This window comes from Benincasa hispida, chromosome 2 (genome assembly GCF_027475165.1).
Source record: "Benincasa hispida cultivar pf3 chromosome 2, pf3_genome.v1.1, whole genome shotgun sequence".
Lineage (NCBI taxonomy): Eukaryota > Viridiplantae > Streptophyta > Magnoliopsida > Cucurbitales > Cucurbitaceae > Benincasa > Benincasa hispida.
In genome coordinates this window covers 64,261,848-64,333,936 of record NC_143479.1, presented here as the reverse complement: position 1 = coordinate 64,333,936, position 72,089 = coordinate 64,261,848, and the positions used below count along the sequence as shown (strand labels likewise).

General features: G+C 34.9%; 2 protein-coding genes across 2 annotated transcripts; one reads left to right on the top strand and one right to left on the bottom strand.

The window, feature by feature from the left end:
• The first annotated feature begins 50,286 nt into the window (after positions 1-50,286).
• On the top strand, positions 50,287-52,702 carry GID1C (alpha/beta-Hydrolases superfamily protein). Its single transcript, XM_039024102.2, has 2 exons — positions 50,287-50,656; positions 51,164-52,702. The coding sequence occupies exons 1-2, from the start codon at positions 50,615-50,617 to the stop codon at positions 52,160-52,162; spliced, it is 1,041 nt and encodes a 346-aa protein (XP_038880030.2). The 5' UTR covers positions 50,287-50,614; the 3' UTR covers positions 52,163-52,702.
• Positions 52,703-55,171: 2,469 nt separating this feature from the next.
• LOC150038076 (uncharacterized) lies at positions 55,172-61,075 on the bottom strand. Its single transcript, XM_090311133.1, has 13 exons — positions 60,973-61,075; positions 60,635-60,740; positions 59,814-59,895; positions 59,039-59,769; positions 58,904-58,991; positions 58,445-58,621; positions 58,050-58,178; positions 57,567-57,729; positions 57,014-57,201; positions 56,622-56,896; positions 56,474-56,531; positions 56,084-56,330; positions 55,172-55,278 (listed from the first exon to the last, which is right to left on the bottom strand). The coding sequence occupies exons 1-13, from the start codon at positions 61,073-61,075 to the stop codon at positions 55,172-55,174; spliced, it is 2,454 nt and encodes an 817-aa protein (XP_090167259.1).
• Positions 61,076-72,089: the final 11,014 nt, after the last annotated feature.

Below are 72,089 nucleotides of genomic sequence, written 5' to 3'. Positions count from 1 at the left end.
CAAGTCCACTTCAGGGTCAGTTTTTACTCTTAATGGAGGAGCTATAGTGTGGCAAGGCATTAAGCAAGGGTGCATTGCCGACTCCACGATGGAGGTCGAGTACATAACAGCTTGTGAAGCTACTAAGAAGGCCGTTTGGCTCAGGAAATTCCTAACAGAGCTGCAAATTGTTCCAGATATGTCTAGGCCCATCACCCTCTATTGTGACAATAGTGGTGCTGTGGCGAACTCCAAGGAACCTTGGAGTCATAGGCACAACAAACACATAGAGCAAAAATATCACCTGATCTGCGAGATAGTGCATCGAGGGGATGTGATCTTCACGAAGATCGCTTTAGAGCACAATGTTGCTCATTCGTTTATGAAGGCTCTCACGACTACAGTGTTTGAGGGTCACCTTCAAAGCATGGGTCTACGGGACCGGCCGTGGCTGGACTAGGGCAAGTGGGAGATTTTATTGTACTGGGCCTTAGTGCCCTAGTTTATTGTTTTGTACACCCCATTCGCTTTAGGACAAGTGGGAGATTGTTGGGGATGATGTCTTAAAGTCTCGTGTCCTGTAGTTTGTAAACACATTTTGTACGAATGCTTGTATTGTATAATATATGATATTTACTTCACTTATTGACTTCGCACATTAGATGTTTTATTTGCTTTACTACAAACCAATAAACTAAAATCTATGGTTGTCATTATGTAAATATAGTGGAACATGTCTTAAGTGATAACCAAAATGGTCTATAGTATACGAATATAGGAGGGAAACCATATCCTGATAATGCTACGGATGCGGCCCGCTTTGTAGAATAGTTACAAGTGTTGTGACTTGCTACAGATGGTCTGATCCTGATCATTCATGTGGAGACGTGCGAGCGGAGGCGTCCTATACAAAGAGTTTGTATTAGACTTGACCATGAAGTGTTAATGTCTCAGTATATAATGTGGATCATGACAGAGACTTCACTTCACTAGGATGACCATAGGTAACATGACCTCAATTCTGAGTGAGTTGGGAACTCCTGCCATTGAGGGTGGTTCTTTGATTTTTATGGGTGCGAGTGGCCAATTCGCTGACTCAAAGATATCACTTTGGGGATTCGTCTGATTTGGGAGCTGGGAACTCAGCTACACAAAATGGAATTCACTCCTTCCCCGAAACAGAGGTAAGTAGATAGATTGCTCCCTTAAGGGCTGATCCCGGGGCTTGAACGATGTGGTGCCACACATCTTCTCATGGCCCGAGAGGTGTTCACACATAGTGGAGCTATGTTGTATTATTCATTAAAGGGATAAGTGGTACTTAAGGAGTAAGATGTAAGTACAGGTGCAAAACGGTATATTGGCCCAGCTATACTTACAACTATCTATGAAGAGTTATCTTACTTATAATTGGTTATATCCATGGACACATAAATATATCTGTGGTAAGAAGAGTTCAGCTGTCGGTCTTTAGTGGAATGCTTGACAGTTAATAGACAGTGGATCTCGTGGCTAAAGAGTTTAGTCAGCTATTCACGTACCGTTGGAGCTTCGAGCCATAGGTCCATAAGGTCCCTTTGTTAGCTTGGATTCAAGTTGAGAATTAGTTTTTGGGTCAGTTTGAAATGTTCAAATTGACAAGAAGGAGTTCGATTATATATGATATAATTGAATTGGTTAATTATATCTGATATGATTAACTTTATGTATGAGATATATTAATTTAGAGGAAATTGGATATAAATATGATTTATATCTAGTGGAGGAGAAAACACTATGGTTGATATATGATATTAAACTATAGGTTATAAATATAATATAATTACATTGTTTATTTTGTTTAATTGGACAGTTATGGGATAATTGGCCGCCAATTTCTCTACAACCATACGTTAGTAGAAGTTCCATTCGATTTTCGTAACCGAGGAATAAAATGAAAATTATTTTCATTTTGGCAAAGAACACGGTTAATTGCTCATGGTGTGTTTGACTTTCTTTCGCTTAGTAAATCAGAGCCTATATGATCGATTGTGTTTACTAAAAAATCGTTTACACGCGCGTGCGCATCTACTAGACGATCGCCCATGTTTTACTAAACGATCACTTAGCGCCGAGCTTTTACTAAATGATCGTATAGATGACCGCTTACCTTTTCCTACACAATCGTATACCTCGCCTAAACGATCAAGCACTTTGTCTATACGATAGACACTGCCTTCTCCCACTTACTTGATTATTGTATACGATCTCTTTTCCTCCTCGACTCTACCAAATTCGAACAGAGCCCACTCTTTGGATTCTCACTTCGAGAATACTAAGGGTTCCAAGTAGTGGTGTCATCCCCATTGTTTGTCTGTTCGTGTGGAGTCCGTTCGTGGTAGACGATCGGGTGTTGCTGAACGATAGTTTTTCGTTCTAGTGAGAACGAGAGCATCCGTTCGTGGAAAGAGCGAGATTTGTTGTGAAGAGAGTCTTCAACTGGTAAGTTTACTTGTTCTCTTGTTTATTTATTTTTGAAAGCATACCGGTAATTTAGTAGTTTAATGCATATCTGTTCGTGTGAATGTAAATATCGTAAGTCTGTCACAATGCTTTTGGAAAGATCCACTTCCGCTCAAGGTACTCTTGTATAATAGTTCCTTCAGTTCGTAATAATGGTTGGGTCAAATGACTGTTTACCCCCGAGATTACCTCTTATTCCTTAATTTCTACTGATCCTCTAATGAACAATTGATTTATGGTCCGATCATCAAACCGAGTCCCTCTTGGGTCAATGAGAGGGTGGGGCCCATTGTTCAAGACCCAGAGTCAGCACTTAAGGGAACAACCTTTCTACTATCCCATGAAAGCTGGTAGGAATGAATTCCATCTTGCATCCTATTTCCCCAACTATCTATCCAGTCTTACCCCTGAAATGGGAGGCTTATTGAACTGGCGCCATTGAGCCAACCCTCACCCATGAAAATCTAAGGATAATCCCGAATAAACAGGAATTCATAGTTAGCTCAGAATTCATGTTAAGTTATTTAGGTCATCGTTGTGAAATAGTCAGTCTTTAATAGTAAACAACGTTATAACGTAAGAGTGACTTTTTTCATGTTTCAATCTTGTGCAAACTCATTACACAGGATCCCCCACTCCTCATGTCATCACATGTACGAATTATGATCACTTCGTCTGTAGCACTTTACAACTCCTTGTAACAACTACAGAGTAGGCCGCATCCGATAGTGTTACAAGAATAAGGCACCCAACCTTATTCATATACTATAGATCATTTTGACTATTTACTTGAACCTGATCCACTCTTATGTCTTCACATAAAGTTCAAGTACTCATGTAATAGTCGTGGATCGTTTAGTTTATTAGATTTATTTCTTCATATATTCAATAACAACTTTATTGAATTTTCAGAATAAGTTCTATTGTTTACAATCCGCGAGTTTTAGGACATAAAACCCAACACTAGCAACCCCCTTCCCTCCACACTGGCAAATTCCGGTCACCAACTCCATCGGCTAACCTCCGACTGCCACCTCCGGTGACCGCCACCAACCAACTTTGAAAAACATTAATAAAAATACTCTTAGTATATAACAAACTAGACAAATTTGTATATAAAAACACTTTTAAGAAAGAATTGCAATACATGTGTGTTTTTTATTTTTTTTTATTTTAATGAACTTTAATCAAAAGTGTTTAAATAATAATGAATTTTTAAAAGATATTTTTTTCTAAGTCATTCCAAACACGACAATAGACTCCAATTGTATAGTTATATTTATTTAGGTTATATGTGTAGAATTAACTAGCTTGAAGACTTAGAATCATTTTGTAAACGCAAAGGTTTAAAATGTTAAAAAAAAATTTAGCGACCAAATAAAAACTAAAGTACAAAATTATGATTTTTCATTCCTCAAATGTAATTTGATAAGAAAAAAAAGTATAGTTTTTCATTAATTGAATTTAATATTAAAGTACTAGTTTATTTCATTTTAAGTTAGCGTGTTATGGAAAAAACTTGACCATTTTCAAATTAGTTAAAGTGACAAAAGTCTATGAAATTTTATTTCAAAATCTAGTAAAATTAAAATATCAAATTATTCAAATAATAAATTAAATAAAATTATTTAGTCAAAATCTCTATTTCAATTTTTTTTAATATTCTTCTAAATTTTATAGTTTATTTTATAGTTAACTATATTAAATTAATTAAGATGACAAATTTAAACTAATTTAAAATCTAACCAGTGATTAGATACAAGAAAATATTTCATAAACTAAATATTTATAAATCTGTATTTATTCACATGCTACTTAAACGTGCACTCCAAACAAAGATTTCTTAAACACAAACTTCGAAAACCTGCACTCGAAACACAATTATAATTTCAATAACAACTTTATCGAAAAACAAAATAGAATATGTTTATTAATTTACAAAATCTAACTGTAGAGACAAAAGGGTTTGTATAAGACCAGACCATGAAATGAATAGTCTCACTATATAACACCATTAATAGTAGAGATTTACATTTTACTAGGATGACTATAGGTGACTGACCTGAATCCCGGGTGAGTTGTGAACTACTGCCTATAAAGGCGGTTCTTTGATCTACATGGGTGAGAGTGGCCAGTTCGCCGACTCAATATGCCTAACATTTTGGGGATTCGTCTGATTGAGGAGCTGAGAACACAGCTACACAAGACAAAATTCACTTATTCTCTACAGTCGGCATAAATAGATAAATTGCTCCGTTTAGGGCTGATTCCGGGTCTTGAACAATGTGGCTCGACACCCTCTCTTAGCCCGAGAGAGGTTTGGTCATAGTTGGACTATGACTGATCGTTCATTAGAGGGATCAGTGGCACTTAAGGAGTTAGATATAACTATGAGGACAAAACGGTAATTGTTGCCAACTGTACTTACGAGAAATTTGGGGAGGGTCATCGCACTGTTGGCTGGTTATATCCAATAGACATAGAAATATATCTGTAGTACGAAGAGTGCAACTGTCGATCTTTAGTGGAGTAACCGACAGTTAATGGATGTTAAATAATTTAATTAAAAGAGTTTAATTAATTATCCACGTACCATTGGAGCTTCAATCTACAGGTTCATAAGGTCCCATCGATAGCTCAATTGGGGGTGTTGAGGATCAAAGTATTTTTGGATTAATTTGAATTGTTTAAATTAATTGAGGAAATTAATTATATATGATGTAATTAATATAAATTAATTATATGTGATATAATTAATATAATGTATTTGATACATTTTAATATATAGCTTATTTGAGAGGAAATAAATATTTGAATATAATTCAAATATTAATTATATGAAATGAAGTCATATAATCAAATTTAAATATAAATTTGATTTATATTAAATACCATAGATTAATGAGAGAATTTCAAACAATAGGTTATATTATGTTTGATATAATATAAACTCTAAGTTATATATATTATATTAGATATAATATATAGTATAATACATATTTTATGATAAGTTGGTTATCATATAAATTTATTATATTAATTTTTTTAAAAAAATTAAATTTAATTAAGGGAGGAAGTTACATAACTCCCTCCACTTAATTCTCTCTTGATGAATACATGTGAGATAAGGGAGGTTATGGATGATTTATCATCTCCCAAAAAGTTTCCAGAAAGTTTATAATCTTAAGCGCTCCCACAAATGATCTGTATGAAATATTCTTCCTCTCATAGAAAACTCTCTCTCTCAAAATCATTACAGAGCCTACAATTATGTGGATTCTCGATCTTAAAAGAGAATACACTGGTTTCTTTGTGGTGGTGTCCACATTGATTTGTTGGTTTTTTGTTCGTGATCCAAGGTGAGATCATGATTTTGAAGAGAATTTGTGAAAATTTTGTCTTCAAGAGGTTAGTACGACTAAAAACCCTAATCTCTATTCACTTATTTATTATAGCATATTGTAATTTTATGTTAAAATGCATAATGTTGACCTCTTTATTGTTAATATTTTGTGAAATTAAAAATTGGGATCAACCCTCGCTTCCGCATCGGACCTCGTAGTCCTTCAATTGGTATTAAAGTGACATAAAAAGTCCTAATTTTTCGTGTTTCTAGAATTAATTTACAGTTTTATGGTGGGTACTACTCATCATATGCATTTATGTTGATGAATGTGTGGCTTTTTTCGATTTATGGATGTTTTTGGGATTGGTCTGTAGTTTTTATTTCTTTACTTTACAAGTTTGTAAGGGCCCATGATTTGGATGTAAGTCTAGTGGTCTTGAGTTTTCTGGCATTTTTCTAGAGAAAATGGGACCCAAATCGGAGCAAAAACGGAGGAAATAACTTATGTACAATGGGCGACTATATAGCAACATCGCAATACTAGGGCAGCAGCGTCGCAATGCTATGCCCTAGCGTTGCAATGTGAAATGCATGAAAAAATTTCCGTAGCGTCGCAAGGCTAGGGCGCAACGTTGCGACACTCCGAGACGGGAATGTGACATGCATTTTGGTTGGTTTGCATGCGGTTCATGAGGTTTGGGCAGTCTGGTTTGCTTGGTTTGAGTGATTCACGGTTTAGTTCGTGACATTGGTCTGGTCCAACTTGTTTTGAAGCTTTATTTTATGTAATTTATTTAGTTTTTTAATTAATTAAATTAATATTAAAGTTATATTAACTTAATTCATTATTTAGGATTCCAATCCCGGTCCATTTATTGCTATCTAAATCTTACATTTGATGTATGATTTATTATTTTTTCATATGTCATAATGTATGCCATATAGAAAATCCCACTATAGGTTATGCATTTTTCATGCATCATATATATTATAAATGTTATAATATAGTTGCATGATTTAATTTTATAGCATACTCATGTTGGGTTGTATGTCCTAAAACTCGTTGTTTGTAAACAGTAAACATATATGAAGTTTATTTAGATAAATGTTGTTGAATGAAAATGAATTGATAGCTCTAAATTCAATAAACTATGTACCCTTGGTTATTGTAATGAATACTTGGACTTTATGTGGAGATATAAATTAGATCAAGTTCGAGTAAAATAGCCTAAATAGTCTATAGTACTTGGATTAGGTTGGGTACCTATTTCTAAAGATACTATTGAATACGACCCATTTTATGATTTTTACAAATGTTGTAAAGTGTCATAAACAATGTGATAAGTTCGTTCATGTAGAGACATGTGAGCGGGGGTGTTCTATACGATGAGATTGTGTAAGACTGACCACAAAATAATCACTGTTACATATTAACATCGTTTATTGTTAACACTGATTAATTTCACTTCTTGATGATTTAGATAACTTGATCTGAATCCTGAGCTGTCTATGAACTCTGGTTTATTTGGGATTGTCCCTTGATCTGCATAGGTGAGGGTAAGCTCATTAGTGCTGCTCAATATGCCTCCCATTTCAGGGATAAGACAAGGTAGATAGTTGGGGACATAGAATTTGCAAGATGGAATTCATTCATACTGTTTTAGAGATAGTAGAAAAGTTGTTTCCTTATGGGTTGATCTCAGGTCTTGAACAAGGGGCCCCATCCTCTCGTTGGCCTGAGAGGGAATGGATTCAGTGATTAAGATCATAAATCAATTGTTTATTAGAGGGATAGTTGTACTTAAGGAGAAAAGATGTAACTCAGAGGTAAAACGCTAATTGACCTAGTTGAGGTTACAGACAACCTGTGAAGGATCAACTTATCGATAACGGTTATATTAAATGGACACATAATATATCTATAGTGAGGAGAGTGCAACTAGAGGTTATAGTGGACAGTCATGTTAGTTAACGAATGTTGATTAAGGTTAAAGAGTTTGACCGGTTAGTCTCGGATCATTGGAGCCCATGATCTGTAGGTCCATTGAGTCTCCTTGCTAGCTCAATACGGACAAAAGTGAAGAACTAGGTGAAGTGGAATTTGAAATGTTCAAAATCGATTTTTAGGGAAAATTGTATTTTATATGAGATATAATTTACATTATATAATTAATTATTTTTGGAAATTTGTTTTAAATAAAATATTAGCATGAAAATGTTTGAAAATTGATTAGTGTGATTAATCAAAGCTAGGTGTCAAAGTCAATTTAATATGTGATACTAAATTTGTTTATTTTATTTAATTAAATAATTTCTAAATATGAAAATAGTATTTCATATTTCGTCAAAAAAATTTTATTATAATTTTTCTAATAAAAAATTAGTTAGTGGAAAAATTCAATTGGTTGATTTTTCCACTAACTAAGTGGTCTTTGAAGTGACTCTTCCAAAGTTTGACATCTAGAGATTTTAAGCTAATGGAGTTTGAGGTGGAAGACATGCAAAATGGAATTTTGCATGTATTTTGTCTTTAAATAGGTTTTGATTTTTAAAGATTAAAACTTAATGCTTCTTTGAATATTGAAATTACTTCTTCCACAAAATCTCTTTTACTCTCCTTTTTACTAGAGTGAAATTCCCTAGCTTTCACCAACAAAATAGTACTACAACCGTGTTCTTCAACCAGAGAATAGCGAGAATTTTTCGTTGGTGGTGTCGATCAAGCACGGAAAGGAAGATTACAGTGGATTCTACAAAGGCTATATTTTCTAATCTTTTTTGCATGCTTATATTTAGTTTTAATGTTATTAGAACGTTATCGATCTTTTCTTCCGCTGTGCATGCTATCTTTATATTCCAACAACTCATGCATCATATAATATATATTTGCATGCACCATTTATATTATAAAAGTTATAATATATAGTTGGATGTATGTATGAATGTTATATTTTTATTTTTAGTACTGTAGTATATAATGGTTATGTATGTTTAAGTAATGAAAATTAAAATTGAGATTGCATGAAGCATGACACTACTTTATGTAATTTTATAATTGTTATAATTTTACTTAGTTTGTCAATAGTTGCAATCTTGGGTTCTAATTTACTTCATTTCTTTATAATTTTTATAATTAAATGGAATTATAAATTAAAATCAATAATTAAGAGTTTCATGCTAACTTAGGTTAAAATCATTTTTTCAAATAGTTTAAAAATATGATTCACATACACCTAAGTTCACAATGTTTCTAATAAGATTAGAAATAAGTTTAATGTTTTTAATCAGTTTAGGATTAAATCCATTTTCAATAAAATATATCTATAAGGGACATTTGTCTAAGGCCAATTCTGTCTAGGCTGAGATATATAAGCTGATGGAAACGGAACACCCCTATCTAGGAACTAACCTGCAAGGCGAATTAGATAGATTTACTATAAGTATGTAATTGTTGATTAAAAAGTTTATTAAAGCGTTTTATGGACATTAATCAAAGTTGTTTAACTATCAAAAGTAAATGTTACTATTGGGCAAACTTAAACAATCTCTTAGTAAAAATAAGTAACTATATTTTTTCTAAGTTAAATGAACCCTAGGTTAAAACACTCAGTGAGAGGAAAATGGGGTGTATGATACTTCATTGTTCCTATCACGTTTCTCCCTCATTATTCACATTGTGAGACCTATATTCAGCCTCGAGGCACCTCTTGTGTCCCCTTACTGGTGATGTTTGTATAGGTCAATACCAAGGTGAATGGAGAGAGTGTTTATAGTAAATGGGAGCGGGGCGTGTATCAACACATCCCATGGTTCCTCTCATTAGTTTGTAGGAAATTTTCATGCTCGGCGTTGAGGCACCTTTGCTTATGTCCCCATATGGTTGACATTTGCATGACTATTTACTCAAACTCCAAAAATGGAAAGGTTTGCTTTAGTTTTTACCCCAATCGGGTGTGATAACCTGTAGAAATACAAGTTATTTATAATGTTTTATTTAGATATTGCGGCTAAAAGAAAGAAAAGTTGCGTCGATAGTATAGAAATTGGCTAAGAAATGCGAAAATTATAAAATGTCGTCAATACACCCACTTTGCAATGGTGGAATGGAATGTTTCAGTTTCTGTTTTGTAGGAAATCAGTCACCGCATGCGTTCATGGCTCAAAGACGAAATAAACAGCGTATCTACGTCATATTGCACCCATCAATCAAGAACGAAGAGATGATCAACGCAATGACGATGCATGCGACAATTGATCAAGAGCTCTAGCGATCAACGCAATTGCAACCGTATGCGGTAATAAAAAACAATACCGCATGTGGCGATAGATCGAAGATGTAAAGAGCAACGCAATTGTGGAAGATTCTGACGAGTGTACAACTGTCAGTTGTGCATTTCTAACGGATTGATTGCGTAACAGAGGGAATTTCTCATTTCGCCATTTCAGGAACTACCATAACCATAAGTGGGGAACACACATTCAAAGAGCCAAGGTTCGCCTATAAATAGCTTCTTCAAATTCATTGAAAAACATACATGAATACATAAAGACGTGCATATACTGATTCTGAGAGAGAGGCTGGTCTGAAGTGACTGTCGTATCTGGGAGAACCACGAGACAAGGCCGAGAGGTGAGTCTCCGAGCAGAGAATTATTCCAATCCCCATAGTTGAAGCTCTGTGTGAAGGTCAATTCTACAGTGAAAGAAAGCCTGAGAGGGAGGCTTTCCTCTCCACCTCTTCCACACGCCGGCAAGCACAATCTACATTTAGAAACTGTGTCAAGACGTTGACACTCTTTTTGTATTTGTTTCTAATCTCTATTTCATCATCTGTATTCATCTCCTCTAATCATTCATTCACAACATGTATCAAACACTTAATTTTAGAATTAAATGTTATGATAATTTCCATTGTCATCTCTCTGTCTCTTTCCGTACATCCATAATTCATTTTCTCTATGATGTGTTCTTAATCCCATGGGTAAATAGCAAGAATTAAGCGAGTGAGTTAATTTGTGTTAAGGAAATAATTAAGTTTAGCTAAAGCATGCTCGATGGCATCTTCATTTCCCTATGAAGGAGTAATATAACATGCAATGAAAGACTTTAGAATCAATAATAGGGTTTGAAACACATATTACCTTTGAAGATCTCTTCCACGAACTCAGCAAAATTTCACCAAGATTGAGCTTGAATCTTCAAGAAGACCACCACCAAGATCTTCTCTATTATGCTCAAGAAGGAATGTGCGGTGGATACACTCAAACCAAGTTGAATTGTGGATGAACTAATGAGGGCTGATACGGTTTTCAAATTTTTCACTTCAGTAAGTAAACTCAGATTAATTCCTAATCCTTTTGCATGGAGCTTCTATATATACATAGAAATCATGCAAACCAATAGGGCTGCATGGATGGCACCACCTACTTGGTGATTATTGCAAACTTCAATTGGAATTTAGTGAGAATCCAATAAAATGTAGTTAGTGCCCAAAAATTGGAAAAATCCACTAACATGATTTCAAAAATCATTTTATTTTATTTTTTAAATTAGTTTTATATAATTAATTTAAATAAAACTATTTTCAATTTTTAATTTTAAATTAAACTTTATAATTAAAAGAATATTAATTTAATATCTTAATATTAAATTAATAAAACACCAATTTCATCAATATAAATCAATTTTATATTTAAATCATAATTTAAACATTATTTATTTTTCAATTCCATTGAACTTCAATTAAATTAAACGTTTTTAATTGTATCATATACAATAAATTGAAAACCCTAAAATTGAATTTGAACATTTCAAATTCATAACCCTAATTTCATACATCAATACTCAATTTGTTATCCTAATTTAAGAGTTAGTAAAGGGACCTAATGGACCTACAAATCATGAGCTCCAACGATTTGTAATTAATTCGTTAAACTCTTTAATTGAATTAATTACTATTCATTAACTATCAAGACACACCATTATAGCTCGATAGTTGCACTCTTCTCACTGTAGATATATTTCTATCCATGTAAACCATAATCAATAAGTCGATCCTTCACAGGTCGTTCGTAATTACAGGTTGGTCAAAATTACCGTTTAACACCTGTAAATATGTCTTGTTCCTTAGTTCCCACTGATCCTCTAATGAACAATTGATTCATAATACTACTTATGAATCATGTCCCTCTCTATTATGCGAAAGTGAGACCCCGATTGTTCAAGACCTGGAATCAACACTTAAGAGAACAATCTATCTACTAACCTTAAAATGGGCAGGAGTGAATTCCATCTTGCAGGGCTATGTCTCCAACTATCTATTCGGTCTTATCCCTAAAATGGAAGGCTTATTGAGCAGTGCTGTTGGACTACTCTTACCTATGCAGATCAAAGGATAATCCCGAATAAACAAGAGTTCATAGCTAGCTGAAGATTAAGATCGAGTCATCCTAGGTTATTTTAGTATGAAATAGTCAGTTTTAACAGTAAACGGTCGTTATAAAGAAAAGTGACTATTTCGTGGTCCAGTCTATATGCAAACTCATTGAATAGGATGCCCCTACTCACATGTCTCTACATGAATGATCTGTGGATCACATCATTTGTATTACCTATACAAAATGTGTTGTATCAATAGTGTTACCAGGATGAGATACCTAGTTTCATCCATATACTTATAGACTATTTAGACTATATACTATTAACTTGATCTTGTTTATGTCCCCACATAAAGTTAAAGTATTCACACTATAGCCATGGATATGTTTATTGGATTTTCATAATAGAATGCAATATCAACGACTTTATTGAATAAAATATTCAATAATATTTTTATTGATAAATAGAATGTTTAACACACAATTTACGAACTGCGAGTTCTAGGACATTCCCAACACCCTACGGTTGGCTCATTGAGGCAGAACTTTAGAATTTAAAATGAGGGGTTACACTTGCAAGATAATGTTAAGCTAGTAAACAATTTATGGACCGAACAATGGTGACAAATAATTACAGGAACAAAGATTTGTTCTGTTTATTGGTTAAGATGGTCTTATTTCAGTGAAAGGGTACTTAATCATCTTACGGTGACTTTTATCCTGTCTCACTGAAACATCATTGCAAAATATATATCACATAAGGTGCATTAATTTTTTTTCCTAAATTTGATTGGTTTTTCTAGAATGGGTAATGCATGGATTACTAATATAAATAAATTGTATGTTTAAGCAATTTTATCAAAATGACTTCCGCAACACTTAACATGCTTTCCACCGACAAATTAACTGGTGATAATTACACAATCTGGAAAACATAAGATCATCGATGACTTGAGATTTGTCCTCGTTGAGGAGTGTCCTCAAGTCCTCGCTTCAAATGCCACTTGAAATGTTCAGGAGAATACGAATGCTGGGTATGGGAAAATGAAAAGGCCCGAACGTACATCTGGGCAAGCCTTTCAGAGGTCTTGACTAAGAAGCATGAGCTCATGCTCACTGTCTGTGAGACCATGGAAGCCTTACAAGGAAGGTTTGGACAACGATCCACTCAACTCAGACATGATGCGCTCAAATTTATCTTCAATGCCTGCATGCCGACGTGAGCCTATGTTCGAGAACATGGTCTGAACATGATTGTCCACTTTAATGTGGCTGAGATGAATGGGTCTGTCATTGATGAGGTAATCAGGTTAGCTTCATCCTGGAAACTTCACCTGAAAGTTTCCAACAGTTCCATGGCAGTGTTGTTATGATTAAGATTAGCTACAACCTGGCCACCTTGCTCAATGAGCCACAGACTTACCAATCCTTGTTAAAAGTCAAGGAACAGAAGGGTGAGGCAAATGTTGCTTTATCCTCCAAATTTTTTTTCAGAGGTTCGACCTCTGGAACTAAGTCTGTACCTTTCTCTTTCGGCTCCAAAAAGTGGAAGAAGAAGATAGGTGGAAAGAGGGAGGCTAATCCACCAATTACTACTCAAAAGGACAAAAAGGCCGAGGCTGCAAAGGGAATATGTTTCCATTGGAACCAAAAGCGACATTGGAGAATGAATTGTCCCAAATACTTGGCGGAAAAGAAGAAGGCCAAGCAAGGTAAATGCGATTTACTTGTATTGGAAACTTTCTTAGTGGAAAATGATGATTCGACTTGGATAATTGATTCGGAAGCAACTAACCACGTTTGTTAGTCGTCTCAACTATGGTAGTGGGAGGACTTCGAATCTGCCAACAAAAATCATATATTTAATTAAATAATGTATATGTGATTCGAGGCTTGAAAAGGGATCTGATTTTTGTAAAATGTTTTCTTGAACAAAATTACGCTTTAAATTTTAATATAAATAAAGTGTTTGTTTACAAGAATGAAGTACATGTTTGTTCTACAAATCTCAAAGATAATCTTTATGTGTTAAGACCGTTAGCAACAAAAGCTCTCCTAAATACTGAACTGTTTAAGACTGTGGTAACTCAGAATGGACTTCTAAGAGAGTTAGAAGAAAATTCTTTACCTATATGTGAGTCATGCCTTAAAGGTAAAATGACTAAAAGATCTTTTACTGGAAAAGATCACAGAGCCAAAGAACTCTTAGAGTTTGTACATTCAAATATCTGTGATCTGGTGAATGTTAAGGCAAGATAAGGGTTTTATTTTTCATCACTTCTACTGATGATTATTTTATATATGAGTATTTTATTTAATGCAACATAAGTCTAAAGCTCTTGAAAAGTTTAGGAGTACAAGGCTGTAGTTGAAAATGTATTAAATAAAATAATTAGAATATTTCGATCTGATCAAGGTGGAGAGTACGTGGATGGATTTGAAATTCCAGGACTATTTGATAGAACATGAAATTGTATCCTAACTCTTAGCACCTGATACACCTCAGCAGGATGATATATCAGAAAGGAGAAATCGAAGCCTGTTAGACATGGTTCGGTTTATGATGAATTATGCTTCCTTACCTGACTCCTTTTGAGGTTATGCAGTATATACTGCAGCCTACATTTTGAACTGTGGTGCATCCAAACGTGTTACTGGAACACCTTTGGAGTTATGCAATGGTTGTAAAGGTAGTTTACGTCATTTCAGGATCTAGGATTGCCTAGCACATGTGCTTAAGGAAAATCCTAAGAAATTGAAACCTCGTTCAAAATTGTGCCTATTTGTTGGTTATCACAAAGGAACAAGGGGTGGTTACTTCTACAATGCTAAAGATAATAAAGTGTTCGTGTCGACAAATGCTACATTTTGAGAAGAGGACCACATAAGGGAGCATAAGCCTCGTAGTAAGATAGTGTTAAGTGAACTTTCCAGTGAAACTACTGAACCTTCGACAAGAATTGTTGAAGAGCCCAATACCTTAATAAGAGTTGTTGAAGTTGATTCATTTAGTAGGTCACATCCACCTCAACCGTTAAGGGCGAACCCACCTATTTGTTATATGGGTTTGACAGAAACCTTAGCTGTTGTAGCTGACAGTGATGTTGAAGATCCATTGTCTTACAATAAGACAATGGAGAATGTTGGCAAAGATGAATGTATCAAAGCTATGGATCTTGAAATGGAGTCTATGTACTTCAATTTGTTTTGGAATCTTTTAGATCAACCTGATGGGGTAAAACCTATAGATTGCAAATGGATTTACAAGAGAAAATGGGGTGCTGATGAGAAGATGCAAACCTTTAAGACTAGACTTATGGCAAAGGATTAAACCCAAGTTTAAAGAGTCTACTATGAGGAGACTTTCTCACCCATTGTCATGTTGGAGTTTATTAGGATACTCTTGTCCATTGCCTCATATTATGACTATGAGATTTGTCAAATGGATGTCAATAGTACTTTTCTGAATGGAAATCTTGAGGAGACCATATATATAGAGTAGCTTGAAGGATTCATAACTCAAGATCAAGAATAAAAGGTTTGCAAGCTTAGTCAGTCCATTTATGGATTGAAACAAGCTTCTTGATCTTGGAATATAAAATTTGATACTGCGATCAAATCTTATGGCTTTGATCAGAATGTTGATGAGCTTTGTATTTACAAAAGAATCATCAACAGTTCAGTAGCTTTTCTTGTATTGTACGTAGACGATATTCTACTTATTGGGAATGGTGTAGGTCTACTGACTAAAATTAAAGATTGGCTAACAACCCAATTCCAAATGAAAGATTTGGGAGAGATGCAATTTTTTCTGGGCATTTAGATCTTTAGGGATCGAAAGAACAAAACGTTGGCTCTGTCTCAGGCATCATACATTGACAAGATGCTTGTCAAGTTTTCGATGCAGAACCCAAGAAAGGTTTGCTCCCTTTCAGGCATGAAGTTACTTTGTCTAAGGAACAATGTCCTCAAATAGATTTGGTCATAGTTGGACTATGATTTATTGTTCATTAAAGGGATCAATAGTACTAAGGAGTTAGATGTAACTACGAGGCAAAATGATAATTTTGCCCAATTGTACTTACGAGCAATTTTGAAGGGTAATCGCATTGTTGACTAGTTATATGCAATGGACACAAAAATATATTTGTAGTGCGAAGAGTTCAAAAGTTGGTTTTTAGTGGAGTGACTGACAGTTAATGGATGTTGAATAAATTAATTAGAATAGTTTAATTAATTATTCAATTAGCATTGGAGCTTAAATCTATAGGTTTATAAGGCCCCCCGGTAGTTGAACTAGAGTTGCTGAGAATCAAATTATCTTTTACTTAATTTGAATTGTTCAAATAAATTAAGGGAATTGATATAATTAATATAATGTATTTTATATATTTTATTATAAAGTTTACTTGAAAGGGAATAAATATTTGAATATCATTCAAATATTAATTATATGAATTGGAGTCATATAATTAAATTTTAATATAAATTTGATTTATATTAAATACCATAGATTAATGAGAGAATTTTAAACTATATATTATATTATATTTGATATAATATAAACTATAGGTTATACATATTCTATTAGATATAATATATAGTGTAATACATATTATATGATAAGTTGGTTATCGTATAAATGTATTACATTAATTTATTTTTTTAAAAAAATTTAAATTTAATTAAGGTAGGGAGTTACATAACTCCCTCCACTTAATTCTCTCTTAATTGATACGTGGGAGATATGAGAGGTTATGGATGATTTATCATCTTCCCAAAAAGTTTGCAGGGAGTCTATAGTCTCAAGCGCTCCCAAGAAAGATCTGTAAGAAATATTCCTCCTCTCTTAGAAAACTCTCCTTCTCTCAAAATCATTACAGAGCCTACAACTCTTGTGGATTCTCAATCCCAAAATGATCTTTGTGTTAATATTTTGTGAAATTAAAAATTGAGACCGATCTCTGTTTCGGCATCGAATCTCACAGTCCTTCACAAAAGAATGGGACGAAGAATATTCTTAGAATTTTTTTAAGAAAATTGGGAGAAATATTAGAGGAAGAGTTTTAGAGTAATTTAGAGATTATTCTTGTAGAGAGTGAGTTCTATGAAGGCTCCTACGGATTCTATTTATAGAACTTTATGGGTTACTCCTAATCCTATTGGCATAACCCTTTGCAAGATTTTTAATTTAAATATTTAATAATATCTAAATAAATATCTACCAAAATAATATATTATTGGGATTGGTGTCCTAAATCTTTCTTGTATTCTCGTAGTTTGTAAACATTGTATAAACAAATTGTGTTATTCATAAAATAATTGTTATTTATGAGCATACACTCGATTCAAAACTAAGATCTTAGGTTATTTTATGTAATTTAAAGATGTATGTAAAGACATAAGGGTGAATCAGATTTAAATGATAACCTAAATGGTCTATAGTAGATGGATAAGGCTGGGTACCTTATCCTGGTGATACTACGAATACAAGCCACTTTGTAGATATTACAAGTATTGTAAAGTGCTACAAATGATCTAATCCTGATCATTCATGTGGAGACATGTGAGAGGGAGTATTCTATACAAAGAGTTTGTATAAGACCGGACCACAAAATGACTAGTTTCATTATATAACGTTGTTAATAATAGAGACTTACATTTCATCAGGATGACAATAGATGACATAACTTAAATCCTGAGTGAGTTGTGAACTCTTGCCTATGAAAGCTATCCTTTTAGTTGTATGGGTGAGAGTGGCTAGATTGCCAACTCAATATGTCTACCATTTTGGGATTCGTCTGATTAGGGAGCTGGAAACACAGCTACACTCGACGAAATTCATTTTTTTCCTAATGTCGGGATAAGTAGATAAATTGTTCCCTTAAGGGCTGATTTTAGAGCTTGGACATTGTTGTCACACCCTCTCTTGGCCCGAGAGGGACTTGGTCATAGTTGGACTATGACTTATTGTTCATTAGAGGGATCAACGATACTTAAGGAATTAGACGTTACTACAAGCGCAAAACGATAATTTTGGCCCAGTTGTACTTACGAGCAATTTGTGAAAGGTCATCGCATTGTTGACTGGTTATATCCAATAGATACATAAATATATCTGTAGTGCAAAAAGTACAGCTTTCGGTCTTTAATGGAGTGACTAGTAGTTAACGGATGTTGGGTAACTTAATTAAAGAGTTAAATTAATTATCCAAGTACGATTGAAACTTCAATCTACAGGTCCACAAGGTCCCATCTGTAGCTCAACGGAGATTATTGAGAATTAATTTTGGATTAATTTGAATTGTTCAAATTAATTGATAGAATTAATTATATATGATATAATTAATTAATTTAATTATATGTGATATAATTGATGTAATGTATTTGATATATTATAATATAAAGTTTATTTGAGAGAAATTAAATATTTGAATGTGATTCGATAACTAATTATATGGATGAGATTCATATAATATATTATAAATGTGATTTATACTAAAACCATGGTTAATTGAGAGAAATACAAACTGTAGGTTATATTGTATTTGATACAGTATAAAAACTATAGGATATATGTTATATCTGATATAACGTATAGTTATTATATATACATATAATGAGTTAGTTATTATACATATACATATACATACATACATATATATATAATCTAATTTTGAATTAAATTAATTGAGGGAGTTATGAATAACTCCCTCCCTATGTTGTTTCTTTTCCATCGTGAAGTGTGGGAAAGATTACGTGAGATCGGTTTTTCTCTTGTATTTTAATGAAGAGACTCTCTTTAGTTCTCTCTCTAAAAAAAGAACTCCTAGGAACACAGAAAGAAATTTTTTTTGTTTTCTTTCTCCCTCTCTAAAAACTTATCCTCCCTCTTCTCAAAAGTGCAGGGCTCATCATTCCTGCATATTCTCATTCCCTGGAGAATACAATAGGTTCTCTTGGGATGATGGTCATTTGGGTTACTGTATTTTGGGGATCGAGATCTAGAATGAAAGGTTCTGATCCGAATCGAGGGGATTCGTGAAGACCATTTGACTTCAAGGGTAAGCATTGTTTCATCCCTAATTTTCTTCTAAAAATGCATGCTGTAGAATTTTTTGTAATGCATAATATTTTCTTGTTCTTTAAAACTTCAATTCTATAAAGAATAAAATTGGGACTGATCCCCTTCCGCTACAAACCTTCATCGGTTCTTTCATATCTTATATTAAATAGTTTAAAATATTTATGTTAGGATTGGTGTTCTAATTCTCCCGGTGGTCTCGTAGTTTGTAAACATTGTGTACACACATTGTTATTAATAAAATGAGTGTTATTTTATTTGCATTTACTCATATCCAATAAACTAAGATCCGTGGTCATTTCATGTAACTTAAGCATGTATATGAGACATACAAGTGAATCATGCCTTAAGTAATAACCTAAATGGTTTGTAGTATAAGGATAAAGGAGAGATACCTTATCCTGGCGACACTACAGATACGACCCACTTTGTAGATATTTACAAGTGTTGTAAAGTGCTCTAAATAGTTTGATCCTGACTATTAATGGTGGAGACATGCGAACGGGGGTATCCTATACAAAAGTTTGTATAAGATCGGACCACGAGATGATTAGTCTCTTTATATAACGCCGTTGATAATTAAGAATTACATTTCACTAAAATGACCACAGGTGACATGACCTTAATATTGAATGTTTTGGGAACTCCTACCTATGAGGGCGGTTCTTTGATTAGTATCGGTGAGAGTGACCAGATTGCCAACTTAACAAGCCTACTCTTTTGGAGATTCGTCTGATTGGGGAGTTGAGAACTCAGCTACACAAGACGGAATTCACTCATTTCCCGAAGCAAGGGTAAGTAGATAAATTGCTCCCTTAAGGGTTGTTTCCGGGTCTTGAATATAGTGGCCACACCCTCTCTTTGGAAGAGAGGACTCAGCCATAGTAGGACTATGACTTATTATTCATTAAAGGAATCAGTGGTACTTAAGGAGTTAAATGTAACTACAGGGGGTAAAATGGTAAATTGGCCCAACTGTACTTACGAGCGATTTGTGAAGGGTTATCGCACTGTTGATTGGTTATATGGACACAAAAATATATCTGTAGTTCGAAGAGTGCAGTTGTCGATCTTTAGTGGAGTGCCTGACAGTTAACAGATGGTGGATCTCGTGACTAAAGAGTTTAGTCAGTTATTCACGTACCATTGGAGCTTCAAGCTACAGGTCCATGTGGTCCCCTTGGTAGCTCAATGGGTTCAAGTTGAGAATCAGATTTTGGGTTAGTTTGAAGTGTTCAAATTAACAAAAGGATATTCGATTATATGTGATATAATTGTGTGATGTATTAGATATATTAATTGGAGGAATTAATACAAATATGATTTATATTAAGTACCATAAAATAGAAAAAGAACTATGGTTTATATGTTTCATATGATGAAATATTAAAACTATAGGTTATAAATATAATATGATAAGTTGGTTATCATATTTATTTATAATATATTAATTATATGATAATTAATTCTTTTTCTCTAATAAATGATTTGAGTGGAAAGTTATTGGAAGTTTTATGGTAACCGTGAGATAAAAGGAAAATTATTTTCTAAATTTTAGGAGTTGATTCAATTTGAAAAATTCTCATGGAAAGAGGTTATCAAGTAAAAATAGTTTTTACTAAGCGATAGCAGTTGAGAGCATACACGATCGTTTAGAGTTGACTATACGATAGTTACTCAGCTGATCGTTGCTACATGATCGAGTAGCAAAGTCTATGCGATAGGCTTCCATTTAGTAAATGGTTGAGTATATTTTCTATGCGATAGACCGTGTTCTTATCTCCCACTTGCTCGATCATTTACTCAATAGTATAGCTCCCGACTTTCTCAATCCAAGATCAAACAGAGCCCACAACTCCTGGATTCTCACATCGAGAATACCAAGGTAACACTTATGGTGGTGTTCCTGTTTAGTTCGCGAATCGAGTTGGACTCGATTGGGTTCGAGAAGCATTCAAACGATCATTGTGCCCGTGTTTGTGTTGTTGGCTGTTCGGTTCGTTGCGTTCGAGTGCATTTTGGATGCATTGGAAACTAATCGAGGGATACTTGAAGAATGGTTCTTCAAAGGTACGCATACTCTATTCGTTGTATTCTCTTATAGCATGCTGTAATTTCTATTATTTGTATGTTTTCGGTTAGAACGTGATTGTTATGTTCATTCGGAATGGAATTTAGAACGATCCACTTCCGCTGCTCATAAAGATCTTTGTTTGTGATTTCCTTCAATTTAAATATTTATCTCCGACAGAGTCTTGAATTTATATCTCATCCAAATTGAGTAATTAATTATTTGAATCCAATTCAAATTAAACTTTCTCCAATTATTTAATTCAAATCTTATTTAAATTAAATAACTTAACTATATGGATCTCATTCAAATAATTAATTATTTGAATTATATTCAAATAGAATAATTCTCTCATTATCTATTTAATTCAAATCTTATTCAGATTAAATTTATTTATTTATATGGATCTCATCCAAATAAATAATCAATTATTTGAATCATATTTAAATAAATTGATTCTCCATGTTATACAGTTATAATATGAATCCCATTTAAATAAACTTTATAATAAATCATGTAATTAATTGTATCCAATACAATTAATATTTGTCCTCATAAATTTAAACATTTCAAATTTCTCTTTCAACATAGTCGATCCTTGTTAGTCCGTGGTGAGCTAGCAAAAGGACCTTATGGATTTACAGATTATAAACTTCAATAATCCAAGATTAATTAATCAAACTCTTTAATTAAATTAACCTTTAGTCATTAACCATAGTGCAAACCACTATAGACCCTTAGTTGAACTCTTATGCATTGCAGGATAAGTTATGTCCATGGATATAGTCTATGAAGCACAGATACTTCATGTGAGGCAAAGAATCAGTATCAGAGGCAAAGAATCAATATCAGACACGTATCATATACCGATACTTCTAGATACTTCCCAGATACGTATCTAACACGGGATTTAACGTATCTATACTTTAAGATACTTTTCAGATACGTATCTGACACGCGATTTGACGTATCTATTTCTATGCGTACTTTTTTTTTTAAGAAAAAAGACAAGTACATCATCTAATATTTCCCAATCTAAAATTAGGTAACCTATTTAAAAAGCTCACTACTTGAGTCTAAAACTAAAAGAAAAAAAAATAACAGACCAAACCTTAGATTAGAATCATTTAATCTCCATCTTCACATTTGAATCCCCACAAAATCCACCAAAATATAAACCATTTGGATATCTTCAACAATAAGTTCTTCGTTAATCTTCATACTTCTCTCTCTAATCTTCTTCTTCTTCTTCTTTGCAATATGAGTTACTTTTCTATTGCATTCTATTAACTATTGTACTTCAACATCTTAGATGTTTTTCTTATATTGTATTTCTGTGTGTTTTGTATTGTATTTTGTGCTATTGTTATTAACTTGTATGTTAAATTTATCTATATCCTAGATTTTTTTTAAAGAAAAAAATGTATCTTCAATGTATCAATATCCTCGTTTTTTAGAAATATATATATTACAAAATATATAAAAAAAAATGACCCATCCTTAGACGTATCCGTATCTTAGTTTTTTAGAAATTGACGAATCGTCGTATCCGATCGTATCCGTATCATGTAGCCGTATCTGTGTTTGTGCTTCATAGGATATAGTCAATATAAGTAAGTCGATCCTTCACGAGTTGTTCACAATTATAGTCGTGTCAAATATCCGTTTTACCCCCTGTAGTTACCTCTTTTCTTTAATTACCAATGATTCTTCTAATGAACAATTTGTTTATGGCCCAACCATAAACTAAGTCCCTCTCGGACCAGTGAAAGGGTGTGACCCCTTGTTCAAGACCCATAATCAGCACTTAAGCGAACTACTCATCTATTTACCCTAACGGAAAGGAGTGAATTCTATCTTGTGAAATTATGTTCTCAGTTTCCCATTTAATCAAGTCCCCAAAATGGTAAGCTTATTGAGTCGACAACTTGGGCCACTCTTACCCATGAAAATCAAAGGACTGACTTCATACATGATCATTCTATGAAATATTAATCTAATCAATTAACATATTTACAAAGAGAGATTAAATATTTCGTGGTTCGGTCTTATACAAACTCTTTGTATAGAATACCCCACTCACATGTCTCCACACGAATCGTTTGGATCAAACTATTTGTAATTATTACAAAGTGGCCTTGTCCATAGTGTCACGAGGTTAAGACACCTATTCTCATCCATATACTATAGACCTTTTAGGTTATTTCTTGAATACGGTCCACATTGTATGTCAACTACATACCGTTTAAGACTACATATGATAATCTTGGATTTTTTCGATTAATGGACAAATTAATATTGCATAATTAATAATTAGATTAATCAATAATAAATTATGAGGCTTTAGGGCACAAATCTCAACACTAAATACGACAGAAACGTAAAATGGGTTATGATGAAATCATGGATTGAGAGTTGTTTCTTGATTTAGGAGCTTCCCTTCCTTTTATAGGCCCCAAATGGATTGAAAAGGGCTGAGATTCAAGCCTTTAGGGTTTACCGTGTGAATTCGAGGTTGAACAATTGCTTGGAATGAGAAAAATGCAAACATCATTGACTGGGTTGAATTCTGAAAAATTAGGGCTAAATGATGCGGCCACTACGACCATAATGAAATTTGGCGACGTGGCCGCATTGAACAAACTTCTTCACATTGGTCAAAATCACTTGCCAAAATTCCCAAAACCACCTAAAATCAGTAAATATCAACTTTTAGACAACCTAGACCCTTATAAGCTCTATTTATCCATTTAATGCGTAAATAAAGGCCCAAACTATGCATTTAATGGCATGTGTCAATATTCTTGAGTTATTTTCTGTAAGTTTGCGTTCTAATGTTGGTTTTATCTATGGAATCCATGCTAAGCTAAACTTCTCATAGTTTTAGGGGTAAAGGAATTATTTGGTTTAATTGTTAAACGCTTTCTAGCACGATTGTTCTTAATGCTTTTAAATATTTCATCAATGTTTTAATTATTCCATAATTTAAATCTTGCTTAAATAAGTAGGGCTTAGATTAGATTGTGCATGCTAGAATATTATTTGAGCATACCAAAATTAGTTGGATAATGGTAGAGATTGCTGATGAAGAATCTAAATGCTTTCCTTAATTATCTAGTTTAAGTGATTAGTAATTAGTAATTATGTCAAAAAATATTGTTTTCAAAAGATGCAATCTGAATAAAAAACTTCTAGATCTAGGTGCTATGTTAATTAATTCAAGAGTAAAAGCAAGTGTATTTAGTGATGTGGTTGATGAAATCTATTCCCTAAAACATCTCTAGGCTGATGATCTTTATATTCTATCACTTTTAATGCTTTCCTAATTTAGTTTAGATTAGTTTGCATCGAAGTTTTTCCCTTAAATAAAATTGGAACAATCTTTGAATACCTAAAAGATTATCAATCTAATTCCCTAAGGACGATACTCAACCAAGTCCATTTTAACTATATTATTACTTGACGTGTGTGCTTGCACCATATCGGATCATAGACCATGGATAATTCTAGAAAGCACATTCGAGGAATTTCTTGAGTTTGTGGTATGAATGATCATATAGTTACAATGTTGATAAATGTCATAGAATGTATGTTTTTACGGTCTATTATGTTACTTTTTTTTTAACTAAAAGAGTTAGCTTGATGTTTTGACCCATAATGCCAGAAAACGAGTTAAATGAGCGAACATGTATCACTTAAAAACTTTAAGTTAGCTCAGGATGTTTTGAACCAATTTTATGAGCTTTTACAAATGATTTTAACATTTTTGTAAGAAATGAAGTTAATGCACTCATATTGCACCCTAGATCGAGTTAACACACGCTCCAATCATCCCCCCTTGTTGGTTTTGCGGTCTTAAACCGTTTTATAGCTCTGAAATCTTCTAGGGTCGTTCAAGGTATGGATTTCAACCTTCCCTCAACCTTCTTTGCCTATAAATTATGAAGAAATCCTTAAGAATGACCAATTTCCAACCATTGAGAGAAAAATCCATGAAATTTTCCAAGAACTCTTCAAGAACGAAAGTTCCTTTGAAGAGAATAATTTATTAGGTCATTCTTACCTGTGGCGACGTGTGTAGAGTGAGGATTCACCTTGAGTAAGGTTGAATCTCTCTTAGAGAGCCCTTTACTGTGTGGATTTTTTTATTCAAGGAGTTTTTATACTATTTTTCCAACACTCTTTATCTAGTATTTTGTTACTTTTCTTATTCTTTATCTTTTAGCCTCTTTGAATTGACAGTTTGTAACCTATTACGTTTGAAATAATGAATTCTATTCATTTTCATCTACATATGAACTATTTTTCTAAGGGATCCAGGTACCTTATAAGTCGAACTTTCCATTTGAGTTAACATATTAGCGAAGTGTTAATGTTGTGAAGGTTAGAACATAAAGGAACTCACTGATGTGAGCGCAAGTGCACAAGGTCAAGTAATAATATAGTTAAAATGACATTGATCGAATATCATTCTCAGGGAATCAATTTGATAATCTTTTACCTATTTTAGAGATAGTTCCAATTTTATTTAGGAGCCAACTTATGACGCAAATAAAGTAAAAAACCAAGAAAGTAATAAAAATGACCAAGTATAGAGATTTTCAACAAAGAGACATTTTAGATAATAGGTTTCATCAAAGAAATTATTTAAATCAGTTGTTTTATCTCTTAAACTAATTAAAACAACACCTAGATCTAGAAGTCTTTTATTTAGATTTTTTTTTTTTTTCGAAAACAATCCTTTCTTTTACTTAATTAACAATTACTAATCTCTTCAAACTAGATAACTAAGCAATGCATTAAGAATTTTCATCCATAGTCTCTACCATTAACCAACTATTCTAGTGTGTTCGCACGATAGTCTAGCATGCATGATCTTATCTAAAACCCATTTGTTAAAGCAAGTTTTAAATCATAGAATCAATCAAATATCGATCAAGCATTCAAAAATATTAAGAAGAGTCATGCTAGAAAGTATTAATATAAATCAACATTCAAGATCTGCAAAAGTGTTTAAGAATAAACCAAAGAATTCATCTATCCTAGAACAATAAGAAAATCAACCTAACATGGGTTCCATAGACAGAACCTGTTGGGATTCCTATCCTAAATCTCATAGTCTGTAAATTTTTGTAAAAAAATTATTAATAAATAAAGTAGTATTATCTTTTAAATAAGTGTTTTTTTATTAATTTTATAACTCAAATTCCAATAAACTAAGATCTAAGATTACTTAACATAACTTGAACAGTCTGTGTCTGACATATAAGTGGATTATGTTTAATTAATAACGTAAAAGGTCTATAGTAAATGGATAAGGTTAGGTGCTTTATCCTGGTAACACTATAGATACAACCCACTTTGTAAATGTTGCAAATATTGTAAGTGTTACAAACGAGTTGATCCAAATCGTTCATGTCAAGACATGTAAATGAGGGTATCCTATACAATAAGTTTGTATAAGATTGGATCATGAAATATATAATCTCTCTTTATAACACTGTTAAATGAAGAGATTAATATTTCAAACGATAACTATATAACTCAATCTTAATCCTGAATGAGTTATGAACTCCTGTTTATGAGGGTTGTTCTTTGATTTGCATGGGTCAAAGTGGCCTTAGTTGCTGACTTAATATGCCTTCCATTTTGGGGACAATACAGAATGAGGAGCAGGGAACATAACTTCACAAGATGGAATTCACTTCTTCTCGATTTTAGGATAAGTAGATAGGTTTTTCTCTTAAGTGCTGACTCCGAGACTTGAATAATGAGACTTCACCTTCTCACTAGCCTAGAAGGGATTTAGTTTATGGTTGGACCACAAACATATTGTTCATTGGATGGTCAGTGGTGCTTAAGGAATAAGAAGTAATTATAGAGGCAAAATCGTAATTTGATCCAATTGTAATTACGAACAACTTGTAAAGGATTGACTTACGTCAAATGATTAATTCAATGAACACAGAAATATTCTATAGTTCATAGGAGTGCAACTATGGGTCGTTAGTGGTATGCCCCATAGTTATTAAAGGTCGATTAATATAATGAAAGAGTTTAATGAATCAATCTCGAATATTTGGAGCTTATAACTGTAGGTCCATAAGGTCCCTTTGCTAGCTTACAATGGATTAAACAAGAAAATTAAGTGTTGAAAGAATTTGAAATGTTCAAATTGATTAAGGGAATTAATTGTATATGATACATAATAATATAAGTTAATTTTGAATTAGATTCAAAATTAATCTTTATAGTATAAGAGTATTAGTATTTGAATAAGATTCAAATATGAAATTAATATGAATTGAATTCATATTAAAACTATAGGTTAAGAGAGAATATGTATATCATAATATGATTCATTAATAGAACACTTATATTAATTTAACTAATGAAAAATAAATAAATATAGTTAATTATTACAAATTAATAATTAAAATTGGAATAAATTCGAAAAAAAAAACCCAAAAAACTGCTCCAACTACTGCACACCAACCTTGAAGCCACGGTCACGAACGACCCTTGATGTGTGCACAAACTTTTAGAGTGTCGCAACACTTTGTGCTAGCATTGTGATGCTGGCTTTTTGGATTGCCACAGCATACCTCTACGCTGTTTGTAGCATCGCGACGCTTTGCGTAACATTGCAATACTGCGACTAGAGTTTAGTGACGCTGAGCCTTTTGCTTTACAACGTAGGGCAAGTGTTGTGATGCCTTAATGCAGAAAGCTTCCTCTGCTATGACCGTTCATCCGATTTGCTTCGTTCTTGCTCCAAATTTCTCCAAACCGAAGCTGAAACCTCAGCACAAATGACACGGACAATAGTAGAGACTCAATTGCAAAAATTAAATGCCCAAAATTACAATGGGACCTTACAAATCGATTTAATAAAGCAGTAAATTTCCTATTCCAATTTCAAAACAATCCAATGTGCAAAAACCAGAACATTCAACATTCAAAATGCAGAACATTTACCCACCAAAACTCTAAATTAAAGTTTGAAAATAAAATTTAGAGATTCAAGATGGCTATGATACTAATTGAAGAGATTGGAATTTCCTATAGTGGAAGCAATTAGATGTATTGTCTTTACATTTCGTTTTGCAGAACATTCAAAATACAGAGCGACGAAAATAAGGATATACATATTAATCTAAAGCATGCTTGAATTGTGAAAATGGCGAGAGGGGAAGAGAAAGGAATATCACATACCCTTGAAGTACTGTCTTCTCGCTTCCTCTCCATAACACATCTTCTTCTCCCGATCTCACAAACTTGACACTATGAACACGACAACAAGGAAGGAAACACTATGACCTTCCTTGTTATTCTAAAGGATGAAAATCATTAGAGTGTTGTGACTTCTATTTCTTATTTTTGTGTAAAGGGAGAGGTTGAAAGCTTGAGAGAATTTTTCTGAGAGGATCACCCACTGTAGTAACCCAGAGAGATCTAAGGAAGAAGATGAAAATGATATGTGAAACTCTTTCACGCTTTACCAACCACCTCCAAAATTCCCACCCCACTTTTATTTTAGTCCATTTTGAGAGAATAACTCCCAAAATTTAAATTCAAATTAAAAAATTTGAATTTAATATATATTAGCCACTTTAATATATATTTAAACTATATATTATATCACATATAACCTATAATATAACCTGTAGTTTGTTATTCTCTCAAATAGCCTATAGTACTAATATGAACCATTTTCATATTAATTTTAATCTATAGTATTTATATGAATCACATTCATATAAATAATATTTGAATCATGTTCAAATAATTATCTCTCTCAGAAAACTATATAAATTTAATATGAATCACATTTATATTAATTTTAACATATAGTTTCTATACGAATTATATTCACATAATTAATATTTGAATCATATTCAAATATTTATTTTCTCTCATAAAACTATATAAATTTAATATGGATCATATTCATATAATTCTTACATATTGTTTTTATATAAATCATATTCATATAAATAATATTTAAATTATATTCAAATATTTATTTCTCTCATACAACTATATAATGTATCAACATTCATTATTTAATTGTATCTTATACAATCAATTCATTTTAATTTTGAACCATTCAAATTCAACTAAAATTAATTTGATTCTCATTAGTTCTTATTGAGCTAACAATGGGATCTTATCAACCTATAGATTGAAACTCTAATGATAATTAATTAATTAAACTCTTTAATTAAATTTATCAACTTTTATTAACTGTCGATCACTTCACTAAAGATCGACTGCTGCCCTCTTCGTACTATAGATATATTTCTGTGTCCATTGTCCAAATAGTAAGCTTATTGAGTCAATGAATCTTGCCACTTTTACCCATACAAATCAAAGGACCACCCTCATAGGTAGGAGTTTACAACTCACTCAGAATTTAGGTCAAATCACCTATTGTCATCTTGGTGAAATGTAAGTATCTTCTAGCAATGGTGTTTGCATTTATTGGTTCGGTCTTATACAAACTCTTTGTATAGGATACCCTCGCTCACATGTCCACATAAATGATCAGGATCAGATCATTTATAGTACTTTACAACAATTTTAAAAACTACAAGTGGGCTATATCAATAGTGTTACCAGGATAAGGCACCCAACCTTATCCATATACTACAAACCAGTTAGATTATCACTTGAACACGATCAACCTATATGTCTCTACATACATGTTTAAGTCACATTAAATAATCTTGGATCTTTGTATAATAGATTATTGCATATATAACTAATCAACAATTAATTCAAATAACATATAACTATGAGGCTTTAGGGCATACATCCCAACATTTATCTCTTTCTAACTCAAAATCTCATTCTTTTGCTCAAATCTTGAAATTCATTAGCAAAACAACATAAAATCTAACAAACTCGAGCATAAAAAAGTATGAAAAAGGCAAAATAAGCACTCTTTAGGTGCTTTTCACCATCCTAAACTTAGAACTTTGCTAGTTCATGATAAAAGTAGAACATGACTGTAGGGAAGTTCTAAATAAGTATACTAATGATTCAATCCTCAATATTTAGAATTACATGTTAGATCAATAAGTACAGGCATGCAAGCACATCCATTGTTAATAACAGGGTCAAATATTTTAATGTCCTCTATGCGTGTGTGTGCCAACTAAAGGATGTATGAACACCTTTGCGAAAACAGTTCGATCCCAATTATTTTATTTTACAGAAACAACAAAATTCAGAATACGAAAACCTATATGCATTATAAAATTACAGTATGCTTCAATAAAGATAAGAAAGGAAATTTAGGGTTTAGAATTACTTACCCTTGAAGTCATAATTATTCATCGTAATTCCTCTCCGATCACAATCTCAATGAACTCTCCTTGAAAGTCGAGCACACCAAAAGCAACAACGCAAAAAGCCAACTCCGAACACCAACACAAAGCAACATTGGTATTTTCTATAAGGTTGAGAATCCACGAGAATGGTGGGCTTCGTGTTAATTTTTTTTAGGGAAAGGAGAGAAAATTTTGAGAGGAAAACGATTTTTTCGGGCAATCCTTGGATATGTGAACTTTACTGCATTGATGAGGAAGAAGATGGATTTCTGTAAAAAGCCAAAAAAACTTCCATGATCCTTTTTGAGAGAATAAAGGGGGAGGGAGTTATAATTTAAATTAAAAATTTAAAACTAATTTTTAATTGGATTAATATATATAGTAACTAATTTATTGTATATAACATATATCAAACATATGTTATGTCTATTTTAACATATAATCTGTAATTTATATTGTATCATATATAATATAACCTATAGTTTAATATTCTCTCAATTAACATATAGTATTTAATATGAATCAAATTCAAATTAAATTTAACCTATATGAATCATATTCTTATAATTAATATTTGAATCATATTCAAATATTTATTTCCTCTCAAATAAAATTTTATAATAAAGTGTATCAGATACATTATATTAATTATATCATATATAATCAATTTCCAATTAATTTGAACAATTCAAATTAATCTAAAAAAATTAATTCGATTTTTAATAATCCCAGTTTAGCTAGCAATGGGATCCTATGGACCTATAGATTGAAGCTCCAATGGTACTTGGTTAATTAATTAAACTCTTTAATTATATTAACCAACTTCCATTAACTGCCGATCACTCTGTTAAAGATCGATAGTTGCACTCTTCACACTACAAATATATTTCTGTGTCCATTTGATATAACCAATCAACGGTGCGTTGACCCTTCATAAATTGCTCGTTACTATAGTTAGGCCAAAACAACCGTCTTGTCCCTATAGTTACATCTAACTCCTTAAGTACCACTGATTCTTTTAATGAAAATAAGTCAAAGTCCAACTATGAAAAAATCCCTCTCTTGGCACTACATTGTTTAAACCCTAAAATTAGTTTGTAAAGGAGAAATTCCTAGACTTACTCTAACTATAGAGAATGAGTAAATTTCTTCTTATGTAGTTGTGTTCCCAACTCCCCAATCAGATGAATCCCCAAAATAGTAGGCATATTGAGTCGGCGACATTGGGCACTTTCACCCATGCCGATCAAAAGATCGCCTTCATAAGCAGGAGTTCACGACTCATTCAGGATTCAGGTCAAGTCACCTATGGTCATCCTAGTGAAATATAAGTCTCTTCTGTCACCAGTGTTGTATAGTGAGACTAGTCCTTTTGTGGTCCGATCTTATACAAACTCTTTGTATAGAACATTCACTCACATGTCTCCACATGAATGATCAGGATAAGTTTATTTGTAGCACTATATGTAAACCCCAAACATAGGTTCCCTAGATAAGCATATTTAGCCAAAGGAATGTTATATTACATATTTATTAAATAGAAATTCATGTTTGTTTATAGGGATTATGAAGGAAAGGAAGGAAAATATATATAATGAAGAAACTCAATCATTAGTCTGGCTGGAGGCACTAAGTGTAGGGTGATGTGGCAATCTACTCTTTGAACTCAGGAAGCGATAAAATGATTAAAAGGGAAGTGAAACTTCAAAAGCATGGTTTCGGCAATTGACAAAATCAAATTTAGCGAATTCAGTGCCATTTGAAAGCTGGGAGAATCTAGTTTTCAAGGTTGTCCTGCCGAAGAAAGATTGCAAGAGAAGAAGAACAAAAGTGGAGAATTTGTAGGAGAGACAGAATCTCGAGTTTAAACAGGGCCGAGGTGACGTTTGGAAGTTCCAAGCCAAACTATAAGGAATTCTGGGCTGAAATTTTAAGGTAAGGAATTAACTCAAATCTAAACAATTTTCTTGAAGGAAGTTTCTTGAAAAGAGCTTTGGATTTTGAGTTATGAATTTTTGTAGTTATAATAGAGAATTGGTGCATAAGCAGACAGCTGCTTGTGAAGAACAAGCAAGCAGTTCATCGTGGAGAACTATAGCGAGATTTGGGCATGAGGATCTCGCTTATAATGAAAATATCGATGATTTTGTAAGAAGAATCTCGCTCTAGAGGGAAAACTCGCTAAGAATTAAGTTGAGTATCTCTGGTAAGGTGAGTATCGCTAAGATGAAAAATTGACAGGAAAAGCTTGATCTCGCTCTAAAGGATCTTGCTAGTATCGCTATAGAGGATCTTGCTAGCATCGCTCAGGGCGATCTTGCTAGCATCGCTCTGTAGGATCTCGCTAGCATCGCTTAGGGGGATCTCGGGATCTCGCTGAGCGAGATCTCGCCACTAAAGCTGTCTGTATTGATGAAAGTTCCTTTAATAAATGAGTTAATTGAGGTATTCTACTAAGAATTCTAAGTAGTTTAACCCGAAATTATATCTTTTCAGGCCAAGAAGAGCTGGGGGGAAGCGTATAAACCATTAAGAGCCTGACGAACTGTGAGTGACTATATAAACTTAAGGTTTCCAATACTCATGCATATATGATCAAGTAAAGCGCAGTGACATTAATGATGAATTTATACTTCTTCAAGCAACAAATGGTTAAAGAATAACTTAACGCATGTTTCCCGGCTTGTATATGTGTAATACAGGCCAAGGTATGTCGTGTAACCATTACAAAAGCTATGTTTGTCATTTTGATGTATGCTTATTAAAGGAAGGCTATGAGAGAATGAGATCTTATGTAAATGAGTGGCAATGGAACAGTTCTTGTGTAAATACTAGGCAGAGGAACTTAATTTGATGTTACAAAATACACATTTGATATCGAAGGACGTTTGAGAAGGTATCTAACCAATTTGGTACCGAAGGACATTTGAGAAGGTACCTGGCCAATTTGATACCGAAGGACATTAGAGAAGGTATCTGGCCAATTTGATACCGAAGGACATATTAGAAGGTATCTTAGTAGCTCGATACTGAAAGACAAATTTGAGAAGGTATCTGAGCAGAAGTTCCTAAGATATAATGGTACTTAGTATTGAAATAGGGAAAGAAGACAACACAAGGAGTTTACGTGGAAACCCCTAATTCAGGGAAGAAAAACCACGGTAGAAAAGAACTTATTATTTTTTATATCTTGTTTACAATAGACCCAACCCTAGATATAAATAGAATAATGTGAAACCCTAATTTAGCAAATATAGTAAAAAGACAAAAATGCCCTGAGGGCTAATTTAACATATTTCAACACTTAGTATGGCCACGTGCACGTAGGCAGTTATGAATGAGAGACCGAAGTATGGGTCTCTTAGCCGGTAATAAACGTTTGGGAGCTAGAGCATTTAGGCTCGTTCTCAACTAGGGAATAATAATGTTTAATGATGTATGAGAATGGTTTAAAGCTACAGTTCAAGAAAATTGCTTGAGTTTACTCATTGGTATATTTACATGTTTATAGTGATGTTATGCTTGTTGCTTTACGATTCTATAGTCACTCACTAGGCTTCTAGCTCACGGAATTTCTGTGTTTTCCCTTCTCAGGTAGTGGTCAGATTCCTCAGGGTTGATCTTGCTGCTACTTTGCACTAAAAGACTTGGCTTATTAAGAAGATTTGGGTTATTGATCTGTCTATGTACACATGTTTTGAGAGGGACTAGGGCTCTATTAGAGTTGTTTGGGCCATTTGTGAACGTTTCATCTCTTAGATGTTATATCATGTTTGCATGCATGTGTTATATAATATTTTGTAGTACCTTAAGGAGGCGTATCTTATTCATACATTATCAATGTTTAACAAGTTAGCATTTAGATTAGAGGGCTAAGGCGGTGGGTACTGACAGTAGGGCTAGTAACTACCGCGGTCATATCCCCTTCTAGTTTTGAGAGGGTAATCTGGGAGAGGGTGTGATAAGTTGGTATCAGAGCATAAGGTTTTGGGAATGAGAGGGAAGTTTATGCATAAGCCTAAGTCCCTAAGTGTGAGTCTTTAACATGTGTACATGGTATTAGGTGAAATGTCGAGGCAACGTGGCAGATTGAGTAAGCAGACAGGTGGCAGGAATACTGACCCTACCAATAGGGGCCCGGAGGTTGGAGAGAACCCACCGGATGGTAAAAGGAAGGTGAATGATCCAGTGAGTCAGGAAATGATGTCTGAGGGAGAGTCTAGTACCCCCCAGGAAAGGGCAGATTCTCAGTTAGAAGATGTAGTTTTTGATAGGATAGTGCAGAGATTAGCAGCCAGTGTGGGCTCTGCACGAGCAGACCCAGAGAAGAAATATGGTATTGAGAGGTTTAATGCCCTAGAGGCTATGACATTTGAAGGTACAATAGATCCGGCTGAAGCTGAGTTATGGCTGGATGTAGTTGAAAAATATTTCAATGTTACGAGTTGTCCAGAGGACAGAAAAGTAGGATTAGCCACCTTTCTACTACAGAAAGAAGTAGAGAAATGGTGGAAAGTGATATCCGCCAGACGAGCCAGCACAGATGCAATGTTATGGCTTGAGTTCAGGAAGGCCTTTGAAGATAAGTATTACCCCAGCTCGTTCCGGGATGCAAAAAGGGATGAGTTCCTCAGATTAACATAGGGAACGATGTCAATAGTAGAATATGAGCAGAATACAGAGTTATCATAGTATGCCCTGCCGATTATTGCTGAGGAAAGAGATAGGTGCAGGAAATTTGAACAAGGTTCGAGGAAGGAAATTAGAACTCCGGTGACGTCTACGGCTAATTGGCTAGATTTTAGCCAGTTAGTAGAAACAGCAATACGAGTCGAGCGGAGTTTGGCAGATGTTGAACAGTTGCCAAGAGGTAGTGGGGCCGTATTAGGGCCTAAAGACAGGGGATTCCGATCTCTAGTTGCAACCCAGACTAGTGGAAGCCATTTCAGAGGAACCAGTTGGCAGGGATCCAAGAAAAGGAAAACGAGACCCTCGACCAGTGTAGTTAACCGATCAGAGATGCCACGAGCTGGTGAGTCGGTAGCCAACATAGACAGAAGACCGACATGCCCTAGTTATGGCAAGAGGCATTTTGGGGCATGCTATAGTGGCATAGGTGCATGTTTCCAATGCGGACAAATAGGGCATTTCAAGAGGGACTGTCCCCAGATGAACATGGACGTTCCAACAACACAACAGTCGACCTCCCAGACAGTTAACCAACCAAAAAGTGCTGGAAATCGGGGCGAATGGTCCAGTGGTGCCAAGCAGAAGAATGTCGTAGGTCGACCCCAGCAGCAGGGGCGGGTGTATGCCATGACACACTAGGAGGTAGCGAAGTCTCCAGATGTTGTGACTGGTAATGTTATATTATGTGGACAGTCTGCTTATATTTTATTTGATCCTAGTGTCACACATTTATTTATGTCTAGCATGTATGCACCTAGTATAGATAGGTTAGTTGAACCTATGCCTGAAGATTTATTTATCTCTACCCCTTTGGGAGACGGGATTGTAGTAGATAGATGCTATAATCATTGTGAGGTATTGATCAATGGTCAGAACTTCTATGCTGATTTACTTCCTTTAGAATTGTTAGAGTTTGATGCTATCCGAGGGATAAATTTTCTAAGTAAGTATCATGCCTCAGTAGACTGTTACAAGAAGGAGGTAGTACTTAGTAAATCAAATGGCCAGGATGCAATGCTGACAGGAATAAAAAATCAGAACTTGTCAAAGAAAGTTGATGCTGAAACAGATGAATGTTAGATCTAAAAAAGAGCCAATATTCCTAGCTTAATTCAGGGTCATTAATGGTTGTTATGTGTTTATTTTCCTATTTTGTAGGTAACGAGCAATCAAAAGGTAGAAGTAATCATTTGGTGAAGAACGGGGTTAATTTGAAGCAACTTGGAGTTAATTTGAACATTCGGGCTTCAAAGGAGTTGAAAAGACCAAAATGCCATCGAGTTCCACCAAGTTTGAGGCAACCATCGAGCACCATCGAGTAAGAGGTTGTCGAGTAATCAAGAAAATGCTACCAAGTGAATGAGGACCGAGTATCGAGCATCGAGTAGCGAGTGTCTGGCAGTGCACGCAGCATTGCAATGCTATTCCAAGCGACGCTCCAAGGTTGAATCAATGTCAGCGTCCCAACGTATCTCAATGCTAAACTCCAATGCTTGAAGGCAGAAGCATCAGCGTTGCAACACTGCGAAGAGTGATGACATGGAATGGAGCATGCGTGCGAGTGAGCGTTGCCACGCTGCGATGAATCCTATAAATATATCTCCTCGACCCTAGGTCAAAATATGCCAAATTTTGGAGGCCAAATTGATGGAGCCCGAAGTTAATCTTCATTATTCTTCCTTTTCCTTTAATTTTCAGTATCTTTAGGTTAGTTTTTTTTAATTTTATTTTCAGATTATGAAAGTGTATTGGAACGTATCCCGTCGGTTTATCTATGAATCAATGAGGTAATCTTTCGTTTAGTTCTTCGATCGAACGTTCTTTATATTTTGATGAGTTTTTGTTCAATTTTTATGTTTGAATTCCGAATTATGTTTTTCTTAAATCTCGTTTAATTTAGACTTGCTTTTATATGTTGGATTGACGCCCCTATCATGAACGCATGTCTTAGCTAGTTAAATTCAAGCTCGCACGCATCCTTGTATCGTCCATGCTTTGAATTTACCCTTGTAGCAGATTAAATAAGCATGGTTAAGTTTTTTTAGGTTGTCGATGAATCTTTGCATCACACATTTAATCTAGATTTAAGGAATAATTTAGTTGAATCTTGAAACTTAATGCATGTGTTTCTAGTTTTTTATGGTCGCTGAGGACCCAATTGAATCTAGGAGCATATAGGTTCACTAGGGCACGACTTTCCAGCCTTAATTATGAATTAGGACACGTGATCGATTCAGATTAATTGATTTTCGGGCTTATAGAGATTAGTTAATTCGCGTCGATTTGGTAGCTATGCATGCATAATTCGAATATATGATATTTTGGTTGAAAACAATGACTTAATTTACATTGAATGACTACTTGATCCGAGAACTAAATGAATCTATTACCGTTTCATATACCTATTGCATTTTCCCTTTCATGCATTTATATCTTCTACATCAAACCCTCCTCCCCCCCAATTTATCACTCTAGTTAGAAAATTAACTTAACGAAACCAATCGCGCTTCTTTGTGGACTAACTCGGACTTACAACTTTTACTACGTCTTTGTAGTAATAGAAGTAGTTTGGTATTATAAATTTTCTTTTTTTTCGGTTTGGAGTCAAATTTGAAGAAAATCAGACGTGAGGATTTCCATGAGCAGCGGAAGGATCGTTCCAAATTCCATTCGAAATTGAACATACACAGTCACAATCTTAAAACGAAAATTCACAGGTCATGCAACAACTGAAAATTACCACATGCAAAATAGATAATCAAGGGATAGAGAATGCATACCTTTAAAGACTCATTCTTCAAACTCCCTCGATCAGTCTCCAATCGTCCAAGAACAACAACTCAGCCCTTGAAAGCAATGACTGGTACAACAACACGATCACAACGAACACAAAGAACACAAACCCAATGAACGACCTCTAGAACCTCGAACTCAATTAAGTTGAATGAGGACACCACCACAATGGTTACCTTGGTATTATCGGTGTGAGAATCCAAGAGTTGTGGGCTCTGTATGAACTTGGTTAGAGGAAGTGACTGGAGGGACAACAATCGTGTAGACGATTGAGCAAGTGTGAGATAAGAAGTATCTATCGTATAGACGAAATGCTCAATTGTGTAGAAGATGGAAACCTATCATATAGACAATGTCACGTGATCGTTTAGTTACGACCAGCCGAGTGAACTATCGTATAGTTAAACTCCATGATCGTTTAGTCTCTCTACTAGCTATCGTTTAGTAAAACACTTTCACTTGATAGCCTGTCCGTGAGTTAGTTTCCGAAAGTGACAACTCTTTCAAATTTAGGAAACCATTTTTCCTTTTTATCTCACAGTTACCATAAAACCACCAATAACCTCCCACTCAATTGATTATTAGAGAAAAAGAGATAATTATCAAATAATTAATATTATTATAAATAAATATGATAACCAACTAACCATATTATATTTATAACCTATAGTTTTAATATTTCATCTCATGAAACATACAAACCATAGTTCTTTTTCTATTTTATGGTACTTAATGTAAATCATATTTACATTAATCCTCCACTTGAGGTATCTCATACATCACACCAATTATATCATATATATTTGAATTTCATCTTCTTAATTTGAACATTTCAAATCAACCCCAAAAATTGATTCTCAACTTGAATTCATTGAGTTACCAAGGGGACCTTATGGACCTATGACTTGAAGCTCCAACGGTACGTGAATAACTGACTAAACTCTTTAGTCACAGGATCCACAATCCGTTAACTTTCGGGCACTCCACTAAAGATTGATAGCTGTACTCTTCTTACTACAGATATATTTTGTGTCCATATCAACTAATCAACAGTGTGATAACCCTTCACAGATCGCCCGTAAGTATAGCTGGGCCAATTTACTGTTATGCCCCTGTAGTTACATCTAACTTCTTAAGTACCACTGATCCCTCTAATGAACATAAGTCATAGTCCTACTATGACTGAGTTCTCTCTTCTAAAGAGAGGTCATGGCCACTATGTTCAAAATCCGGAATCAGCCTTTAAGGGAACAATCTATCTACTTACCCTTGCTTCGGGGAAGGAGTGAATTCCATCTTGTGTAATTGAGTTCCCAACTCCTTAATCAGACAAATCTCCAAAGAGGTAGGCTTGTTGAGTTGGCTATCTGGCCACTCTCACCCATACTAATCAAAGGATCGCCCTCAAAGGTAAGAGTTCCTAAAACACTCAAGATTAAGGTCATGTCACTATGGTCGTTTAGGTGAAATGTAAGTCTCAAGTATCAACGGCGTTATGTAAAGAGACTATTCATCTCGTGGTTCGATCTTATACAAACTCTTTGTATAGGACACCTCCGCTCGCATGTCTCCACATGAATGGTCAGGATCAACCATCTGTAGAAGTTCACAACACTTGTAAACCCCTACAAAGCGGCCCGTATCCGTAGTGTCACCAGGATAAGGTATCCTTCCTTTAATCCTTATACTACAGACCTTTTTAGGTTATCACTTAAGGCATGATCCATTTGTATATCGCATACATGCTTAAGTTTACATACAATAAACATGGAGCTTTGTTTATTGGATATGAGTAAATGCAAAATAAAATAACTCTTATTTTATTCATCATAATGTATATAGTGTTTACAAACTACAAGACTCCGAGAGAATTAGGAAACCAATCCCAACAGAATTAACGATATCGATCCCCGATCTGAATAATGAATGCATAAGAAGACTGAACCAACATGAACATGCGACAAAATCAAACCCATGCGTTGAAATGAAGTATGTAGCAAAAGATGACATACATATGGGTGGTGATATGTCTAATTAAATCTCAAGTTGGAAGCTAATTTGAAAGGGATGTGAGAGAGTCAATGAACCGGTGACGCGAAGAAAAGTGGTGGAACAGGGTATGGAATTAAATGCAAAGTATATCAGATAATCATTAAATAGAGCTCTGAGGAGCTATCAAATGAAACTTTAAATAGCTCAAATCTTGCACACTTTCAGTTTTTTCTCTTCTGCTTCTTGTCTCTGACTACTTCTTCCTCCTCCTTTGCCCAAGCTTTCTTCATCCTTTGATTCTAGAGGAGAAATTTTTTAGTTTCAAAAAAGGAGAAAGGCAAGGGAGAGAATCATCCTTTATTTTCCAGTACAAGTGTAGTAGCTAATCACAATAGCCAAAGGAAGCAAGAAACTGTGACTGATGGCTTGACACTTACACTTTTCTAATCACGTTTCTCTCATCCATTTTATGTTCTATTTCGAATTTATATTAAAACATTGAAAACTTGTTTGTACTTCATTCTTAATATAAATCATGATCTTTACCATCTCTCATTTATCCAATTGCTTACTTTTCTCCTCAATGAGTAGTTAATTTCTTTATGGGCTGGGAAGATTAAATTGACATTCAAACAAGTTTTGTATAAGTAGAAATTCATCTTGTTTAATGTGTGCATTACTTGATTGCTTGAACCCATCTAATCGATTAGTTTAAGTAGAAATAGCTAACTACTTGAGAGTGTAAGTGGCTCTGGAAATCATTAAACAGGAAAAGTAGTGGCTTTTGAAATAAAGACATTCTTGTGTTTATTTAACTTAAGCGCATCTTAGAGAAAAGACTAATGTGGCTTAAATACTGAGAATTGGTTACTTTACTTTGTTAAAGTTAAAGACATGAACGGATCCTTATGTATAAACTCATGTGAATGTTGACGAATCTTCTCAACACTACTTTACCAATTGATTGCTAGTCATTTAAGTAAAGCTTATTATACTTGTGCATCACTTCATTCATTAATGCATACCCACCTTTCACCCTCAATGCATCTCTCATTTTGACTCTCCTCGCATTAGCCTTTAGATAAGTCTTTTACTTTATTAGTTAAACATTTAACCAAATATTGATGTTTTTTTTATTGTGAAAATCATTGGGACCAACGTTAATTAATTGTCATAAAAGTCCCCATGTCTGAACTTGGTACTCACGAGGATAATCTGATCAAGTTTATACTTGGGCTTGGTTAGGAAAAAATTATGTTTGATTAAAGATAACCTGTGCAAACAATAGCAAATAAAATAATTGCTCTCTTAACGTAGACATTCTCGTATCATTTAATTCATAACAACAAGCATTAAGACATTCAAGAAATTAATATATCAACTAAGGTGTCTGAAACATCACACTTTAAGGGTCATATACTTGCATTCTTTTATCTAGGGGTACTAGCTTTCACACATTCACCTTAGGGACTCGTACATAGAATTTTTATGGGCGTCATAATTGATCACAATAAATGTAGTTCTTTTTTACCCATATCCATGCATACATATTACAAATTTATTCTTTTCCTCAAATCTCTTTCATTTGACTTTTTTTTTTTTTTTGCTCATTCAGTCCTTTTTCCATAAATATTTTTTTTTACCAGGAAAATAAAACTCTTTTTCTTTCCCTTAGTATAACATTACCAACAATCATGAAAGACAATTCTCTAACTGGTGGTCCTTTATAAGTGACAATCAAATTTGATTATCTCTATTGTTGTAATTTGATATTAAGATATTAACTTCTGAGGCTCGACGTAGATGATATTGCACTGAACTGGGTTACTGTTTGTTATTGTTTAATATTAAGTTATCCTGTATGTCAATTATCTTGTTACAAACTGTTGGGGTTGATGTCCTAAATTTTTTAGGGTCATGTAGTTTGTAATTGTATTATACAAACATTTTATTTATTTAATAAAATATAAGATATTTTATTTGGTATTTAGTAACATTAAACACACAAACCAATAAACTAACATCTAAAGAAATCTTCTGTAGCTTAAACATATATGTAGAGACATACAAGTGAATCATGTTTAAGTGATAACCTAAATGGTTTGTAGTAGATGGATAAGGCTAGATACCTTATCTTGGTGTCACTACAAGTACAACCTACTTTGTAGATATTACAGTTGTTGTAAAGTGCTACAAATGATCTAATCTTGATCATTCATGTGGAGACATGTGAACGGGTGTATTTTATACAAAGGAGTTTATATAAGATCAGACCACGAAATGACTAGTCTCATTATATAACACCGTTCATAATAGAGACTTACATTTAACCAGGATGACCATAGGTGACGCGACCTGAATCCTGAGTGAGTTGTGAACTCCCTCTTATAAGGACGATCCTTTGATTTTTATGGGTGAAAATGGTCAGATTGTCGACTCAACAATCCTACCATTTTGGAGATTTATCGATTGGGGAGCTGAGAACACATCTACACAAGACGAAATTCACTCCTTCCCCGAGGTCGGGATAAAAAGATAAATTGCTCTCTAAAGGGCTGATTCTGGGGCTTGAACAACGTGGCGCCACACCCTCTCCTGGCCTGAGAGAAGTTTAGTCATAATTGGACTATGATTTATTGTTCATTAGAGGGATCAGTGGTACTTAAGGAGTTAGATATAACTACAGGGGCAAAACAGTAATTTTTGGCCTAGTTGAGCAATTTGTGAAGGTTCATCGTGCTATTATCTGGTTGTATCCAATAGACACAGAAATATGTCTGTAGTGCAAAGAGTGCAGTTGTCGGTCTTTAGTGGAGTGCCCTACAGTTAATGAATGTTGAATAATTTAATTATTAAAGAGTTTAATTAATTATTCAAGTACCATTGGAGTTTCAATCTACATGTCCATGAGGTCCCCTCTGTAGCTCAACAAGGATTAGATGAGAATCAATTTTGGATTAATTTGAATTGTTCAAATTAATTGAGGGAATTAATTATATATGATATAATTAATTTTACTTAATTATATATGATATAATTACTAAAATGTATTTGATACATTGTTTGAGAGGAAATAAATATTTAAATTTGATTCAAATATTAATTATGTGAATTGGATTTATATTATTAAGTTAATATAAATAAGATTTATATTAAATATCATGCATTGTTATATTGTATATGATATAGTATTAAACTATAGATTATGTGTTATATTAGATATAACATATAGTTTAATATATATTATATGATAAGGTAGTTATCATATATATATATATATAAATATTTTAATTTATTTTTAAAATGGTTTTGGGAGGGAGTTGTAACTCCCTTCCCCCTATTTCTTTCTATTTAGTGCATGTGTGGATGTAGTGCTCAAGAGACTTAGACAATTCTAAAAAAAGATAGAAGTTTTTCTCTGAAAAAAAAAAAAAAAAAAAGGTTTTTCCTCCTCATCACTTTCTCTCTTCCAAAAACCTAAGAGCTCACAACTCCTTAGTTATTCTCCTCCCATTAGAGAATACAGGAGGCTCTTTTCGTGGTGATGACCATTTGGATCGAGTTTGTTCGTGACAGATCCAGAGAAAGGAAATACGTGAAGAAGAGTACTTCAAGGGTAAGTTTTCTCTCACCCTAATTCTCTCATTTTCTTTTTTGTTAGTATGCTGTAAAATTTATGATTATACATAATATTTTTATGTTGTTTTTGTAAAATTCATGTTCGGTAAAAATTGAGATTTGGGACCGATCCCCGCTTCCGCTCAAGGACCTTCAAAGGTTCTTTCACAAACATTGTACTTGACATTTGTAATATGTGCTAGATCCACATCCACTCTAATTTTTCAATTTTCAATTTTTCAATTTTTTTTTAATTTTTTGAGGCAAGAATATCCATAACAAAACCCATCTTTGTTATAAAGAGTGTGAGGTCCCTTAGTTTTTTTTTAATATGGAATCCTCAACATGATCCACACTCCCTCTCAATACCACTCAACCCTTCAACCAGAGTTCTAGGTTATTTGAGCACATTGATACTCCACCTCTTCAAAATCGACTTACAACCCTCAATTATCACTTTTCTCTAACTTTTTGCTCTTGAAACTTATTCTTTTACTTTTAGGGGCCGTTTGTTTTTTCGGAATGTAGATAATCAAAATCTTAGATGCTTAAAATTATAGATATTAATTATAGATATCCGACATCTTTATATTACCATGTTTGTTTTGTAGGAATATTTTTGCAGATATCTGAAAATATTTTGATAACCGTGTTTTTTTCGTAGGATTTCTACTCGAGAGTGTCTTAAATTTACATAATGTTCCAAGAATTCCTTTACGACTATTTCTTAATTTATAATTAATTTGAACTCATATAACATATTTATTTTTATCAATTTGAATTCCTTTTAAAACTAATACAATTTATATTATTTTTATAGGTTATTTTTTTTAAGAAAATAATATATCATAATTTAAGATTTTTTATAAAATAAATATTCATTTAAATTTAAATTTAAATTTATTGCTAAAAAATTATAAGAATTACAATATAACTAAAAATATATGATATATATGATTGAGAGTATTTATTTTAATTATATAATGCAAAAGAAGATTAATATATATATAATAAAATAAAAAGGAATGACAAAAATGGAAAATGGGGTTGTCTTCGATTCGGGAATTTGGAAAACCCATCTTTCATGAGGGCATCCAAAACTCTCTAAATGTCCTCCATCCGCATCTTTGGATGCTCTGGAATCTTCAGATGTCGAGGCATTTTACAATACCGCAAAACAAACTCAGTAATTCAGATACGCACTTCATGAAAATCTGGGATGCTCACGAAATAAATGACCCCTTTTTAAGTTTTTTTTCTCTTATCTTTAAAGTTATTCTCCCCAACAACCACTCCATGGGAATCTTTGTAACTTTATTTCTCCATCCAAGAATTATGTTATCTCTATTAAATTTCTTTCTCTAAGTTCTTTTGTCCTTCTCTAAATTTCTCATTTGTAACATTTTTTTTTTCTCTTTGAAAAATTTCTCTACCTGTTGAGTTTTTCTCTTAATTTTTTATTTTTCTCCCTATTTGTCTACCCTATAATATTTTCAATCCCCATTTTTTTTTTTTTTTTGTAATTCAATCATTCTAAAATTGCATGTAAAAACAAACACTAATTATTTAAATATACTTCTAATTAGATTAAATGACATATATCAGTATAGAACCAATTATATTAACCAGATTTATAACACTTTTACAAAAATAATTATAATTAAATAATTTAGCTCGAAACATTTATGGGAAAACTTAATATCAAACATGGTTCATAAACCATTGAAGACCACTTTTAATTGTAGAAAATCATTTTGAAAAATTTAGAAGCAAACATTTCAATGATCGTAAAAATCACTTTTATCGACTCACGTATTTGTTAATAAATTCAATTTTGTTAAAATCACGCCCAATAACATGCTCATACACAAATGAAAATAAAGTTAAAATAATAATAAATGCAAAATCAAATTTAAATTTTTTAAAAAAATTAGAAAATCATTACTAAATTTGCAAATACTCTTATGCTTTTTAATATCCATTATAATTTTTCTATTTTCTGACCCATATAAAATTACGACATTGTTCAGAGTTAACATTTTACATTAATGAAATTTAAAAAGAAAAATCTGTCCACTCATTGCAAGCTCAGAGAACAAACCCTTTCTTTTTGTAATTATCTTTTAAAAAATTTTGTAAAATTTATAAAACATAAATATTTCAAAAAAAAGAAATGGCATTGTAGTAAGTAAGAAAGAATAAAAGGGCACAATAGTAATTGAGAGAGCTCCAGCCTCTTTCCTCACGTGCTATCTCGTCCGCCACTAGGCACGCACGCGCGCACGAGAAAGCTCCGTGTCCTCTCCGTTCGATCTTTCGTATATATATTTAAATAATAAAAATAATAATAAAATAAAATTATATATGTATATTCTTCAACTTTTGTTATTATTATCGTGTTTTTTAAACTGCTTGTATGGATCACAATTTCCCATTTTATTATATTGGTTCGACTTAAAAGTCGAAAATATCTATCATATCGTGTCGATATATTTGTAAATTGAAAGATTTAACATCGATATTATATTTATTGATATCTCTAATATTTTTTTATGAATATATTTGTTAAACATAAAAAAATTTATTTATTTAATTCAATATCATTAAGAAATTCTAATAACAATATCCATAACATAGTTAAGCAGTTAAAAGAACTTAGTTATTAATCTAAATAAATTTTTATAAATTTCGTAACTAATAGAAATATCTGTCATTGTCGATATTTTATCAATATATTCGTCTATATATATTTATAAAATTGAAATATCAATATTAATATTCTAATTCTCGATCATACTTCTAAAATGTTACTAAAAAAATACTCTTGGTCTCTAAACTATCATGAAAGTAACAATTAATTCAGTCATTAAACTTCTGTTGGTGACAATTTCGTCTCTATACTTTCAATTTTATAACAATTTAATCCTTGGATGTTTGAAGAGATTTTTCATGATATAGATTAAATTGTTATAAATTTCAAAGTATATGAACCAAATTGTTACTTTTTAAAGTTAGGGGACTAAATTATTACAAATTTAAGAATAAGAAGACTAGATCAATATCAACTAAAGTTTAATGATTAAATTGTTACTTCTACGAAAGTTTAAGACTAAAAGTATTTTAACTAATTTATTTAACTAAATCGTAATAAAAAGGAAGGCTTTAACATAAATGACACAATATAACTAAAATGTAAAGTTTGAAAATTTACAATCCTAAGACAACAAAATTAGGGGCTGTTTGGGGCCTGAGTTGAGATAAGATGTTTGAAATTTATATGTTTGTGGAGTTTATATATCTGTGTCTAGAGTGTAGAATTATTTGGTCTGGGTTCATAGGTTTATGTTTGAGATACAGAGTTGAGTTCATATGTCTAGAGCATTTTGTGCAGTTTTTTAAACTCTAAATAATCTGTTTTTATGGTTACTATTTTCGTTTTAAAACTTTTCATTCAATAATTATACCCCTCTTTGTTGAAATAAAATATGAATTTCAATTTTTTATTTTTATTTTTAAAGTTTTTCTTTCTTTCTTTTTAATTTTTAAAATTGTATCCCCCTTATCATCTTAGTAGTCAATGGAATGTTACCACATTTTTTTCAAAAATTTCACTTTCAATTCCTCCAAATTTTGGAGGATTATCAGAGAATAAATCTTCATTTTTTTACTATTTTTTTTCTAGACAATGTTCTAGGAAAAAAATCTTCGTTTTATGATTTTTTTTTTTAATGTATGTTACATACTTGTCAACTACATACATGTTTTTCATCTAAGTATTCTCAACACTCATTTGATATGTGAATTAATTAAATAAAAATGCTTTTTAAAAATTTTTACGTATAAATATTGCATTTATTGTAGACAAAATAATATTGTTTATATAATAAACAACCTTACAACATACTTTAACAGTAATCTGTTTGATAATAGTTGGAAGTGGTTGTCAAAGTTGATTATCGAAGATGATTTCGTTGGAATTTGTAGTCGGTGATTGTCAAAATCTAAAGTTGGTCGCATGAAGGTGGTCTTAGAGTTGGTTGTCGAAATTTGTCGTTGGAGGTGGTTTTCGAAGCCTAGAGTTGGTCGCGCGAAGGTGGTTGTCGAAGTTGATCATTGAAGATGATTTTCTCCGGAGTTTGTAGCCGAATGTGGTTGTCGGAGCTCGAAGTTGGTCGCATGAAGATGGTATTAGAGTTCTTTGTTGAAGTTTATCGTTGGAGGTGGTTGTTGAAGCCCCGAGTTGGTCTTTGGAGTTGCTCACTCAAAGGTGGTCATTGATGTTTATCATTTATGGTGATTTTCATCAGAGTTTGTAGTTAGAGGTGGTTGTTGAAGGCTACGAAGGTGGTTTTCGGAGTTGGCCATCAGAGTTTGTTGTCGAAGATGGTTGTTGGATCCTATAGTTGGTCATCGGAGTTGGTTGCACGAAGGTGGTCGTCAGAGTTAGGTCACCGAAGTTGTATTTGGAGGTGGTTGCTAGAGCTCGAAATTGGTTGTCAGAGTTGGTCTCGTGAAGGTTGTTAAAGCCCGAAGTTGGTCATCGGAGTTGTCATCAGAGATGGTTGTCGGAGCCCAGAGTTGGTTGTTGGAGTTGTCATCAAAGATGGTTGTCGGAGCCTAGAATTGGTCGTCGGAGTTGTCATCGGAGGTGATTGTCGGAGCTCGGAGTTGGTCGATGAAATTGTCATTGGAGGTGGTTGTCGAAGCCTGGAGTTAGTTCTCGAAGTATGATAGCGATAGTCACCAACAGTTGCCAATATGTAGAGCTATTGAAAACATCGGAAGAAGGGAGAGTTGAGGCGAATTAGTAAAATATACCAACTCAACTCTACCAACATTTTAAGTTGATGGGCCCAAACATTGAGTTGGTATATTATACCAACTCAACACAACTCATGTTGGTGAATCAAACACCCTCTTAAACGTTGTTTTTATTAGCACGATCTTGATGCTAAAATTTGGACATGAGAAGATACACCTAATCTTCATGTGACAATAACAGTAAATTTGTAATTTTAGGAAGAACGTGACCTGCAAGATGAAAAAATCTCTACACCTATACAATGCTTGCCACATAGGCTCTAATGCTTAAGTTAAAAGGTGTAATTGTGTAACAAGTAGGAAGTTTGAGTATTAGAATGGACTTACTTTCTCTGGAGCTATTATGATATAAGGTATAGTTGACCTAAAACATTCCTTTTAGGATTTTGAAGTTACATTGGACATATCCCATGACTTATTAGGCTAGGGTGTGCGAGGGTCGTGTTCTATTTGGTATTTTGCTAGGGTTGCCGAGAGTAAACACCTCATTTTAGCTACATTTTGGGACTACGATGGTCCCTTGAGCAGGGGCATGCATGAGGCATGCTCGATTAGATAATGGGTGATGCTCACAAACACACTGGCTTGGGCGAAGGTCCAAGTTAGCCTCTTTTCCTTGGTCCATTTGTCCTAAGTTGTCACTTTTAGCCCAAATCATGCTATCAATTCAATTTTGTTGCTTTTGTTCTTGTTAGATGTCGATTATATCCTTTGGTAAAAAATCACCAATAACACACAAGATCAAGATCAAACTCAAACTCAAAATGGTGAAAAGTACATAAAAATGTCAACATTGTACTTTATTTTTGGAAAATATATATTTTAGTCCTTATGTTTAAGATCTAATTACTATTTGGTTTCAGGTTTTAAAATGCTACTCTTTGAGTTCTTGAGTTTTGAGTTTGGTTTCAATTTAGTCCATAAATTTAAAAAATATTACAATTTTACTTTTTAGATTTGAGTTTTATTTCAATTTGGTCCATAGATTTCAAAATTTACATTTTTAATCTCAAATTTTCATTGAATACTCACTTTTAAACTTTAATGTCAATATCTATTAACTAATTTTCACTATTTTTTTTTATCACTATTAGAATTAATTTTAAAAGTTTACTTTATAACTATTTAAAATTAATTAACGGACGTTAACACCAAAAACTGTAAATATTTATTGAAAACTTGAGGTTAAATTTGAAACTTAAAGACCAAATTGAAACAAAACTCAAATCTCAAGGGTAAAATAGTGACATTTTGAAATCGAGTAACTAAACTGAAATCACATAACGACAAATGTAACATTTTGAAATCTAGAGACAAAAGATATTTTTCTCCCATATTTAAAACAAGATGATAAGTAGTAAAATTTTCAAAATACACACTAAAAATTTACAAAATCGTCGATGATGGCTCAACTCAACAAACTTGAGAATTAACAAAATGAGTTTAACTCAATAGTAAATGACATGACTTTTTTATCTAAAAGTCCAGTATTCTAATTGTTGTACTGAAAAAAGAACTTAGCTAAAACATCTATTATTTGATTGGTTCAAAATTTCCATTTTCTTAAAAAGAAAATTGAAATCCTCTTAAGGAAAAACAAAAGAGATTTATTACGTCATAAAAAATTTATTACCTTGAGAAAAAGAATTAATTACACTTTAAAAATTTTGGATTGGGGCGGTCCCACAGAACAGGTTTTCTTTCGGCCTCTCAATTTGTCGTCTCTCTCGTCTGGGTTCTTTCTCCAAAGCGCACATTAGTATTTTCTGTACTTTTTCGCTAAAATGCGCTCCAGGACTTATCCTTCACACCTCCCCCTCTCTTATTGATCTTCAGAGTTGGAGCCTCATAGAAACGAAGTTACGCGGCAAATGGCTCTTCGTCCAATATGTTTGCGACTTTGAACCCCGATTTCTCTTCTGTTTCAAGATCTTGAAGAGACTCTGTTCGATTTCTGAAGTGGGTTTTTTCTTGAAGAGCTTCTTTTTGTTTCTTCTCTCTGCTTTGATGATGGCTGGAACTAATCAAATCAATCTCAACGAAGCTAGGGTACTGCTCTGATTTAATTCATTTTGTTTCTAATTTTGTTATTTCCCATTTGGGTCATCTCTCTTTTGCCCTCTGTCTCTTTCTATTATTAGCTGATCAATCGTTGACTCTGATTTTTCTTATTTTTTTTCCCTATTCCTTTTTTATGGGGGGTTTTTGTAAATTTTGGGTTTCTTTGTAGCTCTTTGTTTGTTGATTCGATGTGGGTTTTTGGAGTTGATCTGGAAGTATTTGGTGTTTGACACTGATTAGGGATTGGCCGACAGGTTTCTTGAGTGTTTATACGTTGGTCTAAGCTGAAATGGGTAGTGTTTTTTTAGCTTTTGTTTTGTTGGGTTTGAGTTTGCTTTATCTTCTATTGTTTCTCTGCTTGTGGTTGATTAATTTTGTTCTCTGTGCTTTCTAGCTGTTTTATGTATGATATCTTTTGAAAATACCCTTTAGAGAAATGGTATTTGGCTATTTGATTTGGGGATTATGTTTTGAATATGCTTGTTTGCTGGATAGATGGTGGTTCCACTAAATACCTGGGTTCTCATTTCCAACTTTAAGTTGGCTTACAATCTTCTTCGTCGACCTGATGGGACCTTCAATCGCCATTTGGCAGAGTTTCTCGACAGAAAAGTCCCGGCGAATGCCAACCCGGTTGATGGGACTTTCTCGTTCGATGTCATTATTGATCGGCCTACGAGTCTGCTTTGTAGAATTTATCGACCGGCCAACGGAGGGGAACCTCAAACTACTAACATTGTTGATCTTGAGAAGCCTGTGGATTCTGAGGTGGTTGTTCCTGTTATTGTTTTCTTTCATGGTGGAAGCTTTGCTCATTCATCTGCTAACAGTGCTATCTATGATACATTATGTCGCCGATTGGTTAGCATTTGTAAGGCTGTTGTTGTCTCTGTGAACTACCGGCGTGCGCCTGAGAATCGGTATCCATGTGCTTATGATGATGGATGGACTGCACTCAATTGGGTAAATTCAAGATCATGGCTCCAAAGTAAAGACTCTAAAACGTATATTTATTTGGCTGGCGATAGTTCGGGCGGAAACATCGTACACCATGTTGCATCAAGAGCAGTAAAGTCGGGAATTGAAGTGTTGGGTAATATACTTCTCAATCCAATGTTTGGAGGACAGGAAAGAACTAAATCTGAGGTTCGGTTAGATGGAAAGTATTTTGTGACCATCCGGGATAGGGACTGGTATTGGAGGGCCTTCCTCCCTGAAGGAGAAGATAGAGATCATCCAGCTTGTAATCCCTTCGGCCCGAGGGGCAATAGCCTCGAAGGAATCAAGTTCCCGAAAAGCCTTGTTGTGGTGGCTGGTTTAGATCTTGTCCAAGATTGGCAATTGGCTTATGCCAAAGGGCTGGAGAAGGATGGCCAAGAGGTGAAACTTTTGTATCTTGAGCAGGCAACAATTGGCTTCTACTTGCTACCGAATACCGAGCACTTCTATACCGTCATGGACGAGATAAGTGAATTTGTGAGTTCTGACTGTTAATAGAGTTGACACTATCTACAGGCAGCCGTATCTAACAGAACCGTAACATTCCTCCTCGCGATAAGAGGGGTCGTTTTATAAGATTGTGTAGTAATACGACTTACCATTTTGTTGATTATCATGTTATTTGTCTTCTTCCTTTGGGTCTGGTTCTTGTTGGTGTAAAAGATGGCTGAAACTTGGTCGACAGACTCAATAGTACGACGATTCAACACCTAGCTGGATCGGTTCGGGTTGCTATCTTCTAGATTTTGGATGTAACTGTTTGCTATGGCTCTTATGGCAACAAGAGCGACGTAGCTTTTAAGCGCAGCAGAGTTCCAGTTTAACATTACTTGCCCTGGCATCTCGCTGCAATGCGATGTAGAGGAAGATCCAAGTTTACGGGTAACTTTTTCAGTAGCTTGGTTTCATTCCTGCTAGTGACATATTATATATATAGCTAATTTCAAAACATGGTTGGGGAAACAGCCATGATATTGTGATTCTATATGTTAATACATATGTTCTAGAATATATGAAAAAGTTTGCTTATTTTAACTCTTGGTCATTGTAATTTGTTCATTTTGCACTAGAACCTTTTTCTTTTTTGGTTATTCTTATATGTTTTCGGTTCGATTCTTTTTCCTCGATAGCGTGGCGGAGTTGGCAACTAGAACTGTAGAAGAAGTTTTTGAAGTTTTTTGCTATAAGATTTTATGAAGAGACGATGAAATGATTGAGTTTATGTGTATTCTTGTCAATCATTTTTTTTTTTTTTGAATTGTATGGATTTTTTTTTGCCAAAAAAGCATAGAGATTCATCCCCAAATCTTTAGCTACTTAAGCTTTAGTAAAGAATTTTTAGCTCTTTAAATTGATGCAAAGTACTTTTATTACTAGTGCTTTGTGGATCTTCACTCCAAGTGTTGAAATACCCTCAAGCTCTGATAGACCACTGGTTATTTTATTATGATTTTTCCCCCAATATATTGATCATCACAATTTTAAATATTTTATTTTAATCCTTTATACATTTTTTTTTAGGTTGAAAATTACCGAACCAAAATTTCATTAGTCTCTGACTTGTTTGATCCGTAACACTTAGTCTCTTAACTTTAATAAATAAGAATTTAGTTTCTTAAAAGTTTTTCATAATCTATTTAAAAAAATCTGGGAAAATATAGAAACTGGGAAATAGCTTACTTTTTATTATTATTTTTCTTAAAATTTATGAATAAGTTCTAGGAATAAAATGATAGTAAAAGGTGGTCTTTCTAATTTGATAACTAATACAAGTTTACTAAGTTTTACTTTCGCCACAAAGTCTTGTTAAATTTGTTAAACATTAAATGACACGTGTAGGGATGTCGGCAACTTTGCATTTATTACTTCTTGTAACGATTTTTTAAAAATGCAACTAAATGTAAGGATTTAATTCCTAGCTAAATAAATATAGCAAGTTCTTTTTATTTTTATTTTTTTTAAACTAAAGTCTTAATTATTAGTATTAGTCCCTCACTGAACTTCTTTTAACTTTTTTTTTTTTTAAAAAAAAAAATGGTTTCAAGAAAATTTTAACTATACAACATTTGAATGGACACTATCGATTTCACCCGGTCTTTTGTAGGTCCAATCTAACCCGTCACACATTCACATATACCTATTTGAGATCAAAATAAAAAGAAATTGAAGAATATAAATGATTTTTTTTTTTTTAGAAGTTGGTTAGACTATAAGTTGACAACCACTAAAGTGTAAGGATTGAAACTGTAATTTTCTTATTTTAATATAGACAGCTATTTCTGACCAAGTAAACAATGTTACCTTTTAAAAGGAAATGAAGTGGGTAGGAAGAGGAAAAAAGCCATGTTTGTTGGGACAAATCTAGAGACAAGTGTAACAAAGAGAAGGGGCCTCCATTTGCAAATTAGTAATTCCAATATAACAAACAAAGTCCTTGCCTTCCACATCATTGGATTAAGAATGAGTTGGTTCAATGGTCCATTCATGAATGCCTTGTATGGAGATGGGGAAGAGAGAAAATACAAAGATTTGGCTTGTCTTTAAAGGGAAAAATGGCTCATTTCTCATACAAATGGTTGTTGGGTTTTTGGACTTATTCATGTGTCAAAGGGGACCATCTTTTTTTCTTTAAAAAAAATTTATTCACACACACAAGGATATGCATGCAAATGCCATCTTTAAGAAGAAAAAGATTCTTCTTTCAAATCTCTTTTGTTCATTTCATATACACCAAGTCCATGAATCATGCTTCTTTATAGGTGTATGTATCTCCATTGAATGTAAGATCTCAAAATTTTGAAACCTTCCATAGACAAGAAGTAGACAATGGTGTTGGAGAGGTGGACTCTTTTGACCTTCTCATTTAAGTGCAAACAATATATCCACTAGAAAAAAAAAATGATGTTGGAGTACATGTGTCGAATTCTAAATAAATCATCTTGTAATGTTAATCAATCAAGGTTGAGGTGACAACGACAAAAATGGTAAAAAAGAAATTGCAATTGTAGTTGTCTGCAATTTTTTTCTAAAAAAATAAATAAAGATATGTTTCAAATCTACTAAAACATTTATATGTTAGTTCGTGTCTAAAATTGAATAAGAGTGTTTAGTATGGTAAAAAGAGCATACCATATAGACGTAAAGTTAAACTAACCATGGTTAACTAGGTTATGGCTACGAGGGTGATGACACAATTTTTTCATTCCCTATTGAATGTGGCGTCTTTGGTTTTTGGCTTTTTCCTTGCCTAGTGTACATTGGATCACCAATGGGCTAATCTAAGTGGTCCACTAGATTCCATCATTGCCTATGATCACTTATTGGGTTGGAACCCACTTTGTTGCTCTTCCCACTTTTCCTATCTAATGTTTGCAAAAATTTTCTAGTACTACGTGCCAAAAAAAAAGCTATTTCTCTAAACAGTTGTTTGGGTGTAGAGTTAGTTGTAATATATATATATATATATATATATATATATATATTTATATAGAATAGATGATATTATTATACAACAACAAGGAGGATCCCACATCCTGGGATCAAGGCATCAACGAAAAAAAGCACAAGCAAAGACAAAGCAACAAAAGCAAACAAAGCCAGGAAGATAAAACCTGAACATAACCAAACATAAACGTAACATGCTAAAAAAAAAAAACCCAAACAACAGGGATAAAGCCATAGAAGAGAGACCAAAACCTCACAACTAGGGACAACAGCAAAATAGAGAGCAACAACAAGTTCAAAAAGAAGAAAAGCAACCGTAACATGTTAAATAAGACCAAGAAGATCTACCCGCTAGGAAGCAGCACGAGCACGAACCCTAGAGACCATAAGGTGAAACAAGGCAGACACCGACCTCGGACGATTTCCATGCAGTCGCCGATTTCGTTCCTGCTAGATGTAGTATATGGAAGCACACCATAATACACGGAACAACTTACTACGCACCCCTTTACCCGACCCCACTCAGCTCAACCAACTCAACTCAACATCCCAACCAGCCACCACATGCGACGAACCCAACTGTCGCAACACACCAGACCACACCTCTCTCCCATATCCACACTCGAAAAAAAGATGATCTCGAGACTCTAAACCTCTCACACAGAGAACACACCCCCCCTCTGACAACACGCCCCAGCTCCTTAACCAATCCCTCGTACCTAACCTGTCCCTCACAACTAACCAAGCACAAAAGGAGTGGTGCAAAATACCACCCCCCCACCCACAAAATACTAGCCCAAGACACCCTAGGACGACGAGGACGTAAACTCTCCCAAGAACTACCGATAGAGAACTGACCACTAGCACTCGGATCCCAGACCCAATAATCCTCTCCCCTCACCCTAGGCCCCACTGCCTGAATAAAACCCCAGATCTCAAGCAACCTTCAAGACACTATAGGCCACCTCCAACCTCCCTCACTATCTAAGAACTCCAATAACCAGGCCTCTAAATCACTTCCCGTATCATAAACCACAGTAGACCCATATGAATCCAAAATTGCACCCCCTGGCAACCAAGGATCCCACCAAACAAAACAATACCATCCATCATCGACCATCAAACGAACCAGATGCTTGAATTTATCTCTACAGTGCAAGATAGCCCTCAAGCACCAAGACCTCCCAACCTCACTCTGAACAATCCACAAAGGCCGCCCCTGCAAAACATATGCCTCCACCCATGCCACCCATAATGAACCCAATTTAATTAAGAGAAGCCAGAGCAACTTTATAATAGCTGCCTGATTCCATGAAGCCATATGTTTCACACCCAAACCCCCTCTCCCAACGGCAAGCACACCTCATCCCATGCCACTCGTGCACTACCACGACTCACCGCACTTCCCTTCCATAAATAACTACATAACAAACGATCAACCTCATGAGTTACACACACAGGTAACACGAAGATGCTACACCAAAATATCTAAAAGGACTGTAAAACAGACCTAACCAGCTGCAGCCTCCCAACAAAAGAGAGAGACCGCGCCGTCCATCTTCTAATACGAGCTGTAATCCTCTGTATTAAAGACGCACAATCCATAACCCAAAGCCGACTAGCTAATAATGGTAACCTTAGATACCTAACAGGCAGCAAACCAAGAGAGAACCCCATAATGGCAGCCAACTCCTCCGCCTCACCAGCTTCCACCCCTGGAACAAACATGGAGCTCTTCCCAACATTTGCAACTAACCCAGATAGCCCTGCAAAATCTGTCAGGACCTACCACACAAACTCCAAAGATTCTCTCTCTATTGCATATAAAATCATCAGATCATCTGGAAAAATCAAATGAGTCAGGCCAACACGCTCACACCGATCATGGAACCTAAACCACACCGGAGGTTTATCCAACAACCTAGATAAGACCTCCATCACCATCAAAAACAAAAAGAGAGACAACGGATCCCCCTGCCTCAACTCCTTCCTACCAAGAAAAAACCCCTCCAGGGATCCATTAATCATCACAGAGAACGTAGGTGATGTAACACAAGCCCTTACCCAACTAACAAATTGAAGGGGCATACCTATAGCCAGCAACACACCAAATAAAAAGTCCCAGTTGACTGAATCGTATGCCTTTTGAAGGTCTACCTTCAACACATAACGCGGGTTCCCTCTGCCTACCTTGTAGCCTCCCACAAGCTCTTGACACAATAAAATGTTATTGAATATAGACCTACCAAGAACAAACGCAGACTGGTTACCATTGATGAAAGAAGGAAACCACAACCTCAATCTTTTAGCTAAGATTCTCAAAATACACTTGTACATAACATTGCAACAAGAGATAGGACGAAACTCCTCCATACATTCAACTCCCCGTCTTTTTGAGATAAGAGTAATAGCAGTAGAGTTCACTCTACCAGGCAGGTAGCAGGCACAACATTACAGAAATCATCCCCAACCACACTCCAAGCAGCACGGTAAAAATCCACCGAAAACCCATCGGGCCCAGGAGTCTTCCCAGACTTCATCGAGAATAAGGCCTTCTGAATCTCATCTCGACTCATTGGACGACCAAGTGCCTCCACCCCCTCCTCGGACCAGCTGAACTGCACAATATCCCTAATCTAGCCAGTAAGATCCCTATACCCCACCGGCTGCGATCCTAAACTACCTCGAAAGAACTCAACCGCCACCCCTGCCACTCTATCATGCACCGTCTGGCGAGTCCCTCCCAGCATCCACAACCGCAAATAAACCATTGAAACTACGACGAGAACGAACAGAACGATGGAAGAAAACCGAGTTCATATCACCTAACTCCAGCCACCTCACTTTGGCCTTCTGTCGTAGCGACACCTCCTTCAATCTAGCCACTAACCAGAACACCTTAGTGGCCCGAAGATCCCTCAGGCTCCTCCACACATACTGACTCTGAGTGAGGATCCCTCTCCACCTCAGCCTGAGCAGCCTCCATAATCTTCCTCGCCATCTGCACCTCCTCAGATAACATGAAGATACGCCTACCAAATGATGCACGTAACACCCTCTTCACTACCTTCAAAGTTCACACAAAGCTGACCATGGGAGAGATATCCTCATACCTTCTCCACACTGACCTGATAGTATCAATAAAACCATCAGCTTCCGCCCAATGAAAAAAATAGCGAAATGAAGGAGACGGCCTACTCCTCGTCTCCCCTGTAGAAACTAGAAGAGGACTATGATCAGAAATCCCCCACTGACCAACCCTAACCTCCGAATATGGAAAAGCAACCTTCCACGCCTCATTAGACAAGTAACGATCCAATCGACACAAGATACCATCCCCTGAATTTTACTAGTCCAAGTAAACCAATTACTTGTCACACTCAACTCAACTAGATCTGCCTCCAACAACGTTCCATCAAATTCCTCCATCTTTCTCAAGCTGGAGCAACCTCCAAAATCCTCCGAACTACTATGAATAGCATTAAAATCCCCCATAACAACCCTAGGTAGCTGCCACGAGGCACACACATTAATCAACTGAGACCACAAGTTCCTCCTCTCGCCCACGTGATTAGAGGCATACACAACACCAATATGCACCTTAGCACTAGAAACAATATCCACCAAGGTTCCAGAGATGAATTGATCCCCACTGACATCTATAAAAAAATTATAGACACTCTTCCACCACATCACCTAGATCCTCCAAACTACCCTTCCACTATAGCTACAGACACACCTTCAAGCATCACTAAACCTACTCACTACTATATCAAAGTTTTCGCGACAAACCCTCATCTCAAGCAAACAGCAAAAGGTAACAGAGGAGGAAACCGGGAAATCTGCCACCACTCTATACTTTACTGGGTCATTCAAATCCCTAACATTCCAGGAGCACCAAATCATGAGTCTTGCAAGAAATCATACCTACCACCTCCCACTGGGCTTTTGCCCAAACTTCCGAACATCCCCTCCATAATTAACAACAGATCAGGATCTGATTGCACTAAAGTCAGTGCCAGCGAGTCACCCCCCTCATCACACAAAGTTTCAAACTGATTATGTTCATCAACGTGCTTTACAAAACCCGTAATTCCCGGGGACCCATAAACTACTCTACTCCTCAAGGGCGCAGAACTCGGTGATCTACTGCTTCCCTTGTGACCTACACCTCCTTTATCATGTCGATGACGACTAACCATAGTAAACTCGTCATCACTCTCCGCACCTCTATTCCCAACCACTGGGTGAACTTCTCTTCCACTAATACTCAAAGCCTTCTCCTTCTTCACACTCACACGTCCCCCATTCTCCCCTAGACACCCCTCATTGACCGCCACAATACATAACTCTTGACTCTTTGCCACACCTTGTTTCTCACACACTGCCCCTAGATGCCTAAATGAACCACAACATGCACACCTACGGGGTTTCCACTCATACACTACTGGAATAATAAATTCTTGACCCTGCATTTTGACAGTGACTATAGAGGGAAATAATAAATCACCATCCATCTGAACACAAACCCTTGCATATGATAACCGCCGCAACTCTCTTGTTGCAACATCCAAAGAGATCGGTTTACCCACGACACTAGCTAATACTGCTAAACCTCTATCCGTCCACAACTCTAGGGGGACATGCTCTAGTTTAATCTAGATAGGATCCGAATAAAAAACAAAAGATTCAGGAACAATACCTGGAGATCACTGTCGTAATAAGATGGGTTTGCCACCCAAGTGCCACAGACCATTCTCCAGCACCTAATCCCGTGACTCGGCCTTTTGAAATTTAAAGATAATCAACCCATTTTCTAACAAAGTAATAGTCGACATCTCTCGACGTCCCCAAATTCTCTGAATAAGGCGAATCCACAAACTGACAACAAAGATTTTTCCCACAGACACATTCCGGCATCAATAATCTCCTCACAAGGTTCAACAATAACGTTGTTTGTTGTGTTATAATAGTTTTTGGAGTTAAATAGTCTGTATTTAGAATGTAGATTATCTTAGTTTAGATACATAGTCTGTGTTTGAGATATAGATTATTTTAGTCTTAGTTCAAAAAATCTGTCTAGGGCATAAATCATTTTAGTACGAGCTTTTTTTTTTTTTTAAAGAAGTATTATAAGACAAAGAAAGTACACAATATTAGATACGGTTAGATTTCTATATAGATTTGTATAAATTTTATTATTTGTTATATCTTCTCATTAAATCAAGGAGATTTCATTGTAAATACCCCATTATAAAAGGGTAACTATGCTTCACAAATTAAGTTGAAAAAGAGAGATTGAAAACTCAATTAGTTATCTTATGTTGGTATCAGAGTTATTCGACCAACGCCATCTTCTTCCTTTGCAATGGCCTCTCCATCTTCCCAACCCAATCCTGTTGTTTCATCTCCCCAAATTTCTAGACTTCTTTCCAACATATGCAACCTTGTTCCTGTCCCACTTGATTCCACCAATTATGTCTAGTGGAAGTATCAAATATGTGCCATCTTCCGTGCCCATACCCTGTTTGGTCACCTGGAAAATTCTGCAACAATCCCAAATCAGTTTCTTCCCTCCTTTCAGTAACCCAACCCTTTTCCTCAACAAACACAAAAAATACATCAATTGCTGCTCAAGAAACAACACCTAAAATTAATCTCAAAGTTCCTACTATGGGAATATAGAGATTAGGATTTGATTACATTAATCAACGCTACTTTATCTCTTTCATTCTTTTCCCACATCACTTCTACAACCACAACTCGTGACATCTGGCCTAGTCTCAAAATTAGGTACTCTTCTGAATCTCATTCAACTGTTCTTGAAATCAGATATTCCTTGTACTTAGTCAAAAAAGAACCTTCTGCAAACGTGGAACAGTATTTTCGCAAGGTGAAAACTCTGGTGGATCGTCTTACTGTCATTGGTGTCACAATCAACGACGAGGAATCCTTGTTGCACATCCTCATGAAGAAACTCTTAACAAAGAGCATCCATGAGCGCGTTCAGATCTTTCTGATTTCACCGTGACCGAAATACAACATATACATTATAACATACAGTTATGTAAACAAATAGTAATTAACGACATGCTTTGAATACTAAAGAATAAGGGAAAGAGTTCTCATACCAGTTAAAGACCTTCTTCAAGCTTTAGAACTCAGATGTAGTGGAATAACCTCCACCCATACTTTGTCGCCTAGTAAACGTGTCGTCTGCAGTAGCACGATCAACCACGAACAAGTGAATGGCAGTGGGGACGACACCACCAAAGTAGAGCCCTTGGTGTTCTCGGAGTGAGAACCCAAAGTGTGGTCTTTGGTGAGTTTGGTAGAGGTAAGAGGAAGAACTAATCGTGTAGATGATAAGCAAGTGGGAGAGAAAAGGAACTACACGATTGTGTAGGTTTTATTAAGCGATCGTTTAGTAAAAGGTGGATGATCGTTTAGAAAACACGACACACTATACGATCGTTTAGGAAAGCTAAGCGATCGTTTAGGAACTAGCATGTGATTGTTTAGGCATGAGGTGTGCGATCGTTTAGGCATTGAGGGACTATCGTATAGGCTCTCGACTTATGCGATCGTTTACGTTTCCACACTGATGCCATTTTTTTTGAACTTTTGTAAAATGAAACCAATTTTCATTTTATCTTTCGGTTACCATAACCGAAGTGGCTGCTCCCACTAATGCACGTCCGAGAGAAATTTTAGGCCAATTATCATATAATTAACCAATTCAATGATAATAAATATAATCATATTATATTCTTACCATATAGTTTGATATCACATATCTACTAGTAATTTCTCCCCTCCTTGATATAAATCATATTTATATCTAATTTTCTCCAAAATAATGTATCTCATACATTTAGTTAATTATATCATATATAATTAACCAATTCAATTATATCATATATAATCGAACTTCCTCTTTTCAATTTGAACATTTCAAATTAATCCAAATATTGATTCTCGACTTTATCCAAGCTACTCAGGGGACCTAGTGGACCTGTGGCTCGAAGCTTCAACGGTACGTGAATAGCTGACTAAACTCTTTAGCCACGAGATCCACCATCCATTAATTGTCAGGCATTCCACTAAAGACCAATAGCTGAACTATTCTTACAAAAAATATATTTCTGTGTCCATCGGATATAACCAATCATGAGTACGATGGCCCTTCACAGATGCTTGTAAATACAACTAGGCCAATTTACCGTTTTGTCCCTGTAGTTACATATCATTCCTTAAGTATCACTAATTCCTCTAATGAATAATACAATATAGTACAACTATGTGTGAACACCTCTTGGGCCAAGAGAAGGCGTGTGGCGCCACATCGTTCAAGCCCCGAAATCAGCTCTTAAGGGAGCTATCTATCTACTTACCCCTGCTTCGGGGAAGGAGTGAATTCCATCTTGTGTAGTTGAGTTCCGAGCTTCCAAATTAGAAGAATCCCCAAAATGGTAGGTTTGAATTGGCGACCTGGCCACTCGCACCCATACAAATCAAAGAACCCCCCTCAATGGTAGGAGTTCCCAACTCACTCAGGATTGAGGTTATGTTACTTATGGTCATCCTAGTGAAGTGAAGTCTCTATCATGAACGGTGTTATATAACGAGACGTTAACACCTAGTGGTCAGGTCTTATACAAACTATTTATATAGGACACCCCCATTCGCATGTCCCAACACGAATGATCGGGATTAGACCATCGATGACAAGTCACAACACTTGTAACCATTCTACAAAGCGGGCCGCATCCGTATCGTTACCAGGATAAGGTTTCCCTCCTATTTCCATATACTACAGACCATTTTTGTTATCACTCAAGACATGATCCACTTGTATTTCACCACATACATGCTTAAGTTACATACAAATAACCAGAGATTTTAAGTTTATTGGTTTCCGGTAAAGCAAATAAAACATGCATCTGAGCAAAAAACAAGATGTGAAGTAAATATCATATATTATATAACACAAGCGTTCAAACAAACTATTTACAAACTACAGGACACGAGACTTTAGGGCATCAACCCAACACTTCAACGGGTTGCTGATGGAATACAATGCATTTCAAACCTTGATTCGAGCAAGAGATACCATATCCACCCTCTTTGATCTTGAAATGCTTCCTGACGCTGAATCGAAGACAATAAAACTCATCAACTTTCAACCGAACCTACTTCAATGGCCATGGTAACCTTCCAGTCGTATGTCTAGTCACTATTCCCACTCTTTAGTAGTGGCGGCCATGGAATGCAAAATAGAGGGGCGGACGACATAAATCGTGGAAGAGGAAGGAAAATGAGAGGGAATTTCAATAACTCTAATGGGTTTAGGCCTTTCTGTAACAACAATTATCATGGGCCTTTGATAGCACTGAAAATGTGCTATCTAGATTCACTTAATTTAGGAGTGTCCTAGGATTTTATGTGCTTATTTTTCTATTTTGTAGGTATCAATCACTCAAGAGGTAGAATTGAGCATTTGGAGTCAAACGGGGTTAATTTCAAGCAATCTGGAGCAAAAATGAGCAACCAGACTTCAAAATAGAAAAAAATAACAAAAAATGTCACACCCCCTCCCAGATTCCCTTCCTAACCTAGGAGAAGATGTGAAGATAGTAAATGCCAATCCTCTTATGTCATCTAATGCCCATCTCAACTCTCATAACTCATTCTCAAGAGCCTTTAGCACTTAATAAATAGTTTATAACCATGCATTCCTTCATACATTCCACACTAAGATATAATTAAAACCAGGTGCACAAACTTATATAAAATATAACAACATATTTACACAACATTGAGTCCCCAACTCGGATTACCCTTAGCCCTAATATGTACATGAGAGTTTACTTTAAACATGATAAGTTTATCCACCTAAGCTTCTTATATCCTGGGTCCTCTAGAGATCTAGATCTTTGAATGGCAGGTTGGCAGATCAGCTAGGCTCCAAGGTGTTGACCACTACTTGGGGAAAATGAAAATATTGGAAAGAGTGAGCTGAATGCCCATGAGTGACTTTAAAACTTTCTTTTTAATAAGCATAGTATGAAACATAAATGTACTCAAGTAGAACATAATAAACTCAGGGTTCAATAAACATTAGAAAGCATTAAAACATGATATATTTGAAAATGCTTTAGGAACCCTGAAAACCTCAAATATGAATCACATTGTTTTGAAAATATCATCATTTAGCCTCAGTTGAGGAGGGGCCTTTTGCTCAATCACTCAAGGTCGAAGTCTTTAGCTGATATAGAGTAATCTCAATGCGATCACGTCGTCAATATAGAACCTACGTGCACGTGGTCAAGCCTCTTAAGTTACTTAATGCCTTGGATACCGTCATCCCTTAGGTATTAGGGGACTCAAATACCTTCATACCTTCAATATTGAGTTTCCTCATTATCGCATCATAAAATTTATTCAAAGTAAAATTTTAAGCATAAACATTCCAATAGAAAATATATCATAAACATCAAAGCATTAGAAAATAGTTGAACTCATCAAATGCTAGTAAATCATGCTACCAATTCTTCAAACTCAGGTATGTACCATAAATCTCTTTAAAAAACTCATCACATATATGCTTTGAACTGGGTTTGGAAACTAGAAAAGATATATTAAAGAATCATAATGCAACTTGTTGGATTTTATGTCCTAAAACTCGTAGTTTGTAAATTAATAAACATTCTGTTTTATTTTTCGATAAAATTGTTATTGAAATTGTAATCTTGAATCCAATAAACTAAGGTCCTGAGGTTATTTAATGTAGTTTGAACTTTATGTAGTGACATAAATGTGGATCAAGTTCAAATATTTGAATTAGGTGAAGAGAGAGAAACCAACAAGTATATGTGATATAGTGGTCGATTTTTTAGTTTAAAGATACAACTTTAATATTTAAATGTGATTTAAATATCAAGAATATAAATACGTTCATATTCGGAAGCTCGAAAATAATGGAAACGGACAAAGATGTAAAAAGTCAAAGAGTTGACTTTTGAATTTGAAAAGTCAAACTTTGACCAACCTTATATTCAAATGTGATTTGAATTTCGAGAAAATGAATGCGGATTCATGCTCGGGAGGTCAAAATTAGTCAACATGAAAAAAAATCATAAAAAGTCAAAATGTTGACTTTTCTGTCAAGTTTGACTTTGACCAAATGACTATTTTGCCCTTTGACTAAAGTTAGTGGAAAAATTCAAATTTTTGTTGGATAATTCCACTAACAAAATAGTGGGCTAGATGTTGGCTTATAGTGGAGACATTAAGCCCACTTAGATAGTGGATTCTAGGTGTTGGGTTTTTATGAATTGATTTCATGCAATTTTTGCATGGTCTTTTTCTATAAATATGGGCTTTGAATTTGGATTAAAAACTTTTGCCCATTTTGCCAATTTTAGTTTTAAAATTTAGGTTGCAAAATCACAATTTTGGAGAAAAATTTTAACCCAAAACCCAACCCAAAGATCCATTTCTTTTTCCATCTCTTTCTCTCTCTCTTGGTTTCTTCATCCACCGGGTCCCACAATCCGGTTCTGAGTTTAAAAGATAGTAGGTCAACTCTAGTGGTAGTCTGGAAGAATTCGGATCAAGTTTCAGCGAGAAAAAGCGATTTTCGGGAACTTCAAAGGTAATTTTCTAATTTACTGTTTTTTCCTTCAATTGCATGTTTTTTTTCCCTTTAAATTAAAAGCAATTAGAGTGTAATTCGATCCTTATTCCGCTGCGTATGTTTTGTGTTCCATCACAACTCAACTAGGCATGCTTAACTTCACATAAAATCTCAAGATTTTTAAAAAGAAAAGAGGACCATGCATCTACCCATCACTAAGCATGAGTTGAAACCATTCAAGATAAAGATCGTGCATTGAAAGCTACTCAATATAAAGCATATTCCATAATACGACAAACATCTTTGAAAAATAACATCTATGTAAAATAAGTAGCTATGCGTTAAAAACTCATTAGAAAACTGACTTCATGTGAGTCAAATCAAGTTCAAGTTAATAAAAACTAGTCACTCACTATTTTTAAGCTACTTCTTCAAAGGGTGATAAGCTTCCCCTATTGGCGTTTGCCTTGTGACATTAATAAGTACCTTCGGCTAATGTCATTAGCTCCCTTTTGAGCTTAATTCTAATGTTTAAGCTTAACATCAAACTTAACAACTCCTTATAGCTCCTCAACGCATAGCCTAGCTCAACACATCTTCAATACTTAAGTAAATTCAATACTCCACCATTTTTAACCAAATGTTACTTTGCGACTGGGTTGGTGGGTGGCAGCACGACATGGGTACTTATTGGTGCTAGGATGTGCCCACCTTGCCTATGCGACAACGCTCGTGGTCGAAACCCTCTGCACCTCAACTGTTGTATGCAACCTTGTGTTTGTTCACACACACACCTAGATTGACGCCCATCCATGACAACGTGTGCTCTCATCTACACGTGCGTTACTCACACATAACCTCTATTAACTAACTGCTTGCTTATGCTTGGGCTGCAGCTGCCTGCTTATTCATCCAACCAGATTTCTAGATTTAACTTCTAGCCAAAATAACTTAAATTCTATATATTATGTCACGAAATCCCATTCTAAAAACTTGTTCCTAAACATCTTAACTTTCTGACCTTAAATTTTTAGCTTTTGATTCCTCTTATTGAGTTAGGAATTCTTCAATTTCTCCAGACTACCTGAATGATTCGAAACCCTTGACCTTTGGTGGAAATCTTCAACTTTTAGAAATCCTTTCGAAAACTGATAGCTTGTAGAAATACAAGCTATTGCAACCTTTTATTTAGAATTATGAGGGTTGATGAGCAAAATATATGTTAATATTGCTAAGGATTTATGTGGAATAATGAGCTTGCGTCGATCAACACTGAAAATCCCCACTAACCCTATATCATGCGTATTCTGCGTCAAAATGTCTGTTTTGTAGCTGTCGCAGGAATCGATCGCATGCGTTGATCCCAAACCATCGCAAAGTCGATCGCATGCATTGATCTTGATGAAGTCAAGTTCGTCGTTTCAAATGCCGCAACTACAGAGTGATAACTATGATTGAAGGTTGATTGCAAAGTAGGTGGAATGCGTTGATATTTCAGAAAAACAATCATGAACGCATACCTTGGGAATATCAAAGAGATAAGATCTTGATAACATTTCACCTACCGCGTTAGTAATGCAGTGATTTAGAGTGAGATTATCAAAGTTGTCGGTGTTTGAGCTCTATAAATAGAGCCCTTGAGCCCAAATTCAAAGCATCCGAGACTCTGCCTTGGACAGATTCTTATGATCACAGATGAGAGCATGAGTAGAAATTCTTTGAGAGTTCTTCATTTCCACAACTTCCCCCGATTGATGACCGGAGCTTCACCGGAGATAGAGCTTGAGAGAGACTACTCCACTGCCCATCCATTGCACCACCGGCAGCCTTGACACACATCTGATGGAAGAAAGAGATTACCTACATCTAGTATTCCACCTCTTTTCTCCCCTCTGTATTGTATTACATTTTGGCTTAAGACACTAATACATTTTGTAATCAATGCATCTCTTTAATTTCTTCAACATCTTTTTCATTATCTTCTTCTACTTTATCATTTTTTTCTTCCACCACAATGAGTTAAGTGCAGATTGCAAGAGTTATCGTATACTTAATCATGCGACATAGAGATATGATGCATGTAGCAAACCACCGGAAGGTGTGCGTTGCACGAGTATAGTGAGTCAATCCTGTTTGCTTAGTGCGAGGCTATCATAATGCTTATCTATGACCGAAGTAAGTATAACCAACTGCCTAAGAGGGTAAGTAGTGGAACTCACTAAGCAAAGTAAGCATGTTCCTAGAGATAGTAATAACCTTATGCTTAACGCAACCTGCGTTATAGAGATATAAAGCATGCAACATACACTGAGAGGTGTGCGGTGCGTTAGTATGGCGAGCTGGGATTACTATTGCGACCAAACTTAAGGGCTTGGTGGTATTCCCCCCCTCCCCTAAACTCTACTTCTCCATGCATTTTATTATGCGTTAATAGTTGCTGCAGCTCTACCGATTTTCATAGTCAAACTTCAATTGTTCAGTCTGTTTAGCTAGGAGTAGGAGTAGTGCATAGTTAATCAACTTCTTTCTTTTTCTTTTTATTCTCTGCCTCAAACGCATTACTTTACAATCATCTTTTAGGAGAGAGCAAGGAGTAGTGCATAGAAAATTGTGATCTCGTTATACTTGATGAGAGAGAAAGAAAATTTATGACAGGGACACATGAACATTGCATACACAATTAACGCATTCTGCATATTCGCCAGATCAATGCATGATCATCACATGACCATCAACACATAACAATTAACGCAAACAATATATTTTCCCTATTAAAAACCTTGGATCAACTTCAACACTGATCAAAAATCAATTTGGCAGTAACTCCTCTCTTTTGTCATGAGTAGTTTTCACAAAGAGATCTCTCCATTTCAGCCTTCCTTTTATAATAGAAGTTGCATGATCAAACTTTTCATTAAGGTGACACTTATCCCACTAATCCTTATTTAAAAGCTCTAATCAGGCCACTTAATTCACTAATCGGGTGATTAAGCTATCCACTTTAGCCTTTCCTCAATGCATAGGCTTGCGATCATGCAAGCCTCCCTTCTCAATCATCGCATCTTAGCGCACACCCTTACCTTGACTTAGGCGTCTGTCTCCTTTGGCCATCACATCGTCTTTCCTTAGGCGTTCTATACAAGCCTCATCTGATCATCTTTGTCTCACTTAACTCCCATAACCATACCTCGTCGCACTAATGGAGCGACGCTACTCATCCATGTCTTGCGCTTCTCGTCGCATCATCGGAGTCATGCTTCTCACCCATGTCATTGCCTAAGCCAACGGCAACCTCGCACGTTAATCTTTAACTTCCTTGAAATACGTACACTACAGCTCTCCTAACTCCCCACCTTAGTGCCCCCTTAGTGCCCCCTCCTGGTGCAGTCGTTTAGGCAACTAGGCTACTCGCATGCTGCCTGTAATGGCCTTTACTTATCTCAAATGAGGCTAATCACGTACTCCCTTTTCCAACCACTCGATAATACATTAGTTTACCTCTAAGCTATTCAGCCAATGCTCTCCTATGGCCTCCTAGCCCCTACCTTTGGCCACTCTCTCCTTGTCATGTCTATTAACCTCTTAAGCATCCCTCGATGCCTAACCTGTGCCTCATCTAGGCATGTTTGACTGCACACCTTCCATTTACCTTGGCCTTTACCGACTGCACACCTTCCATTTACCTTGGCCTTTACCATCCTCCTTGTAAGGTTAATTCATCCTTGGTAGCCGCAGCCAGGTCCTTCCTTACTAGGCATACTAATCTCGATACATATAACCATCGTCGCATACCTTATGCCTTACCTGTCCAACATCCCCCCTCTAGTCTTTGGGCATATAGCCCTGCCAATGGAATTCCTTCTCAAGCTCTCCAATTCTTCTAAGTTTCGAGTTTCCTTACCTCACTCGAGAGCCTCAATAGTTCATTCTTAGGGTATTTCCTTAGCTTCTTTGGCTTAACTTCACGCCTAACTTCACTTTACTTACTACTTCCAATATTTTACTAAGTGTTGGTTGCCTAACAAACTACCTGAGGCATACCTTCTTAACACTTAGAGAATGTCCTCTTTCTCTTAACATTTACATACATTCTACATATGTATAACATTAACATACACATAAGTTAACATTAAAAACGTCATCAACATATAATCAAGAAGAAACTTAAACATAATTACTTAGTAAAGTAGGTTTAGGGGTTTACATGTAGGATCCCTCAACACGTGCCATCCCGTCAGTTGTTACTTTATCACCCTCATTGTCATCTCCTGCCCATTCCTCATCTCCTCAAGATCAACATACCACCATTGGTGTCCCTTCTACTTCTTCACTAAGCTTACCACTCCCTACCAGTCTTCACTCGCCACCACAACTAATTATACATCCTATTATGCCTTATTTTCCAAACCCATACCATGTAAATTTGAACCAAATCTAGCATCTTTAAACCTTGTTTATTGAACTTCACTGCCTATACCACATCACTGTTGATCCTGTTTCTTACACTGGGGCCTCTAAGTTTCCTCATTGATGCTCTGGTACGTTTGATGTGTTTAATTCTCTTCAGGAGCAGGGCACTTGGTCTCTTGTTTCTCGATCACCTCACATGAACGTGGTTGTGGGGTTTTCACACTAAATATAATGTTAATGGATTTGTTTGTTATAAAGCATGACTTATTGCAAAAGGGTATCATCAAAGTAAAGGGTTTGATTTTTCAGAGACATTTAGCTCGGTTGTTCAGAAGCCCAACATTCGAGTTATTCTCACCTTTGCTTCTCATTATGATTGGATTTTACCCCAAATGGATGTTAAAAATGCATTTTTACATGATCAGTTACAGAAGACAGTTTATATGTCACAGCCTGTTGGATTTATTGACTCTATATATCTTGGTCATGTTTGCTTGCCCCATAAAAGCCTTTATGGGCTGAAACAGGCTCTTCGTGACTGGTATGCTCAATTTGTTTCCTATTTACTTACTCTTGGATCTAAAATGTCTACTTATAACAATTCTCTTTTTATGCAATCTGAGGGCTCTTCTTTGACTTATCAACTACTTTATGTTGATGACATTATAATCACCGGTCTTGATTCTAAGTATGTGTATCGGTTGAAGCTTCATTTGTCCTATGAATTTCAAATATCTGATCTGAGAAAACTTAGCTATTTCCTTGGGCATGAAATTTAGACTGTTTCAAGTGGAATTTTTGTTAATCAAGCCAAATATCTTCTTGATTTACTCACCAGTTCTGGCATGTCTGTAGCAAAGCTTTTTTTAACACCTATGTCTACTGTTATGGATCTTTATGCTTCAACTCCACCTTTCTTGGATGTCACTTTATATCGACAACTTGTGGGGTCTCTACGATATCTAACATTTACTCATCCTAACAGTGCTTTTGTTATTAACCGTGTAAGTCAATTCATGCAAAATCCTACTACTATTCATTATCTGAATGTCAGACGCATTTTCTAGTATCTTTACGACACATTAAAGTTAAGGATCTTGTTTAAACCTAGAAAGCTCACACTTCGAGCCTTTAGTGACGTTGACTGGACAAATGATACTTCTGATCATCGGTCTAATACTAGCTATGTGGTTCTTTTTGGCTCCTCTCCTATTTCTTGGTCTGCTAAGAAACAACCTAAAGTGTTTTGATCATCGATAGAAGCTGAATATCGAGCCCTTGCTAGTACTGCTTCGAACATCTACTGGCTTTGACAATTATTATGTGATTTCCATGTCTTCCTTCTTGATCATCCTGTGTTGTGGTGTGACAATGTATTTTCCATCTCTCTTGTTAGTAATCTAGTCTTTCATGTTCACACTAAGCACATTGAAATAGATTCTCACTTTATTCGAGAGAAAGTCGTTCGAAAGGACCAGTCTGTTCACTTTATTTCTTCACAAGATCAAATTACTGATTTATTTACTAAACCACTCTCTACACATTACTTTACTCATTGTTATAAAAAACTTATGGCTCCTCTACCATCCTAAGTTTGAGACGGTATATTAGATACGGTTTAGATTTCTCTATAAATTTGTATAGATTTTATTATTTGTTATATCTTCTCCTTAAATCAAGGAGATTGCATCATAAACATCTTATTATAAAAAGGCTCATTGTGCTTCACAAATTAAATAGAAAAATAGAGATTGAAAACTCAATTCCTTATCTTATTTCGTAGTACAAGCCCCAACAACAGAAGAAAAGAGATTTACAAAACAAGCTCCAAAATTACTAAAAGACATCGCCACACAAGTAAGATGGTGCACCGCCCCATTTGATGCTCTTGGACACTAAGCGAAAGACATGACCTGGGCAACCTCAAAT

Bases quoted from the DNA above. Each gene is read 5' to 3' on its own strand.
- GID1C (XM_039024102.2), top strand. From the start codon at position 50,615: ATGATGGCTGGAACTAATCAAATCAATCTCAACGAAGCTAGG. The intron at 50,657-51,163 runs GTACTGCTCTGA...TTTGCTGGATAG, and splicing joins TCAATCTCAACGAAGCTAGG to ATGGTGGTTCCACTAAATAC.
- LOC150038076 (XM_090311133.1), bottom strand. From the start codon at position 61,075: ATGTGCAACAAGGATTCCTCGTCGTTGATTGTGACACCAATGACAGTA. The intron at 56,532-56,621 runs GTCTGTTTTACA...TTTGTTATGTAG, and splicing joins GGGAGGCTGCAGCTGGTTAG to TTATTTATGGAAGGGAAGTG. The intron at 55,279-56,083 runs GTTGGAGGTGGC...GGTTATGTTCAG, and splicing joins GTTCTTAGATAGTGAGGGAG to GTTTTATCTTCCTGGCTTTG.